General features: G+C 36.0%; 6 non-coding genes and 5 pseudogenes across 6 annotated transcripts; 6 read left to right on the forward strand and 5 right to left on the reverse strand.

Moving 5' to 3' along the window:
* Window positions 1-13: 13 nt before the first annotated feature.
* LOC119571409 lies at window positions 14-200 on the forward strand. Its single transcript, XR_005228593.1, has one exon. It is a non-coding gene; the product is annotated as a U2 spliceosomal RNA (small nuclear RNA).
* A 5,089-nt stretch (window positions 201-5,289) lies between these two features.
* Window positions 5,290-5,408, forward strand: LOC119571406. The gene has a single exon (XR_005228591.1). It is a non-coding gene; the product is annotated as a 5S ribosomal RNA (ribosomal RNA).
* A 6,421-nt stretch (window positions 5,409-11,829) lies between these two features.
* On the forward strand, window positions 11,830-11,948 carry LOC119571414 (annotated as a pseudogene).
* A 2,216-nt stretch (window positions 11,949-14,164) lies between these two features.
* LOC119571407 lies at window positions 14,165-14,327 on the reverse strand. Its single transcript, XR_005228592.1, has one exon. It is a non-coding gene; the product is annotated as a U1 spliceosomal RNA (small nuclear RNA).
* Window positions 14,328-41,368: 27,041 nt separating this feature from the next.
* Window positions 41,369-41,487, forward strand: LOC119571416 (annotated as a pseudogene).
* Window positions 41,488-42,584: 1,097 nt separating this feature from the next.
* Window positions 42,585-42,703, reverse strand: LOC119571413 (annotated as a pseudogene).
* Window positions 42,704-54,577: 11,874 nt separating this feature from the next.
* Window positions 54,578-54,740, reverse strand: LOC119571417. Its single transcript, XR_005228596.1, has one exon. It is a non-coding gene; the product is annotated as a U1 spliceosomal RNA (small nuclear RNA).
* A 2,289-nt stretch (window positions 54,741-57,029) lies between these two features.
* On the reverse strand, window positions 57,030-57,228 carry LOC119571411. The gene has a single exon (XR_005228595.1). It is a non-coding gene; the product is annotated as a small nucleolar RNA U3 (small nucleolar RNA).
* Window positions 57,229-58,190: 962 nt separating this feature from the next.
* Window positions 58,191-58,295, forward strand: LOC119571412 (annotated as a pseudogene).
* A 1,044-nt stretch (window positions 58,296-59,339) lies between these two features.
* Window positions 59,340-59,490, reverse strand: LOC119571408 (annotated as a pseudogene).
* Window positions 59,491-60,602: 1,112 nt separating this feature from the next.
* On the forward strand, window positions 60,603-60,789 carry LOC119571410. The gene has a single exon (XR_005228594.1). It is a non-coding gene; the product is annotated as a U2 spliceosomal RNA (small nuclear RNA).
* Window positions 60,790-61,615: the final 826 nt, after the last annotated feature.

Genomic DNA, 61,615 nt, shown 5'->3' on the forward strand with positions numbered 1-61,615 from the left:
GACAAAGTTCAGTATCGCTTCTCGCCTTTGGCAAGATCAAAGTGTAACTGTTCTTATCAGCTTAATATCTGATACGATCCCCATGTGGGATCTACGATATTAAACTGATTTTTGGAAAATGGCGAAGTGCTAGGGGCTTGCTCCACCTTTGCCGCGGATCGGCCGGGTTTTGCAGTACCCCCGGGATTGGTCCACTCCCTCCGGGGAGGATATCATCTAATTATATTTATTTGCAAGTAATAACAACCATTAAGATTAAACCCTTTCTTAACAGAGGGTATTACACTAGCTTCAAGAAAATATTGACTTCAACGGTTACCTTTTCTGCAAATAAAAACCGAAATTTAAATGTTTTCTGAGAACTGGCCACTATTGCAGTACCTCCTAGACTGATCCAATCTCTCGGGGAAGCTATTAATTAATAAAAACATATCAACTAGTTGACGATATATCACGGGTAAGGCTACAATCACTTTCCCAGCTCCAAGTGTGTAAAACACCATTTGCCGTCCCATCCATGTGACACCTTAGTGTAGAAAACTTTTGGTATACATAACTATGAATTTTGTCATTCATTAATTAATCACGATTGCACCTTCACATTCATTGACTTTGGTGTTACCGTAACATTAAGTAACAAGGGGGTACAGGAACTCGAGTATAATAATTATACATGGTGGCAATACTAAAAATAGTGGCATAAAAAGTAGACAAAGCAATAATGATTATATCTAATAGTTTTACTTGTAATAAAAAGCACAAAAGTATCTACATCTGCGAGCAAATTAATTGCTTATTATTAAATATGGTTTAAACACTTAAACTGATGAAATTACATTAATAACAAGTACTGACACTTCCTATATTTTACTGTGCAACACTTTGAAATTGTAATTTTTTTCTTAACAGTTTCAAAAGTTTAACCCAAATCGGCACGGATGGCAAGATTACATGCCATACCACTGTAAACAATTTTTATTTATAGTATTTACACAGATGGCTCTACAAGTGTTAATCACCAAGGAGTCAGTCATTAGTCATACCTAGCTCACCTGTTTACCCTTTTCATTGACTTTTAGAAAGGGTCTTTTGCATTATATCATTTTCTTAATGTTACCAAGATTTCAATAACAGTTTAATAACCATAACACCAGTAACAAAAATAACAGCATGAATCAATTGTATTAAAAAGAAAAACCTTTTTCTCGCCATTTCAAGAAATGGGAAAATCAGGATCGGTCACTAGGGCACATGTGGAACCATCGGTATGTTAAAAAAAAACTAATGGGGACAGACTTATACATCTGTGGTGGTTGGGTTAAGATACTTCTTGTGGATTGATATTCAACCCGTCACAACGGTCATCAAAACTCTCAAGCACAACACTTTCGATCCGCTTTAAGCTCATAGGGTTACATTAACAGTCCTCATCATGGTTGAATATATTCCGAGGATCTTGGTGAGAAACCCGGCAATCGCACTTTTGAAGTGATCCTGTAAAGTATGATAATACTAACAATTTCAGAATTCAATGTCACACTACATTTAACTTAGGACTTTATTTTACTACACCGAATTTGCACATTTTCCTATTGTTATATGAATGACGTAATATGTGAATTTATTTTGCCATATATAAAATGCTTGCATGCTCTACACCAAATATGTAGGAAATGTAAATTTTAAATACTGTACATGGAAAAAAAAAATAATAATAAAATAAGTATCAGAGCTTTCTGAAAAAAAAAATAATAATAAACAAATATAATAAATAATAATAATAATAATAATAAATAATGTACCATGAAAGATAGACTAAACTAAACTATATGTACTATGAATGCATATTTCTTCAAAGAACACATTTTGGCATAAATGCTTAGTTAACATAAACATCATGACTACACATTTGCTTTAAAGCATGCTGATTACTGAGGATACCGTGATGCTGTCCGTAACATGACTGAAAAGTATAGATGAGTAACCAATGAATCAGTAGGAGACACTCAACATCTCTGTGGGTTTTGCACAAAACAATTCTGGTGGAGAGTTTTGGGCTAAGCAAGCTTCCTGCTCAATGAGTTCCCTAGGCTGTTGTGCCAGATCTGCAGCAACGAGGGGTAGATTTTCAAAGGAAATTTTAAACAAGTGAGATGAGGACTCTGAAGCTTTTCTGCAGAAAATTGTGACAGGGGATGAAATATGGCTGTACCAGTAGGATCCTGAGGATAAAATTCAATCAAAGTAGTGGCTGCCCAGGGGTGGAAGTGGACCAGTCAAAGCAAAATCAGAGTGTTCAAGAGGAAAGGCCACTGTCTTCCGAGATGCAGAAGGGGTTTTTCTAGCTGATTCCTCAAGAGCAAAGAAAACAATTACATCTGCTTATTATGAATGTGATTTGAGATAACTGTCACAAAAAAAAAAAAAAAACACCCTAGAAAGTTACATCAACACATTCTCTTCCACCACAACAATGCACCCGCTCATGGCGCTCGGTAGTTAAAAGTTGTGCTACCTGAATTTCAATGGGAAATCGTCTAACATCCACCTTACAGCCCCAATTTAGCCCGATTTCTTTCTGTTTCCAAACTTTAAAAAAATATTTGGAAGGTACCAATTTTCCATCGGTTGAAGATGGAAATGAGCTGCTATATCAAAAATAACAATAATTAGATTGACCTTAAATGATTAAGGCCATCTAAGCTTAAATGGCCTTAAAGGCTGGTATCAACGTCTGCAGAAGTGTATTGACCTGAACCGAGCATATGTTGAAAAATAAGCATCATAACTGAAACCATTTTTTCATGCTGTTCTTTTTTCACAAACTTTTTGAAGCCCCCTCGTATATATAAACATATGAAAAGCCACAAAAAGAAATTAAAATAAATTGAGACATTTCAAATTTCTTCTCATATAGACAAATAACCATATATATGTATATATGTATATATATATATATATATATATATATATATATATATATATATATTTATGTATGTGTATGTATATGTATATATATACATATATATACATATGGCTTCATTTTATTTTTCTATTAGCTTTAGTCTGTCAATTGGTGGGGCTGCAAAGAAGTAAAAAATCCCTGAATCAGGCATAAACTTTCTGGGTACCAAGGAATGAGCTCAAAACCTGGACAAAAACAACTCTTCTTTCTGAAGCAGAACACCATCTGTGAATTATGTTAACAGGTTAGTAAGTGGGCACATCCAGTTACAAAAGCATATGTACTTAATGCTGTAAAGGCCATCCCACAGGATGGAGAAAGTCAATGAAGTGCAAGAGTTTCCCCATACATTTACTGGAATAGAACCAAAACAATAATAGTCCCTTTTCTGAAAAAGATATCTGGAGCTAAAATTCCACACACTAGAATCATTTAAAATGAAAAAGAGGAGCACTCTCTTCATTACAAGACCAACATAACATGGGTTGCATTTGTGTAGATGGTTTTATCCCACCACCTATGGCCAAGATATTTCCCTTTGGCTACAGCTGTAGGAAAGCACGAGAAAGGATATATTACATACTATACTCTTAATGAATACCTCAGCAAAGATTTCAATGACTGGCTCCTTCCATCCACAATACAACACATACATACATACATATATATTATATATATATATATATTGCTACGCCAGTGGGTCTTTGTCTCTGTGCAAAACATGTGTTAAACATGAAAAGGATGACCTGGGCATGTGTGGAACATGAAGGGACCTGGGCAAACATGACGCAGCTGGCTGTGAGCGGAGGAGCGGAGGAACATGCCAAGAGACCGAGTTGGTGCTGCTCCTGTGAAGACCTGTGTGTGCCTTTGTGACCTGATAAACTTTGTGTTGCCCTGTTATAAGCGTATCGTGCAGTGTGACATGCTGGTTTTCCCCCTGTATTGTGCCTATAGAAAAGTGTACGGGTAAATAACTTGTGTAAATAAAGGAAAAGGGACTGTCATTTTGTGTTTATTTCGTGCTCTGCCTCGCCACGTGACGTTTCCCCCTCGTGGTGTTCTGGGTGCTCGGTGCCTTTTGGAGCTGTTCAGTGTTCACGACCCTGTGGATAGTACGCCGTCTGCCTAGCCTGCCTTGTGTTGGTGGCAGAGAGACGAGGCGGTCGGCGTAACACTATTATACGTGAGGGAGAGAAGCAACAAAAGACCGGAAGAGGAACCTATAGAGATATACAGTAAGGATCAACTTATCACAGGAATGGTGATTTGGGATTCAATCCTGTTTGCAATTGTAACTTTAATAATACTTTGGTAAATTGTTTGTCTTTTCATCACCGATTCCTGATATATAACAAAGCTTTAGTCAGTATTACAATCCTGAGTTTTCTAACCTAGATCTAGGATTTTCACCGTGACCTGAGTTTCTGCGTTTGTTAATAGAAGTTTTTTAAATCTCAATTAATCTAGTATGTATCTAGTATTTTCCTTACTAAGTAGTATGTTGATCAGCAAACGTAACACCTGTACCAGACACGTCTATTAGCACGATGTATTAAAACTGATACTTTTCGTTCAATGCGTCAATCGAATCCTAACCGTTTTTCTACTAGAGCCCTTTCGCATAGCCACTCTTAGCTTGCCCACACTCGAGGGAGTTCTGAGAATGAGGGTAATCATTATCATCAACAATGATACTACATTTTGTTTGTATTATGATCAGTAATATTATTACCAATATCTTTGATATGATGCTAATTATGATTCACATTTACATTTAAGTAGCATCCTTATTACCATTATCATGACAATAATGACTATGTTAATAGCAGTAACTAATAACAATAAAATCATAACGATACAAATACAACTACAAATGATTGATAATAATAACAACAATAGCGGAAAATGTGTTTTGAAATCACTCAAGGTTTAAGATTCAATAATAGTCATTTCTGCTTGTGGTTAGCTATATCATCTAGCTCTGTGCAAGAGATGCAGTAGAATGAATACACATTGAAACCATATCAAATATTATATTACTAAATTTCTTCATACTGCTTGTAAACCTTGTATTCTTTACAGAGTTGCACAGCTCGATAATTAGTCAAAGTTTGTGGCAGATGCAAGAAAGTGGTAACAATAGACTTAGAATTGCCAATACTCCCGATTGTGATTTATGCTTACATTACGAAGCAGATCTCATCGTTATCACTGGAATGTCATGGTCATGAAGTTTGAAGAAAAAGTAAATCACGCATTATATTAGAATGTATAAAAATGACGAGCACTGACACAAAACTGGCTAACGTTTGTCAACCTTCGCCAACGATCATACCCCGTTGAAAGCACCGCTTCTCGTCCGATCAGCGAAGTTAAGCAACGTTGGGTCTGGTCAGTACTTGGATGGGTGACCGCCTGGGAACACCAGATGCTGTTTGGCATTTTATTTCATATAATAATTATGTTTTGCATATTTATTCAATTATAACAGCACTCTCTATATTTGTATAAAGTAATCAACTGAAATTATGCTTCGGTCAATGGGAAATAGAGTACAAGTTATCGCCGTCGGAAAGAAGGGAGAAAACGAATAGGATGAATTAAAGTAAATTCAATTCTGCATTTTAAACATTTAAATTCCAATTCTAAACAGATTTTACTTATTTTTAGGAATATACTTGGACCTGTAATAATACTGATTGTCTTAGTAAGAATAATCTTAGCAGTGGTATCTACAAAAGAACAACAGGTATAAAAGGAATGCAAAAATGATAATAAAAGAAGAAAAAAATCACGATAAAGTTTTACCAATATAATTGGGCTTCAGTTTAGAAGCTTTAGTTCTGTACCATTCCTTGTAGACTTCCAGGGCAGAAAAAACGGTAAAAAATGACTGTCGTCTGTGTAGTGACTAGTGAGTCTAAAGGAAAACTTAAATGCATAAGGGTATTGCCATAGCTATACAGACCGCTAACAATTATATCACGGTGAAAGCCCCACTTCTCGACTCCGATCAGCGAAATTCAATAACGTTGGGTACTTGGATGGATGATTGCTTGGGAACTCCAGATGCTGTTGGCATTTTGTTTGTATGTTCATAAGAGAAGTGTTTCCATTTGCTAAATTTAGAAGACTCCACAGGGGCTGCCAAAAACTACCTAGATTCCGTAAAAATTCCCACAGATCATATATATATATATATATATATATATATATATAATATATATTTTATATATATATATATCATGGTAAATTTAGTATTACTAACCACATAAAAAGGTTATTTTAGCTTACTTAGGTATAGTTAAGATCATATAATTAATACCATTTGTTTTTACCATGGTCTAGTTTTTCGCGGCGGAGTATTCTCGACACTCCACCCGGAAACTCATCCTCAAACTCATTTTCTTCGAGTGTTAGCAAGCTAAGGTGGCTTTGCGAAACGGCTTTAGTACAAAAACAGGATGAACGAGCACTGAGGCACTGAGCTGTAAAACGATCAGTTGTTACACCGTGCTAATAGACGTGTCTAGTACAGGTAATTACGCTTTGATGGTCAGTGGTCTGTCTTCAATGCATTCTTAATAAGAAAAGTACATAGTGTATTATTTGGGATAAATATATGTATGTGTATATATACATGTATATATATATACACCCCATACATATATGTATATACATTATATTATATATATATATATATATATATATATATATATATATATATATACATACATACATATGTGTGTGTGTGTGTGTGTGGTGTGGACAGAAACCCAAATCATTGTGAAAAATACCTGTTCTCGGTTAGAAAACTCGGGATTAGCACATCAATTAGGAATTTGTTTATAGTGTTTTAAGTATGAGTTGGTGACAAAAAGATTAAAAATGTACAAAAATTATTGAAAAACCAGATGCTATTGATATATTGTTATATATGCTGTATGTGTTTTACAGTTCTCAAGAGTTTACAGCAGTTCCTTATATATTTGCACAAAGAACTTATGCTTCAGTCAATAGCAAACCAATAAAAGTAAATTTACCGTTGCAAAGAGCGGAAGGATAGACAGAAAACAGACAGAAGAAATTTAGTGGTAGTGGTAAATCCATTAATAACAATAATAACAGTAATATTTGCAAATAAAATTATATAAGTAAAGATAATGCTACGCCAGTGGTCTTTGTCTCTGTGCGAAACATGTGTTACCATGAAAAGGATGACCTGGCATGTGTTAACATGAAGGGACCTGGGCAAACATGACGCAGCTGGCTGTGAGCGGAGGAGCGGAGGAACAAGCCGAGGAGACGGAGTTGGGTGATGCTCCTGTGAAGACCTCGTGTGTGTGCCCTTGTGACCTGATATAACTTTGTGTTGCCCTGTTATAAGCTGTATCGTGCAGTGTGACATGCTGGTTCCCCTGTATTGTGCCTATAGAAAAGTGTACGGGTAAATAACTTGTGTAAATAAAGGAAAGACTGTCATCGTGTGTTTATTTCGTGCCCTGCCTCCCCACTTGCTTTTCTCCTCGTGGTGTTCTGGGACGCTGTTGTGCTCGGTGCCTCTTGGAGCTGTTCAGTGTTCACGACCCTGTGGTTAACAACACCGTCTGCCTAGCCTGCTTTGTGTTGGGGGCAGAGAGAGACGAGGCGGCGTAAACAAATGGTGTCAGGAGTGGGATTTGTGATATTTGATCAGTGAGAGCGCCGATTTATCATGTCGTCCAAAGATGGCGGCAGCCATGAGGGAGAGGAGGCTATGACTGAGGCAGGCACGAGTGAGGTGAAGCCGAGCCAGATGGACCTGATCACTGCCATGCTGGCCGGTATGAGGGAGGAAATGGCACAAAGGGCAGAAGAGCAGGGCACACGAGCAGGCGCACCATCTCGTCGAGATGCAGGCAAGGAAGGCAGAGGAACAGTTCTGCCGACTTGTTGAGGTGCTACAAAGCAATCTTGCATCTGTGAAGATGGAAACTCAGCAGTATACCGACAAGGCCTGCAACAGCGTGAAGAGTGAACTGATGGAGGAGGTGCAGACTCTGAAGGGCGAGGTTCAGGGCCTGAGGGAGGAAGTGAAGGAGGAAAGGCGGCGTCAAGAGGTAGTAACGTTGCAAGCAGAGAAGGCAGACGAGGTTCTGGCAACAGATGCCAGAGTGTCAGATTTACTGGGGTCTGCCTGGGGTCCGTGGCAGGAAATCCCCGGGCCTCGCACTGTCGTGTCGGAGCCAGTGGTCGCTACAGAAGGCTGGGGACCATCGGAACCGCTCCCTTGGGTATAGGTGGCGGCAAACTCGGACCCGGTCAACCCGCCTCGTTGCCTCCCTCCCTCCCTTCCTCCCCCCCGGCGTGTTAGTTCACGGCACGCGTTCTCCACCCCGCAGCCCCTCGGCCTCCAGACATTCTGTGAGGCATAAGCCAGCTGAGTATGACGGGAAGGTGGCCTGGGAGGCATATGTCGCCCAATTTGAAATGCTGGCATCTGCCCAGGGCTGGAGCCAGGAAGAGAAGGCCCTGCAGCTGGTAACAGAGCTAAGGGGCCCCCGAGGTGGAAGTGTTGGTGCATCTGCCGGCATCCCAACATGCCTCTTACACCAGCGTGGCGGAGGCTTTGAAACGCCGTTTCGGGCACCACCACCAGGCCGAGGTATATCGGGCCCACTTGAAGAAGCGGACTCGTGAGCGTGGCGAGACACTGTCCCAGCTGGCGCAGGATGTGGAGGCGCTGGTAAGGAGGTCGTACCCTGCGGCTGCGGAAGAGATGATCGTGGTCCTGGCCCGCGATTTCTTTGTTGACGCTTTACAGGACCAGCAGCTGCAAATCTACGTCAAGCAGGCACACCCTGGGGACCTGCAGGTGGCGCTGGCGAGGGCCTTGGAGTTCGAGGCCTTCCTGAAGGCAACGAGTGGCCTAGGGCCAGCTGCTCAGCCCCGCCGTGACCTCCGGGGCCAGAAGGCTAAAGTGGAGAAGGTAGCATTGAGGAAGGTGAGCCCGAGCACTTTCCAAGAGACTGTGTGGTGTGTCACGGGGCATTGTGTGCAGCTCAAGGGCCAGTGGAGGCTCGTATTGGCGTGGGCAGCACGGTGCAGCGGCTGGCGGTGTATGTGGCCGATCTGGACGAGCACTGCTTGCTGGGCCTTGACTACCTGATGCAGAGTAAGGCGTGTGTCGACCTTGGACGGAAGCTGGTGAGGGTGCACGGTGAAGATGTGCCCTTGCTTCCAGAGGTTGGCTGTGCAGAGGTAGTTACGGCTGACCGACTGCACCTTGCCCCCAGGACAGAGTCTAGAATCCGGTGTCGACTGTCAAGAGTGATGCATGGAATAGAGGGCCTCGTGGAGCCCATTCAAAACCTGCAGTTGGCTGATGGCGTAGCGGTTGGGCGGAGCCTTGTTGGACCAGGGGAAGGGTTAGTTACAGTGTTGGTAGCTAACTTCTCCGATAAGGCCCAGAAGGTGCCAGCTGGTGCAAAGCTGGGCACTTGTGAGGAAGTGGAGCGTCCAGAAGAGTCGTCGGGGAGCGAGGAGTTGGTGGGTGGGTGGCCGTCGCCTGACTTCCTTGAGGACTTGGCGCACCCGGCTGTGGTGTTTACCATGGGCCAGGAAGCTACTCCTGGGTCCATGGTGAAAAAGAAGATGAAGTCAGCCCCAGTAGCGGCGATGAGGACGTGGCAGACGCTGACCGAGATGAGGACGAGCATTTGGACGGTGAGGGCGATGCAGCAGACGTCAATGGTGACCATGAGCCGGGTCTTGGGACAGGAGATACCCCTCTGGGTGCCACTGCCAATCTACCGCCGCCCACACCTCCTCCAGAGCGACCTCAGTGAGAGCGAAGGAAGCCGCACTGGATGAAAGATTTTTGTGTTTCTGAGAACTGATTTACAATTACAGTTACTTTTGTTTGAAAGAATTTTGTTCGTTCCTGAGGACTAATTTTATTTAAATTTTCTGTATTTTGTTTCATGTTTAGGTATGTCAGAGCTTGATAGGGGGGGGGGATAGTGCTACGCCAGTGGGTCTTTGTCTCTGTGCGAAACATGTGTTAACATGAAAAGGATGACCTGGGCATGTGTTAACATGAAGGGACCTGGGCAAACATGACGCAGCTGGCTGTGAGCGGAGGAGCGGAGGAACAAGCCGAGGAGACGGAGTTGGGTGCTGCTCCTGTGAAGACCTCGTGTGTGTGCCCTTGTGACCTGATATAACTTTGTGTTGCCCTGTTATAAGCTGTATCGTGCAGTGTGACATGCTGGTTTCCCCCTGTATTGTGCCTATAGAAAAGTGTACGGGTAAATAACTTGTGTAAATAAAGGAAAGACTGTCATCGTGTGTTTATTTCGTGCCCTGCCTCGCCACTTGGCGTTTCTCCTCGTGGTGTTCTGGGACGCTGTGGTGCTCGGTGCCTCTTGGAGCTGTTCAGTGTTCACGACCCTGTGGTTAACACACCGTCTGCCTAGCCTACTTTGTGTTGGTGGCAGAGAGAGACGAGGCGGCGTAACAATAATATCAATCTCCGGGAGAGCAAAATTAAATTGATCAAAAATCACGGCAGTAGTTTTATCATGTGCAGTTTTTTATACGTGTACACTTCTTTATATATTATGCAAAATAGTATTTTCTCCTCCCATGAATTCTTTATAAAGTTTAATGGCACAAAAACTAAAGAACTCTAGCAAAATTTGGTAAATCATGAACCATTATCAGATTTATTCCCTTAATTGGTGAACTGTGATTGATGTAAATATAAAGAACAAATCTCACTGATGTGACTGACGCCATGGTATTGAAATTTCCAAATGGTATTACAGAGTAAGCAACTGGTATTAACGGTATTAAAGAGAAAGCAAATGGTATTAACGATTAAGATCCGATCAGCGAACTTGAGCAATGTTGATATTCCTCAGTACTCGGATGAGTGTCCACCTGGAACACAGATGGTCTTTTCAGCTTACTACTCTTCATGCACGTTCTTTTACTCCTTCATTTTCTTGCACTAGTATAGTGTGAATTATAGAAAAACAGATACAGATACAGTACTTCATTTCGGCAGATGGCTGGTAAGTCATTGAATTATACTTGCACACAATAACATTGCCTAATATGCACGACAGATAAAACAGATTTAGAAACGGTATTTGAAAATATTAAAAAGAAAAACTTAAGAACCTGAAGGTAATGTTGAAGACATGTCCACGACCTTGTAGCTAATAATTTATTCATCTCTATCCGCAATTGGTTTTGCTATAATTATCATGATCATAGATATCTTAATTTTTTGTATCATGCTTAAGATGTCTATGATGACAATGCTTATGTTTTTCTTACCATGATCATAATCAGTATCATCACTTTTATTCAAATTTTTATCAAATTAACATTAGCATCAGCATTAGCATCATTATTGCCGACGCTATAACAATAATGTCTTTGATAGCAACAATAATCACATGTTTAAAGGATTGATTAATGATGGTGATAATAGAATTATTAGTAAGAATAGTTATACAAATACAATTACAAATACTGATAATACCAACAAAAAGAGGAACAGTAACAGCAATGTGTATGAAAGCACTCAAGATTCAATAATAAGCAGAATTCCTGTTTATGATTATCTATATTATTTAACTCTTTCTACTTAAAGTAACGATGTAAGGATGCATGTGTACACAGATTTATAACCGTAGACAATATCATTTTATTCAATATGCATTGCTTGCATACACTGCATTCTTTCCAGAGTTGCACAACTTGAAAATTAGTAAAAGTAGTTTGGTGCAAAAACAAAACATACATTATATTCGTATGTTGAAAACTCAGTGAACACTGACTTAAAGATGTCTAATGTTAGTAATAAATACGCCAACGATCATACCACGTTGAAAACACAGCTTCTCGTCCGATCAACGAAATTAAGCAACGTTGGGTCTAGTCAGTAGTTGGATGGGTGACCGTCTGTGTACACCAGATGTCGTTGGCATTTTATTGTAAATTCTTTACATGTTTTGCATTTTTATAAAATTTATAGCAGCTCTTCTTATATCTATATAAAGAAATCAATTGAAATTATACTTCAGTCCATAGGAATTACAGTAAAAGTAATCGCCACTGGAGAGAGGAAGAAGGATACACAGAAAACGAATAGGCTAACTCATAGAGGTAACTAAAGTAAATGCAAACCTACATTCTAAACATTTTATTAATTTTCTGATACTAAATAGATTTTTGGGGCACTTTTACAAAGAAGAAATAACTGAAGCTGTAATAATACTAATTCCGTTAGTAATCATATTAGTAATGATATCTACGAAGGAACAATAAGTATAAAATGATTGTAATAAAGATGTCTAAAAAAAAAAAAAAAAAATCACGATTAAGTTTTAGCAATATGTACTGCAGCACTTTGAAGCTTTGATTTTTTTTCAGGGCCGAAACCGCTAAAAAATGACTGTGTCGTCTGTGTATAATCTTAGTAACCAATGAGACCAAATGAAAATTGAAATGTATATGCCATAAATATACAAACTCCTAATTCAATCGCCAACGATAGTAATTATTCGGTTGGGTGACCGCCTGGGAACACCAGACGTGTCTTTTTTCAGTAGATAACTGTGAAAAGCAATAAATTATATGCACGGTTAACAAGCACAAACACAAGCATACAACAAAATATTAGGTCCAGTGTCCGCGCTAGATACAGCAGATATAAAAAATATGAAAAAAATGCACAATAGGAAATTGCATAGTAAGTAAATGACTGATAGAAAGCTCGAAGACATGTCTACCACATTGATGCACAGTAATCCGTCTTCCCTGTATAATTTTTTTTTTCATAATTATCATTAGGATCATCGTTATCGTAATTACTGATGTAAATTAGCTGGCAATGATCACGATTATTACTTCCATATTTATTTAATCTAATTAATAATTCACTTATTAGCGTCACTTTTGGTAGGACTACAATTACTGCCATTGTTTTTTTATTGAAATAATATCACTAGTACCACTGATGTGGTCATTAATATGATTTACATTCTTCATTATGGTAGTATCATAATTACAAATTCTTATGCATTACTTGTACACCTTACATTCGTTACAGAGCTGAACGTCTAGAAAATTAGTAAAAGGCAAGTGTATGAAATTGGTGATAACCGAGCTACAAAAACTTTCGCAAAAGGACACTACATATTAAGTTTAGTCACAGATAGAAAGCTAATAAACATGTCCACGACATTGAGGCACACTAATCTACGTCTTCCCTATCGTGATTGGTTTTGTTATAGTTGTCGTTATATTCATCGTTGTCGTAATTACTGATACCATGAATAAGATAGCCATGATAATCATTATATTTTTTTTCCCATGATCAAACGTCACTAGTTTTATCTATTTTTTGACTTACTAATAATCATAATTGATTGTGGGATTACAATTATGATTATTATCAGCATTACTGCTATTCATTTATAAATTATCATCAATAATATCATCACCAGGATCACTGCTATTATCATGATTTACATTCATCATTTTAGTCAGAGATGGCTAGTATCGTGATAAAATGTATCGATCGATGCTTTTGTATTGGTATCCATATCCCTTTAGCGATCAAAGTCTGCATCGTTTTATCGGTATCGCTAGGGTGTTTTCTTAAAATGTAACGAAAAATGGTACATCCATACATTTACATGGCAATCTTTTAAAGACCCAATTTTTTGTATACTACAATATGTGTATATATGTATATGTGTATATATGAATATTTATGTATATATATATATATATATGTATACATATATATGTATACTATATATATATACATAAATTATATATGTATATATATATATATCATTGCATTGTTATGATCAAATTTCTCGTGATATGGGAATGAAGGGGATTACCCTTCAAAATACCAATAATATTGCCCAATAACTTTGCATAGAGCTTAAAAGAATGGTAAAATGTTTTGTTAATACCAGTGCAGACTACCATGCTATTGAAATGAGATTTTCAGCATTTCAATGCTGTAAAACATTTAGGAAATGCATAAATATCTTCGAACGAGTTATCTGTAAAATTTCCAATGAGCTGGCTTGACAAACTAACGAAATATATGCAAGTAAAATCATTATAGTCCTGACTTCGTAGGCAAGTGGATATAAAACACTTTTCGGTAAAAATGAAATGTATAGGGGGTTAGCGCAAAACGCAGTCCCCCGCTAACAAAAATTGCGCACTCGAGTTAACCACATTTGGGTTAATCGCAGGGTCAGCACCACCGGAGTGCAATGGTGAGCCTCGTCCTGGGAGAACCGCCTTCGTGATCACGGTATCTCCTGTGCCAGGTAAGTATGCTAAAACAACCCACGGGCTGACCCACGCTCACCCATACTGAGAACCCACGCTCTTTACAACACTTTATACAAATATCAGCTTTGACTTTAGTTTTCTCAAGATCCTCTTAGTAAATCACATTTCTAATTATATTTTACAACTATGGTTGGAAACAGAGACGTTCGCTTGCAAGGCATTAAATTTGAAACTGTCCATTACATATCGTAGAATAAATAAGCTTTTTGCGGCATTCGTTTTATAATACACCATTTTTATCATCTCCGTAACATTTTTTTTAGCAAGTTTATAAGTATACATAAGTGTGTGAGCGCACACACACACACATATATCCATAAAATCCATCCATACACCCATTAATACAGGCGGATATACATGTTTGCCTAAGTGTAATATTCAGATGATTTCAATGTACACTGCGGTATATACCATTCAGATTTTAATTATATTACGCTACGCTAATATCACATGGAATGTATAGTCAAATTTACTTCAATGTTTTTTATGGCAATTTTAAAGACTTTTTATTCAAAAGAAAACGTACAAGTTCTTTCTGAGGTATACTTGCGTAAACATTCTATGACCATTTACTATTATGTAAAGTTACATATGTATAACATTATACATACACACACACATTATAACGGGCTCAGAACCGAGTACAATGGTTAGCAGGGGTAGTTGTTATGACGGCTTGACGCTTTATTAATGAAGGTACAACACAGTAAGGGAACACACGAGACGAAGTCTTAGGGTAAACGCTGAGCAAGGGGTCGCATGTCCGGTCGACACACTTCAACATAGTCCCCCTCCAGGTATAAATCTGCGGCGTCCTCGTTCACACATCCTCGCAGATCTCGTCCAGGTCCTTTTCGGCCGCATGCTCGTCCTCACGTCCTAGTAATCTTCGTCTGGATCTATGGGCGTCCTGGCAGGAGGCATCCTCTTCGGCATCTTAGCATCTTCGGCATCTTCGCTGACGAGCTTCTGGAGTTTGACTGGATCTCCCTGCGTCCAGGCAAGCAGCACCCATCCACAGCATCCTGGGGGGATTGGTACCTGCGCTGGCAAGTTCCTGGTCCTTCGCTACATCATGAGGCAGCTTACTACCTGCTCTGACGAACATCCTGGTCCGCAGACATGATGTACAGAGAAGAAATGTATGCAAAATAAGAAACTGTACATTATGTATGAGTCACTCATCACAACTGACAAAATTGCGAGCAAAAGAATACATCATAGATCTTTATGCCTGCAAATATGACAACAACAAACCCTATTAATGAAAGGTTCAGTGTCTTATGTCTGCGTGAATGAGTGAGTGAGTGAGTGAGTGAGTGAGTGATGAGTGTTGTGTGTGTGACAGCGAACATGAATGAGAGTGAAACTGAGAGTGACCTCACACAGAAAAGTATCACAAACACGAAGATTAACATTCAATATAGACAAAACTGAGATAAATTAGCAGTGCTATTAACACAAAATTATTTCAACTACCACACTAAATTCAACATTTAATGATGTGACAGAATGTAGGCATTAATGAATGGTGATGTGAAAAAATATTCACAAGCTTTCTAATAAGTGTATCTTCTCTGGGGTCAGAAATTCTGAACTGCCGAGGTAGCCATGTTCCCGCTATTCATCGATGGGGGATCCTATGCCCAAAAGGCTGTAGAATCAGGCGACCTGGGCCAGAAAGATCTGTAAATAACCTGCTTTCTTCCGAGTATCTGTGATGGGCGCTCATCACATTCCCTACGAGTATCTCTCACGAATCACCACTACTGCTTGGGATGTACCCAAAACATGCAAGAGAGTGAAAAGGGCGTGATAAATAGCAAATAATGATTCTAGCTTAAACCCTAGTCCTACAATAATTAACGGATGTAACTGCATATCACACTGACTCAAAAGTTGCCGATCGAACCAATAACTTCGGTTCTACTCATACCTATTCTAATGATGGGGCAGAGATTTACGCATCCCTGTGTGCTATGATATGGGGGAAGATCCTAACGCTATACTCAAAATAAATTGATAAAAAATCGTGTTACAAGCTCAATTCTACCTGATAGAACGTGTCACCAACGAGCAATGTAACGGTGCTACAGTTATCCCAAGGTGTCAACCTCATCAACAACCAAATTACAGGAAAAACAAGTGGTCATCTCTTGAACTTTCCGTGTCTTGACCGACCGGAAGGGAAAGATAATTTAATTAACTAATTGATTAATGAGCGATATTCATGTTTGTTGACCACATACCGTGAACACACAGTAATGTGATCTAAGGTCGAAGAAAACGTGTGAGAACATACCATTTGCTGTCAATTAGCACTTTTACCCAACAAAACCAACGGGAGAGCGACTGCACCTACGGCTTAACACATTTATGGGAGAAGGAAGGGAAAAGAAATAAAGAGGCCCACATGTATTCACGTGGATTTGTACACATCGTAGATCGTGGAAGCAGGTCGAGACGATTTCGGAGACTGTGTTGTGAGCCAAAGGGATGCAACAACCACCCTGCTACCAGTTGTAATGGGCTCAGAACCTTAGTACAATGGCTAGCAGGGGTAGTTATAGTTGTAATGACGGCTTGACTCTATTAATGAAGAGTACAACACAGTAAGAGAACACACGAGACGATGTCTTAGGGTAAACGCTGAGCGAGGGGTCACATGTCCGGTCGGCCAGCCCTGAAGGGCGAAGGCTAACCTGGCCTTATCACGTTGGCCGCTGAGCACGAACTGAGAGGTCAGATGAGGTCAGTTAAAATCGTCAACTACCTCCTCGCTGAGTTGATGGTTCTAAACTGAACTTGGACCCACATGGCAAACAACCACATGGTCTACTGGTAAAATGACTTACAGAAGTCGTGCTTATGTACATGCCACACACAGTATGTTTCGCATGTGCATGACTTTAAGTGCAGCAGCACAAGTATGCGGACATGTGAGTAAGGTCTATTATATATATAAATACCCTTTAATGGACCATTTCGGTCCTATTATCCTAAGGGTGGGAGGAAAAAGAGTTTGTGAAAAAGGGGGAAAAACTAAGGGTTTTTCTAAATTTATTGAAAAAATTTTTAAAAAACTTTTGAAATCCCACAAAAAATTTCCTACAGAAACCAATAAATTCCTACAAAAAAATTTTTAAAGACCCCAACTAAGTCTTTTCTAACGGCTTACAAAAGAATAAAATTTAAAACCCAAAATGTTAGAGCTTTTTCCCTTTTGGGTAAACAAAGTGTACTTTTCTGATAGTTAAAGACCCTGTGGACTACATTTAAAATTTTTTTAAAAAACAAGGGGGGGGGCGCCCAACTTTTCCAATGGGGAGGTTTGGAGCCACTTATGGGGAAAATTAAAAATTTTTGAATTTTTTTTAGCATTTGACGTTTCCCAAGATTTTTTGGGGGGGCGGGGTCAAACCACCCCCCTTTTTGGGTTTCGGGACCTAAAGTAAAATTCCCTCAGGGGATTTAAATACCCCTTGTAAAATTTTTTTACAAACAAATACCGAGGTTTTTGAAAAAAAAAAACAGTCAAAGGGCGTGCCCCCTAAACCATTTAAAAAAACTAAAAAAATGTTTAGGAATGGTAAAAGGATATTAATAAATTTTTTTAAAAAAATTTGTAAAAACAATTTTTTTCCCCTTGCACCACTTTTCTACGGTAAAGGCAACAAAAACTTTTTTTCTTTTTAACAAAAATGTAAAAAAAGGCCGCCCCTTTGCCCAAAAAAACCAAAAATAATTAAAAATTAAAAATTTTTATAAAAATCTTTGTTTTTTACCTTCTCCTATTTTTTTGGGCTCCCCTTGTGGGTTTAAAAAGGCTTAAAAAGGGAAAAAACGTTTTGTTCCTTCGGAGTCTAAAGAAATAGCCTTAAAACAAAGAAACATTTTTTGGGAACCATTTTTTCAAAAAGCACCATATTAAAATGACTCAGAATGTTTACAGGTTTCCCTTTTCCCAGCTAGGGACATTAAACCCCAAAATTTGTTCAAAAAACTTCTGGGGGTTTTAAGATAAATTGTATATCTTTTTTAAACCCCTTTAAAACCCAAGTGTTAAAATTTTTTTTTAAAGGGAAAACCTACCCTCCCAAATTTTTGTCCAAGATGAAGAAATGCCCTTGTTTTTTAATAAAATAGAAATATATGAAAAAAATTAAAATTCCCTTTTGCGAATCCAACCACTCGGGGGAATAAAATGAAATTACCACTAAAAACGTTGTGGATCAACTAAAATCATCTTAAAAAATTTTTTTTAAAACTTTAAAAAAAAACCAAAAAATTTTCTGATTATCGCAAACAGGTACTGGTTTTGGTTTTCAAAATTACAACAAACCCAAATCTTTTTAAATAGTTTTTTTTTTCCCCCTGTAAAGGGTTTAAAAAATTAAGAATATTCATTGACTGAAAATACCAGTTTTTTCCCTCCCCCTAACCTTAAACCTCAAAGGGTATAAATTAAAGCAAAAACTTTTACCCTTCCCCTAAGTAAAAAAAACACCTCTCGGGGGAAAAACCGAAACTACAAAAAAAATGCCATGAATAAAACCCTAAAAATAAGCTTTCCTTTTTAATTTATAAAAGGTTTTACAAGGGGCCTTTAAAAGGGTTTTCCCGCGTTTCATTGAGAAAATTGGAAAATTTGGAATGGGCCCATTTGGAATTTTTTTAAAAAAACCACAATTTTAAAAATAAAATTAAAGAAATTAAATGGTTTTCTTTATTTACGTAGAAAAAACCCAAAAATTTTATACACCGCCGGGAAAAAAACCAATAAAAGGAAAATATTTAATTTACCTACCAATGAACCTTTAAAAATTAAATTTTTTCTAGACTAGGGGAACAATTAATCAAAGGGTTGTATTTAAAAAGTATTATTAGATTTAAGGAAAACCTCCCAAATTTCAATTTCTTGAAATTTCACAAAAACCCGGCTTTTATTCTTAAGAAATGAAAACACAACAACTTTTTGGCGTGCAATCCTTTGTAAAAAAAAAGGTTTTTTAAATACCTTTTTGTTCTATTTTTCCCAGACCCTCGGGTTTATTTTGGGTTTGTTTTCCATTAAACCGGCCCCTTCAAAAAAAGATTTTTTTCCCTTTTTTCAAAAAGTTTGTGGGGGGGAAAACTAATGATCACTAAATTTTTTTACCCCCCTTTCTGGTTAAACAACAACGCATAAAATTTCAAAATGTAACTTGTAGAGGATAAAAACCCCATTGTTTAATTTTTTTGGATCTAAAAACCCCCCCGGGGCTAAAAAATTGTTTTTTTTATATATAAAATTATTTTTCTTAAAAAACCACAGGGTGCCATTTTACTGATTTTTCTTCTAATCCGTCCTCCAATTTTATTATTTGGGGGTAAAGGGAAATTTTTTAAAAAATAAAAAATTAAATAACTTAACTTTTTGAAAATTTGAAATAAGGTTATTCTACGTTTTTTAAAAAATTTTACTTTTCCCACAACTACTACTCTTGAAAAATTTCATATATTTTCATCAATTTAAAATAATAAATTTTTGGACAAAATTTTTTAAATTTTTAAAATAATATAATTAAAATTTATCCTGGTTAAAATTTCCCAAAAGGGAAAAAATTTAAATTTCATTTTTTTTTTTAAAAAAATGTTAAAAAGGTATTTTAAAAAAAATTGTTTTAAAGGGGACAACCCCCCAAAAAAATTTTTTTTTTAAAAACCCCCCAAAATTTTTCCCACAAAACTAAAATTATTTTTTTCGAAACTCTTTAAATTTAAACATCGAAATAAATAATTAAAAAAAAAAGGGTTATTATGTTCAATTTTTTTGGGAAAAATTTTTAACCCATTTAAAAAAAGAAAAACATTTTTCAAATTAGGGGTTAAAATTATTTTTTATTAATTTACAAAAACGTAAAGGGTTTCAAAAATTTTAAGATAAAAAATTTAAAATTTGTAAGTTACATTTTTTTTTAAAAATATACTGGCCCCCTTTACTTTTATCTAATTTAAAAATTTTTTTCCTTTTTTATAACATTTTTTTTTTTGGGGAAAAAGTAACCAAAAAATTATTTTTCCCCCTTTTTGGGAATTTTTAAAATCGTTCAATTTAAATTCTTTTAGCAATATTTGAAAATAATAAAAAGAAAAATTTATCCAAAGGGGTTAAATAAAATTTACAAAATAAAATTAAAAAGAATTCCAGTAATTTTTTTCTTTTTTGGGGGGAAAAATTTTAAACCCTTTAATATTGGGTTGTAACAAAAAACTTTTTTTAAAAAAAATATTTTTTAAAAAATTTTTAAACCCCCTAAATGTCTTTTGGGGAAAAAGAAGGGTTTTAATGTTTTAAATTCCCTCGGGACGAATTTTTTAAAAATTGGGGGAAAAAAATTTTTGGGGCCCGGGCCCAACCCCAAGCCCCGGGGCCAAAAAAAAATTTTTTCCCGCACCGGTTTTTCCCCAAAATTTTAAAAACCCCGCAGGGGGTCACCCACCGATTGGGTTTAGCCTTTTTTTTCCGGGGAAAAAAAGTTTTTTTAATCACTTTCTTTTTTTTAAAGGTTTTTATGTTTTCCCCCAAACCCCGAAGGGCTTTCAATAAAAAAAACACTGAAACCCCAAGCCCGTTAAAAAACAAAAACTTTTTTTTACAAATAAACCAAATTTTTTTCCTTTTTAAAAAATTTGGGATTTCTTTAGTAATTGGAAAAAACCGGTTTTTTTTTTTAAAAAATTTTTATTTCGGCCAAGGTTTCCCTTAAAAATTATAATAAAAAGACCTTATATGATTTTTCCCATAAAAAGTTTCAATTTTTTAAATTCTTTAAATAATTTAGGAAAAATTTTTTTTTTAAATTGGGAAAACCCATAAACATGAAAAACTTTTCACGGGGCACAAAATAAAAATTACAAAAACCCATCGAAATGTTTTACAATTTAAACACAAAAATTTAAAGATTTAAAGGGTTAACGAAAAATGTTAAAAAAAAATTAGGGCTTTTATTTTTAACTAAAAAAAAAAAAAAGTGGTTCGGGATAAATAAATTTATTTGGGCAAATTAAATTTCATTTTCCTAAAATATAGTTTTTAAACCCCTTAAATTTTAAATTATTTAAAAAAATTTCATTTTTTCCCTTTGTTTTTAAAAAAAAAAAAATAAAAATTAAATTTATTTCCTGAATATTTTTAATCAAACTTTTAAAATACAGGAAAAATTATAATAGAATAATTTAAAATTTAAAAAAATTTTTAAATTTAAAATTATTTTAAATTTAAAATTAAAATTTTTTTTAATTATTATTTTTAAATTTAAATTTTTTATTTTAATCTATTATATCAATTATTAATACAATAATTTTATTATTTATAAAAAATTACATAGTTTTAAATATTTAATTTTAAAATTTAAACTAAAAATTTTATTAAAATATATTAAATTTTTTTAAATTTAAAACTTTTTTTTAAATTTTTAATTTTTACAATTAAACCCCTTTTAAAAACAAAATTTAATAAAAATTAAAAAATTTATTTATTTTTAAAAAAAAAGATAAAAAAATAAAACAATATTTACATATAATAAATATTCATTAAATAAATTTAAAAAACATTTATAAAAAACCCATTATAAAAAAATTAAATATAATTTTATAATAATATTTTATTATTTCTATAATATAAAAATATAATAATAAATTTAAATATTAAAAAAACCCAAAATAATAAATAATTAAAAGTTATATATTAAAATAAAAATTAAAATTATTTTATTATTCAATTTAAAACATTTGAAATAAATTATCTATAAAATTTTAAATTATTATTTATAAAAAAATTTTATTTAATTGAATATAAAAATAAATAAAAATTTTAAATTAATTATTAAATACATAAATATTTTAAAATTTATTTTTATTAAAAAAAAACCTTTTAATTAAAAAAGATATATTTATTTAAAATTTATAAGATTTTTTATAATTTTTTAAATAAAAATAAAATTTATAGTTATATTTTATTTTTTTAAAATATTTCATATTATTTACCCATTTCAAAAATTAAAAAAAATATAAAAATAATTTATTCTAAAATAAAAAATAAAAAAAATTTTAAATAAAATAAATATATAATAATATTTTTAAATATTATTATTAATAATTATAAATTTAATATATAATAATTTTTAAAATAAAATTTTATTTTTTAATAAAAAAAAATAATTAAAAACTTTAGATATAATATAAATATTATATAAATTTATAATAAAAATATATAACATAAATAATATATATATATTTATATTTAATATATATTCTTTTTAATATATATAAAAAATTATATATTTATCTTTTTTTTTATATAATTGTTATATTATATATAATAAAAATTTAATTTTAATATATATTTTATATATATATATACATAAAATTATATATTTTAAATTAATAAATTTAATAATATATTTTTAAAATATATAATTATTAAATTAATTATAATATAAATATTTAAAAAATTAATATATATAAAATTTTATAAATATTTATAATAATTTATAATATATATTATAATTAATTATATATCTATAATTTTATATATTAATATTATTTATAATATATAATATAAAATAAATATTATATATTATAATTTTTAATATATATATATTTAAAAATCATATAATAATTAATTATATTTTATAATTATTATATATATTATATATAAATGATAAAAATAAATTAAAAAATAAAAAAATAAAATAAAAATTATTATATAATAAAAAATAAATTATATTTCTTTAAATAATTATATATATATTTATATATAAAAACAATCTGAAAAAAATTTTTTATTTTTATATTAAAAACCTTTCTAATTCTTATTTTTTTACATAAAAAAAAAAAAATTTTTTTAAAAAGCTTTTAAACACTTTTATTTATTATTAAAATGGGTAATATATTTTTAATTTTTCCCTTTCTTTTTTAATATATAAATATATTTTAATTTTAAAAAATTACATTATATAAATAATATAATTTTATATATATAATAATATATATATGATATAATATAATTTTTTATATATAATATATATATATTTTAATATAATTATATAAATTTTAAAAATATTTATAATATATATTATTTTTAAAATTTATATAATATATATAATATATATATATAATATATTATAATAAATCTAAATAAAAACTACTAAAACATTTAAGCATATATTTTTTAAAGAACTTTTAATTTTTAGACCCCTTTTTCCGACGCAACAACAAAAAACATGGTGCCACAGGAATTACCCTGGGTCCGGGGCCCTCTCGTCACGCCAAGCATTGTTGTTTTTTGAGTCTTAAAACTAGATTTTATGGGGTAAAATTCGATTTTCAAAACTTTCAGCCCTTGTTTTTTCCCTACACCTTCAGGGGCCTTTATTTTCCAGGGTTTTCAGGCAAGAAGCGTATCGGCAGCCCACCTCAGACCCGTATTTCACAAAAGGGGTGGATTTTTCTTTTTTACTTTTTTCTTCAAGTAAAATTCCTGAGAGTCCCCCAATTGATACGAACGGTCCAGTGAGACCGTATATTCAAAAACCTATGCCTGATAATGCCGAATTTGCAACCTTATTCGAGCAATGATAAAACCGGTAAATTTTAATTTTGGTAAATTGTGGAGCCATGACACTGGGGGCCCTAAGCTCTCAAGTGTCTAATGTCAAATACCCCTCAATCTGGGTTACTGATGCAGCGGCTTGAAGGGCACTGAAATTTTTGCATACATGAGAGCATGAAGTACCGTGAAGCCCAAAAGGAAGGTTTGACAACAAAAAAAATACTTTTTGCCTTCCGCGCAACAACACCCCAGGGAAAAAGACAGTCAGGAGCTTGCGGTAAAAACAAAGAAATTGCAGAAATTAAAAGGGATACCCGAAATTTCAGAATAAGGAAAGCTAAAAAATTTAAGAATTTTAAAAACAATTCAACAAATTGCGGGAACAACCCCCCAAAAACACAGCAGACATACGGAGATATACAAAAAAACAAATTTTATCCACCCCGTCCAAAGGGGCCTCTAGGGGCCGTAGGATTGGGTTCTCGGAAAAGATATTTCTATGGCGCTCCAAAAAAGTGAACGCAGGACATAAGGCTACTGTCTCCAAAAAACCCCTAGGCCCCCGGGGACGAGGGGAAAAAAGGACAAGGCATTCCCCAAAAAACCCCTAAAAGTAATCTTCCCGTTAAAAAATTGTAAATGGAAAATGTCGAAAACTTTTGAAAAAAAGTAATGACCTCAGATTATTTGCATCATTTAAGCTCCCCCATGTAAAGTTTTCCAATCTTGTGTCAAATGGGGCGTTTCGCTGAGGAAAACCATTGTGTCAGAAGGAAGATGGAAGGGGGAGGGGGGGGAGGCGGAGTCGCCATGTACCCAAAACCCAAGGTCCCATTTACTGTAGAGGAATGATTCTACTTGGAGTTGTCCAAAAGCAAATTTAAAAAACTAACAAATTTGACACTGTTTAGTTTTTTGTCCACCCGATAAGTGGTAATTTTGATGACCTTTTTTTCTCTTTAGGATAGTCTGTCAAAAAGAAATTTTTTTTAGACGATTTTTTTGCTCATCATAGTTAGGGGGTTCCCCCGGCCGGGGGGTGGGGGTGAGCAAGTAGTTAAGTTGATTAATGTTTTTTGTCTGATCCTTATGAACGATGGTAGTTCGACGCGGGGGGTTTAAAGTAATACCAGTACTTTTTACTTTTTTGGCTATCATATTCTTTTATCAATAGAGCCAAGTACCCGGGCAACCCTTGAAGACCGTTGGGAAGTGATCATCTTCCTATTTTTATTGAATAAAACAAAACAACACAACAGGGGAAAACCTTAAACACCAAATTTTTAACAAAAACAGCAGATGGGTCACCTTCACAAGAGCTCAAGTTCGAACTTGATAAACCATTGCTGATAAAATAAACAATATTCAGAATTGGGTATTAATGCAGCAGGGGAAACCCTTCCCAAACCTTTGCAGATAGGGTTTAAACAAGATTCCCGGTGGAACTAGACTGCCGCAGGACGTGTGCAACGAAATAGGGGCCCTTTAGGGTTTTCAAAAAATAAATCAACAATGAGAACCTTTCAAATTTCAAACAACAAGAGCTAGGACCCATAGAACAATTAACAACAAAATGATTCCCGGCGGAAACTTTCTCTAAATTAACACTCCCCTAATATCAAGGTTTGGTCCACGTAAATAAAAAAAAAAAAAAAAAATCTTTACAATTTAAAAAATCATTCATGAGGGAACCCAATCCATTCACCTAGAGGAATTTCTAATGCCTCGCCAAACATTCTCATAACAAAAACGCCAGACATTACCATCCCCATTCCCGACCCCCAAGGAAGGGCTGAGCGCAAAATATTACTTTGCCACGGGGGATAATTTGATTTAAAACAAATTCTAACAAAGGATGAGCTTATTCGAGTCTAGAAGCCCGTAGAGGGAAATCCCCCCGGCCCCCAAAGAGACGTAGAGATGATCTTAATCATGATGCCATGATAATTTTTGAATGTACAATGGAATTGGAAATGCCACACTTTTTTTAAAAAAAATTTGCACTTTCCCCCTCATTCCCATATTGAAAGGAGGGGGAAAAATTCCCATCTGCCATCTCTACCGCCCAATTCGCTCACAAATGCTTAGTAAGGGCACGAACGATTTGTTAACAGTAGGTTATTGCATTTTTTTAAAATTCCCGAATTTATATTGGGCACGGGGATTTTTTGATAACTTTCATAGTCATGTCATATTAGGAGGCAAATTTAAAAAAAAAAATTTTTCGGTTTTTTTAGATATAGAAAAGACTAAAATGACTGTGATATGGCCCCCGAAACTTTATGCTTTGGATTTTGCGGAAACTTGCCTCGTTTTATTAAATTTTTTATTTAAAACAGAAAATTCTGTCAAATTTTTCCCCCCCCCAAGTCCTTTTTTGGACATTTTTTCCAAAAAACAGGGGGCTTACAGTAAGGGCACGAACGATTTGTTAACAGTAGTTATTTCATTTTAAAATTCCAGTAATTTATAGTTTTCACGGGGGGTTCTTGAAAAAAAAAAATATCATAGTCAGTCATATTTAGGAGGGAATTAAAAAAAAATTTTTTTTATTTCGGTATTTTTTAGATTAGAAAAAACCTACAACATACAGGTGATATGGGCCCACCAGAAAGCTTTATGCTTTTGGATTTTTGCGGAAATTGCTCGTTTTATTCCAAAAATTTTTTTTAAAACAGAACTTTTTGGGCAAAATTTTTTCCCCCAATGCACTTTTTTGGCAATTTTGTCCGACAAAAAGGGTTTTACAAGGGAAATGTCTTGCGCCAACATATTTCCATGTCATCAGTGGGATTTACAAAACCCCCCCGGAATCTTAAAAAAAATTGCATCCAATGGGACTGGATATGATTCATACTGGGGCCTCCAATGGGGATGTAAGTTTTTTCCTAAAAGAGATTGGGGTAAATTTTTTACATAGGGGAAACCGAACATCAGGGTAACTCTAAAAAAAAAAACCCAAATACCTCTTCAAAAGTCTTTATAGTAACCAATTTGAAAAAACCACATTGGTCAGTTAAAAAAAAAAAAAAAAAAAAAAAAAAAATTATTTACTAAAGGCATTTCTGGTAAAAAATGGGGAGCTATTGAAAGTCTTTTCTAAAGATTAAAAATGCCCCATAGTTCGAAAGAGATTATGAGTCAAAGTGTATGGCTTGGCACAACTCAATTTTGAAAAAATTTGTTTGTTTTTGCAAATGCTGTTTTCATGCGTGTCGGACCTTGAAGTAGAGTCAGGAGTACCCCCCCTCCGACTCAGACTTGCTAGTTAGCACGACCTATGTCGCAAAGGGAGTCGGACCCCCAAACCTCCTATTGGGAATAGAGGGATTAGGCCCTTTTTCCACGCGAATTCACCACCTCGTCGAGAAAGTCATTAGATCTCTCACCATCGATACCCGGGCCCAACAAATAATAGCGCATGGGGAAACCACAATTTTCTATTAAGGAAGCTTTGGGTTCCCTCCTAAGACCATAGTGCCGGGGGTGGAGGGGGAGCCAGAGTTCAGAGATCTTTATTAAAAATCTCTGAACAAGCCAGATGCCTCTAAAAAAAGGTTGTCTGGGGGATGATAGTGGTTATTACGGTTTGGGTCTTTAAATTAGGACTAACGTGAAATGAACATACGAGACCATGCTTCGATAAGGGGGAGCCGCAGTTTCTGTCAAAATGATTTCTGGAGCGAACTGCGAATCAGACGAGGGCAGATATAAATTTCATCAAACCCACGCGAGGCGTTGGTTCTAACTTTACTTAGAGCGCGTGGTCTATTTTTTCTAAGGCCCACACAAAACGTGCTTATACAGAGATAAACCCCTTTTTCCCTACATTATACACCGACGGCTAAAAAAACAGCTGAATGTGGGGAGCGGGGGTATGGTGGGCGAATGTGAACTGAAATTTAGATGCCAAAACAAAATTTTTGCCATTGATAAAATTTTTGAGTTTGCACTATCGATGACCCCGAGAGAATTTTTTTTTTATTTTGAAGTTCCGTTTTAAAACCATTAAAAAATTAGAAACCACCAAAATGAACGTGGGTAAGTCATTTGTAAGTTTATGGTGCCAACAAAACAATCAAATAAAATTGGTTTCCATGCCACTTTTTTTACCATGGCAAGAAAATGCTGACAAATAGCCGGTTCAACTGGTGATCTGGAACTTGGCTATCCACAGTGTTTTTTTGGGCTCTTATAAAACAAAAATACTCAGCGGCAAAAGAGTGGGCCAACCCACAAAAAAGCAATAAAACAATCCAAAAATAGAAAAAGTGGGGGACGCCCCAAAGGGAAAAATGAAGGGAGGTTGGTGGTGTTGGCCCCTCTTAGGGGCAGGCCCTAGATTTAACCCCTCCTCTACCCTTTTATCGAGAAAAACTTCCCCCCAAAAATACCCCTGATTGCAAAACCAACCTCACAATAATATATATTAACAAATTTCCCCCAAAAATTAACAATAAAAGAATAAAACCAAAAAAAAATTTTTCGAATTAAAATAAAGAATTTTCAATATCAAATTTGCTATCAGGGATGAAAAAAAAAAGTAATAGCTTTCCTATGGGGACAAAAATTTACGACCCCCATAGACTGAAATAAATAGGACCGGGTTAATGATCTTGGTGTTCTGTTAAAATGGCCATAGCCGCTGGTCGAAACTAAGAAATCCCAAACAAAAAAAAAAAATTTTTACATACAACAATACATATACCTATTAAAGATAAATATACACTACATGATATATACATTATAGTAATATTGGCCATGTATGTATACAGCAGCCCATATATATCAGACTTACCCCTACGTATAATGCCCACCCAAATTATGTCAATACATTGACTAATCACATACAGGAAAAAATCACATATACAGTATGAAATATATATAAATATATAATATTATATATAAATATTATATATATATAATTATATATATTAATATATATAGGAACACTGCATAGTGTTTTCACTATCATAAAATTATATTTTTAACAAACCCCACATTAATATACTATACAAAATAATATATATATTTATAATAAAAAATTTTTATAATATATATATATATATATAAAATATATATATTAATATACATATGCACACACACATATATGAATAAATTTAAAACAATTTATACAAATAAATTCATAAATATTTAAAGGATATATAAAAAAATATTTGGAATTTTCATTGGGTAAACATACACACGCATGTATATGTTGTTGTGTGTATTATATATTTTTATATATATATATATATATATATATTATATATTTATTATATATAATATTTAAAAATAATGTGTGTGGTGTGGTGTGTGTGTGGGTGGTGTGTGTGTGTGGTGTGTGTGTGGGTGTGTGGTGTGTGTGTGGGGTCTACATAATACCATATATAAAAAAAATAGAAATGCATATTTTACAAAAATATTTTTTAAAAAAATTTAAAATTATATATATAATATAATTATATATTATATTGTAATTTAAAAAAATTAAAATACAGTATATATAACATTAATATATTACTATGAATTATACATAAAAATTATAAATAAAAATTGCATAATGTACATTATATATACATATATATAATATATATCACTATATATATACTTAAGAATATTATATATAAAGGAAATATAATTTTTATATATTTTTATAATATATTTTATTTTTATAATATATATTTTATTATACTTGTGTTTTTAAAAGGGGGTTGTGGTGTTTGTGTGTGTGTTGGGGGTGTGTGTGTGTGTGTGTGTGTTGGGGTTGTGTGTGTGTGTGTTGTGTGTGTGTGTGTGTGTGTGTGTGTGTGTTTGTGTGTGTTGTGTTGGCATGTGGGGGTGCGTGTGCGTGGCATGTGCCACTGTGTGTGTGTGGGTGGGTGACTGTGTGGGTGGGGTAAAAGTAAGTGTTATGTGTGGGGGGGGGTACGTATGTGTGATTGTGTGGGTGGGGACGTATGTGGTATGGGTTTTGGGGGTGTACGGTGGGACATGTCTATGTGTAAATATATAGCATGTGGTGAAAGATTATACTAACATTTTATTCAATATACTATACTACATATATATATATATATAATCTATAAAATATTATATATATATTAAAATATATACTACAAATACATATATAAAAAATAAACATAATTTTAAAAAACAAAAAGCAACACCAAAATTCAACATACAATTTTAAATTTTACATAAAAAAAAAATATATAAATATAATAAAAAAAAAAAAAAAAAAAAAAAAAATCAAAAAATTAAAAAAAACAAAGAAAAAAAAAACAAAAAAAAAACAGGAAGGAAAGGCCCCAAAAAAAAAAAGAGGTTTTGGGGGTTGTAAGTTAGGGTTACCCAAAAGGATTTAAACGAAAAGTATGTAGTAGCAAAGATAGAAGACCCGAACTCAAGATCGAATTTTTTTTTTTTTTTACATTTTTTTACCCCCAAAAGTATATAAAAAAAAATATTTTAAATTTTGGGGGGTTTTGGTAATAGAATGGGAATTACAGAGTATGGAAATTATTTTACGAAAATTTATAAAAATGATATTGAATCATTTTTGTTTTATTAATAAATTATACAAATTTAAAAATTTGTTAAATTTTTTTATAAAATTAAAAGTAAAGTAGGAAAAAATTTTTTATTTAAATTAATTTTTGTGTCAATTGTTTTTTAATTTGAAAAAAAGGGTAACATATGTAAGATATAAAAGGTAAAAGGAATGTTCCCGGAGAAATTTTCAGGGAAAATGGCTTTTGGTATATTAGTGAAGGAGGAAAAGAGGTGATAAATTGGTTTTAAAAAAATTTTGTGAAAAGGGAAAAATCGCGTGGAGAGTTGAACCTTTTTGGGGAGAAAGGGGGGGTGAAAGAAAAATGTGTAAAGGGAAGTAGAGTTAGAAAGAGGATTGCTTGAGAAGAAAGGATTAATAGGGGAGAGGTATGAAAATTTCCCCCAGGGGGGATTGGGGGTAATAGAAGTGTTGAAAATTTTAAAATTTTAAAGCCGGAAGAGTAAGGGAGGGGTCCTAGATATGGAAGCATTTTTGGGGGAAGGGTTTTTGTATGAGAATTATCATATAAAAGTATATTGGAAAAAAGGAATAAGTAAAAAGAAAGGCCATGGAGGGTTTTCCCAAAAGGCCCCTTTTTGGCCCCGTTTTTATCCCGGGGTGAGATGCCGTCAACGGTGAGGAAGCTGCGGCAAAAAAAACGGAACCACTGGCGACTTGCGGGCCTGTCACCCGTCTTATGTTTTCTTTTACTGGTGTTAGCTTTATTTTGTATCTTTAATAAGCATTTTTAATCGTGTTTAGACGACTCTGGGAAAAGAGACCACCACACAGAAAATGAATTGCAAAGAAACTTTTGATCTTTATTTACCTTATTATGTACATAATGGTTCTTTTTTTACTTATTTTACTATTTTGTTTCGAAGAACTTTTATTCATTTATGAAATAATTTTTAAAGTTATTTAATTATTATATAAAATATTTTAGTGTATAATGAAGTTTTTATGTAAAAGTTTTTGAGAACCAAACTCAGTTTCGCGGGCCGAGGTGACAAGGAAAAGTCCCGCCCTTCAAGAGGGCAGATCGGTTCGAGTCCAGGCAGGTCAAGTGCTGGACTGTGGTTGTGGTGCCCAAGATAGGTGGTCTCGGCAATAAGAGATAAGTGGTTAAGTTTTTATATGTGAGAGAAGGCAGTTCTCGTTTTAATGTTTGTCTCGTGTCTTACTGTTTTATGTCTATTTTTGTCTTTTGAGTTTTAGTGTTTGTTTTACTGTGCCGTATTTCGTTTTGTCCTGTTTTATCTTTGTTTTACAAAATAAATAGATAATATTATAATAACTTATGATAAGTCCCCGACTCTATGTAAGAAGGAAGGCTGAATAACGCCTAAAACATATTCTCTTATTCTAAAGCTAAACGGCAAACAATCAAAAACCCTAAAGTATAGATGAAGCATCTGTACACGCCTCTCGGGATTTCAACCACGCCTACCTCACTTCGGCTCATTTGCACAACTACACTTCACACACATACATACGCACACCACTGTCGCTCCTTTCCACAATTCTTCTAACATCGCATCCCTTCTAACAAACACTCGTTCCCGGACGTACCAATCGGGTGGTGGCATGACCTCATTTACACCCTCTAATGAGCCTGGGGACGTTGTAATTACACAACAATGTACATTGTGCTATGTAAATGCGTATGTGTGTACATGTGTGAGCACAGTAGTGATTTTACATGTGCTGATGTATATGTGTGTGTGGATGTGTACATTTGTGTACAATGTATATACGTTTCTAAATGTATATGTGTCATAGTGTGTGAGTGTGTGAGTGAGTGAGTGAGTGAGGAGTGAGTGAGTGGTTAGTGTTGGTGTGTGTGGTGTGTGTGTGTGTGTGTGTGTGTGTGTTGTGTGTATTTAAAGTAAGTGGGGTGTGTACAAACTGTGCCTTTGTGAATGGATGTGGGGATGTGGTATAAGTGTGGGCATCTGTATGTGTGTGTTGTGTGTGGTGTGTGTGTGTGTGGGGTGTGGTGTGTTTTGTGTGTGTGTGTGTGTGTGTGTGGGTGGTGTGTGTGTACATGTGTGTGAATGCATATGTGTACATGCGTGGTGAAAACATGTATGTATGTGTGTGGGAACGTGTATTTGGGGCATTGTGTGTATGTGTATGTGTGTATATATATGGTATGTATGTATGCATGTGTGTAGGCATGCACGTATGGGAGGTATGCATGTGTCTACATGTGGTTGTGGGTGTGGGTGGTCTACAATGGGGTGTGATGTGTGTGTGATGTGTGTGATAGTGTGTGCATTGTGAGTGCAAAATGTGTGTGATAGTGTGTGCATTTTTGAGTGCAAGTCTGGGTGCATATGTACATGTGTGCATATGTGTGTATACATGTGTACATGTGGGGTTGTGTGTGTGTGGGGGGGGGGGGTTATGTGTGTGTGTGTGTGTGTGTGTGGTGTGTGTTGTGGTGTGTGTGTGTGTGTGTGTGTGTGTGTGTTTTTTTTTGTGTTTTGTGTGTGTGTTTTTTGTGTGTGTTTTGTGTGTGTAGCGGGTGTGTGGTGTGTGTGTGTGTGTGTGTGTGTGTTGTGTGTGTGTGTGGGGTGTGTGGTGTGTGGTGTGTGCGTGTGTCCGTGTTGTGTACGGTGTCCGTGTTTGTGTACGTGTACGTGTTTGTGTACGTGCGTGTGTACGTGTTTGTGTACGTGCGTGTGTAGTGTGTGTCCTGTGAGTATACGTGTACGTGTTTGTGTACGGGGGTGTGTGTGTACGTGTGTGTGTGTGTGGTGTGTGTGTGAGGTTGTGTGTGTGTGTGTGGTGGTGGTTGGAGGGGGGAGGGCTGTGTGTTTGTGTGTGTGTGTTTGTGTGTGTGTGTTGTGTGGTGTGTGGGGTGCGTGCGTGCATATGGGTGTCTGTCAGTCTAAATCGGTTAAAAAAAGTAATTATTTTGGGGTTGTAATTTTCCTGGATTTAACGTGATACGCAATTCTGTTTCTTTCAAATATGTAGTAAATATTATACAATGTTTTTAAATTTAATAACACACACAAGCGCACAGACACACAAGGAACGCAGGTACCACACCAGCAAAAAAAACAGTTTGACAATTGCCGAGTCAATATTCTTGCTTTCAATGCATTTTATTTTGGTATCATGTTAGATTACATATATATTTAAACCTAAACTACACAGAAATCTGTTATTTTACATGCGTGCTCATCCGGCACTTAAGCGGTCGACTGCGGTAATCGGTGTCAATTAAAGGCCGATTTCAATGAATGGACCAAAAGGACGAACAAGTTAAATTTTCCATTGGCCGGACTTTCATAACAAAGTGATAATACTGAAATATATTAGTAATAAAATATTTAACAATACTTTAAAAATGGTAAAAAAACGTGATGATTTTAACTGTCAGTATATGATTAGGTATGATGGGTATCATGAAAAGGAAATTAATGATGGACAAAGGCGGATCGTACTAAGTGTCCAGGCAACGGAATTCAATGGCAGTCCGACTTTTTTGACTATGACGGTAACTACGGAAAAACTAACATACTAGCTACGAAACCATGAAAATATTAGAGAAGGAAATAATTTAATTAAGAGTAATCATATCTAAATCCAGCATTCTGAAAAGTGTATACATACACAGGCAAGATAGGGTTCACTTATCTCCCTGGTGACTTATTGCAAATTAGGGAACAAACAATATGCGCTTGTTTACCCCCCCCCCCCCCCAATAGACATAGCATAAACCTCTATACATGCGAGAGGTTTATGCGCAGGAAGTTGGAGTATTTTCGTTTATACTGGAAAACAAACAAATCATTACGAAGCTAGCCACCGAAAGGGGTAAAGGAAAATTTCAATATAACGATGATTTTTCGACTTTTGTCATTGTTATGTAAATACCATTATTTACAAGTAAAAGTGGAATGTATTTTTAACAACACAAGAAACTATCTCATACTTTAACCTTTAATTGTACGGGTAAATACAAAGTCCAAATAAAACAAAAGATTATGTGATACTTACCTTTCCTTTTTTTTCTGTAGGACGTTTTGCCATAATTCCTTCTATAATGGGTGCGGTGACACTTTCGACAACTCTTTTTCCCAATATCACTTTCTCCTCCAAACAAATCACTGAAAGGCATACACACTAGGCGCACCGTACTAATAACGAAAATTTGACCGTATGCACACTACATGAAAATAAAGATATAAGCATCCTCACAACTTTCGCGATTCAGAAGCAATTTATTTTTGAGAAACCACTACACACCTTTTTATGAATTGTCCGTCTCGCAAAACATCCCACAACAAGTCCTCGAAACCCACCCACTTTCCTTTTCTTCCTCAAGGACGACTGGAAAATTTCCCCAGTTACAAAGAATTGAAAGAAACTTTGTGATTGGTAATCGTGACATTCGACTCTCTCATTGGCTAGCGTGTGTAAACACTGTCGCACAGAAACAAGGCGGTAGTATCCTCTGTGTAATTGGTAGACTCGTGATATCCAACGCTCTCATTGGTTATCTTGTGTAAACACTGTCTTAGGCAAGAAAAGTTTAAGTACGTCATTTATGACCGCTCTCTCATTACAAAAAATATTAAGTGTTTAAAACTTTAATACATCATCTCTTCTCGTACATAGAACTTTAAACAGTCTATTATTAAAGATATGCACTTACAGCAAAGGATTAATTACTGCCTCTCCCTTTAATGAATAAAGGGATGTAGGGAACGTGAAGTTTGTCTCCAAAAATTAATAAAATGCAGGTTGGGCCCCTGTGTTCATCAGTTAGGATTACCTAAAACGGACTCTTAAACGTATTCCAGTATTGTAGTAGCTTAAAAATACTGAATTGTATTCCTCGTTTTACTTCAAGTACTCTTGAGATTTTTTTTTTTTTTTACATGCATTTTTCACCCCTTAAAACACGAGCTCATATCACAAACAAATATTTAGAATGTCCGCGTCGCCGTGTGGTGTGGTCACCAATGCCATGAATGCCGGAACTTCACATTTGTAGTGATCCGAATATATTGTTACGAAAAATTTTCACTTCAAAACTGCATATTGAATTCATTTCTGTTATATTAATAATGGTAATACGAAATTAACATATTTGTCATATTTTTTATAAGATTAAGAAGCTGACAAGGCTCAGGAAACATTTTTTCATTTCACACTTAACCTTCCTTGTTGCTCACTTGGTTTTGTTATATTTCTGAAAAAAGAGCTAACATACTCGTGAAGTACTATAAAAGAAAAACAAGTGAATGTCTCCAGGAGACATTATCAGCGGAACCTGTTCGCTTCTCCGGGTATCACGTCTACCGCTGCCACGTTCCGATGGCAAAGAGGCCTGATCACCCTGGTCAAAGCAACAATTCCCTGCTCCGCAATAGCCGATGCACCGCACTGTGGAGATGTTGAATCTCTTGCCGTCGAGATTCAACTGGCCGGGGGGCCCCTGAAATTGTACAATGTGTACAGCCGGCCACACTGTAGTAGCTTAGACATCAGCCAGGTATGTGCTTCCGCAGCACACGACCGAGTGATCATAGGGGGAGACGTCAATGCACACCACCCCATCCTGGCTCCCTGCAGGGCACCGGATGCGGCTGGCCGTCACATAGCCAACGTGCTTGAGACATTCCCCGAGATCGCTCTCCTCAACAGCCAGGAGCCAACGCATGTCAGAGGAGGGGTCCTAGACCTCACCCTGGCCACTGCGACTCTGGTGGAGAGGATTGGCTGGCGTGTCGATGAGACCATTATGGCACTATAACAGCCTCATGTATAGTGGCCCAGCCGAAATACCACGACCGAATCCAAGATGGAAAACAGACAAGGCCAACTGGCAGGCGTTCCAGAGCGCCTTGGCCCGCTGTCTGAGAAGCAATGAACCCACACAAAGCGAAAATGTGGAAGTGCTACAAGCCAGACTTGTAAATGCCATTGATGAGGCAGCCTCACTGACCATACCCAAAACTCGGCCTGGGTCTAGGAGTCACAAGGACGCCTGTTACTTCAATGACGAGATTAGGGAGGTCAACCACAGGGTAAATATGTGCCGAAATCATTTCCGAAGGCAAAGAACCCCCGACAACCTAGCCCTCCTAAGGGAGGCTGTCAGGGATGCCAAGGAAACTGCCAGCAGAGTGAGGCAGGAAAAGTGGCTGGAATGGTGTGAGTCCTTCGATCACCAAACCACCCTCTCAGAGCTATGGCAACGGGACAAGCGAGCCACCAGCCGCTCAGCCCCGAGATGCACGCACCACGACCCCCAGTCAGAGGCCAACAGACTGGCGCAAGAGTTCTCTGCGAGAACGAGTAGCGACAGCCTGCCAGCCGGACTGAGGGCAAGACAAGAACGCCTACAACCAGACAGACTTGCTCACATCAGAGAAAGGGCAGCTGAACCCAATAACTCAGATGTTATCTTTTCTCTGAGGGAACTAAGAGATGCATATAAAGCCAGTTGCAACACAGCCACGGGCGCTGACGGGATCTCGTATCCCATCATTTCCCGCCTGGGACTGGTAGGTGAGCTTGCATTCCTGCAACTCATCAACAAGTCCTGGGAAACTTCCACTCTACCCAGAGCTGGAAGAGGGCTACCATAGTTCCCATCCCTAAACCAAAGGAGCGGGGAAGTACCGCCCCATCTCTCTCCTCAGCTGTCTGGCCAAGACTGCCGAGAGGATGGTACTGAACCGGCTCCGATGGAAAATGGGACCCCCACACGAACATCTCCACGGGTTCACCAGGGGCATGAGCACAGCGCACAGCATAGCCACGCTCTTGAGCACAATAAACACGGGCACATCTGTGGTACTATTCCTTGACCTGGAGAAGGCTTTCGAATTGGCAAGTCCTTTTGCCATTCAGGAGAGCCTGATCCAAAAAGGAATCAGAGGTAAGCTATTGGCTTGGATAGGTGACTACTTTACCAATAGAACAGCCAGTCAAATTCCAAGGTCACCTATCACAGCACATGCCACTAGAAATGGAAGCCACAGGGTGGGGTTCTCAGTCCAGCCCTTTTAATACATTAATGTCCTGTATCCTCAACATAAACCTCCCAGTGGGGTGCAAGATCATCTCCTATGCAGACGATCTCGCTTTATCTCCACTGGACCACACTGCCTAAACAAAGCCCAGCGTTGTCTGGACCTGGTATCCGAGGAGTGTTGCAGGACAGGACTAAAGATCTCTGCAGCCAAATCCAAAGCCATGGCTCTGAGACAGAGAGTTCAAGGCACAAGTCTGAAAATCCAGGGAATGGACTTGGAGGGGGTTCAGGACTACCTCTACCTTGGGGTAAGGATAGACCGGACCCTCTCCTTCCGGAAGGAGGTCCAGCACCTGCTTGACCGAACAAAGGCAGGACTGTCTGTCATGAGAGCAATGAGTGGAAGACGCATAGGGGCCAGACATAGAGTACTAAGATCATTCTATGTACATGCTGTCAGGCCCATTGTAGACTATGCCTCCCTCGCTCTGATTGGCATTAAGAGAAAATATAAAGACCGACTGGAGACAGTCCAAAATTAAGCCGCCAGGGTCATTCTAGGTGCCCCAAGGTGGGCGAAGGTCCTCAACCTCCTAGTGGAGACAAACCTTCTCCCCTTGGCCTCACGAATTGGGTCTAACGGCAGCACAATTCTTATCAAAGGTCATCCAGGCTCCCAGGAACACAAGCCTAAGACATAAAATAGTCAGACGCCTAGAACAAGATAACGAGCTGTTTGCAAACAACTCCTGGCTGTCTCACACAGCCAGGGTGTTAATACGCCATCAGCTCAAAGAACCGCTACTGGTCAAGGGCATGGACTCCCCACACCCTGACTTTGTCGAAGTTCCGCCGTGGGCACAAACCTCGATAGAGTTCTCGGTCATGAGACTGGCAAGCAAAAAGAACGAATATTGTACGGCTAGCCTAAAGGCAGAAACCCAGAGGGTCATTGCAACCATCACCCCTCCGGGAAGCAGAACTTATTACACGGATGGATCGGTCGATCCCTTGACCCACACTGCAGGGCGCCGGGTTCGCAGCAAGGGATGCCACAAAATCCATGAGGGTAACAGACAACGCCTCCTCGCTACAGGCAGAGGCAGTTGCTATCATGGGAGCACTGAGCCACGCGTCCGTGAGGGAAGGACACGTGGTCATACACACAGACTCCAAAGGAGCCGTCGACTGTCTTCAGCAGCGCTCCCCCACTGACAATATCTACCTTCTGACTACCATCCTCACACTGGCACAGAGGATTCTTGCACAGGGTAGAAGAATTATCATAAACTGGGTTCCCAGCCACATAGGGATCAGAGGCAATGAGCTTGCTGACAGATTAGCCGAAATCGGCAGGGGTATGCCCCCTAATCCCATGATAATACATCAGAGCCGAAAATTACTTAGGAGGAAGTGTACGGTGATGGCCAACTCCCTTCCTCCTGCAGCTTCACAGAGAGGAAACGAGATATTTCCCCTCGGCCAGCTGGTACTCAGATGCCACAGGCTATGAACCATTGGCACTCTCTGAAATAAACAACAGAGGTACCGAAGTCATTCTGCACAGAATGCGCCTAGGTTACCACTGTGCATGGCAGATTATACAAACCATAGAACGTGAAGAGAGATGTTGCATGCATTGCGGCGAGCCGAACGCCACACTTGTACATTACTTAGAGAATTGCGTGCACACGCAATTCCTAACACAAAGCCCGCAGAACACAGCCATCGTGCTGGTAAAGAGATTATGCGAGATGCTTACACCACGGCTACAGGAGCGCCTGCTGGCAATACCACCACCACGGTAAGCACTGAGTGTCAGACAAACAAATGAGACAGCCATAAAAAGCTGACACAGGCCGGGCCATAAGTGAAAGGCCCGGGCGAAGCCAGAACTTTGCAAATCTCAAGCAAGCAAGCAAGCGTCACTGGCGTAAAGATAATAATGAAAGCCATTACTTACGGAAGCAAATGTTTTAAAGGACTATCTTTTCGTGCCCATTATATTTCTTTACACATTGCTACTGCAATAGCTTGTAAAATAGATATTAGATAGCAACATACAGCCTGCAATTTAAACGAGTTTTATTAACTGACAATTCCCTCCGTGCAACCAGTGTGCACAAGGAGAGCTGATATGTGTGATGCCCTTGGCCATTGTTTTTCTTTCTTTTTTTTTCGTGCGACGCTGTGTATGCAAGATTTGCATTGGAATTTGTTAAGCTTTACGATACTTACTACATGCAAAATATTTTTTATAGTATCTGGTAGAGTATGCCCAGTCCACAATAACGTGAACTAATGATCAGACCAATTACATTATGATACGTTTATGAAGTGTTACCATGGCCATCGCCAAGAACTTTGCATGTCTAATTGGGTGATTAGTCCATTATACCATCTCTGTTATCTACTGACAGCCCTCATTTGCTGAAAATGCTGTGTTTAGTGAGACAGGAGCGAGCGCAAGCGAGGAAGAATGTGAGATCAAATGCCCGCGAGTATGTGCGTTTTGTGTGTATGTGCCCTGTGTTTATTTATGTGTGTGGGAACATCTGTTTGAGCGCGTGCGCGTGTGTGATTATTTATGTGTCGAGTTTGTGTCTGTGTTTTTTTTCTTTTTTGAGTGTATGTGTGTGATTATATATGTCTGTATGTGTTTGTGTCTTTTTATGCGTTTGTTTGTGCCGGCGCGTATGTGTGATTATATGTGTGCGTTCGTGCGTTTATGCGATTATATGTGTATGAGTTTGAGCGCGCGCGCGCAGCCTATGCGAGTTGGTGTGTGTGTGTGTGCGTGCGCGCGCGTGCGTGTGTTCGTCCGTGTGAGTGCGTGCTTGTAAAATAATTTTATATCGGCCCAACTCTTCAACTCGGTCCAGAAATTCTGATCTGGTTTGCGCCAACGAATAAGTTATCAAATTGGCAGATTAAGTTCAGAGTGAAAATATTTTAGTCTAAGGAAGTGCTGAAACAAACCTGAAAATTCATGCGCAGAATTCTGTATTTTTGTCAGATATTAAATATTCCGCTATAGAGTTCTCCTTCTTTACAATCAAGCATTGAAGCACAACAATCTACTAGTGTAATCTACTATGAGTATCATTATGAATAAGATGGCCACGGTCACCATTACTGTTATTTCTTACCATGATTACTAACATTAATTTCATTGAATTAATAATTTCCTAATCATCATCGTTATTGGTAGGATAATCATTATCATTACCAACATTAATACTGTTTACATTTCGTTCAAATTGTCATCAGTAACATTATCACAGTATCTTTGATATGATGCTAAAAATAATTTACATTAATTATTATAGTAGCATCATTATTACCATGGCCATGACAACAATGACTATGTTGACGGCACTAACTGTAGACTAATAACAATAATAATGAAAATATTAGTAATAAACATAACAATACAAATACAACTAAAGTACTCAACAACAATAGCGGGAAAAGTGTTATATGAAAGCACTTAAGATTGAATAATAATCGCCATTACTGCTTATGGTTAGCTATATCATTTAACTCTGTGCAAGAAATATGTACCATAAATGCACAAATATAAAATAGGTTATAGTGATGGTGATAATAATTATATGAATCTATTGTTAACATTTATTAATTTCATATCTTTGTATATGTTGACTATATTCCTGAGTTGTACAATATACATTTATTGGTGAATCGCTCGTTTGGAATTCACCTTTCATGAGCAGGTAGTGTGTGTCTCTTCACACACTCGTCACAGCTAGAATGCAATACCATTATATTTTAACGCACAAACAAAAGATACATTCTATTTAAACGATGCATGAAAAACAACAGAAATGTGTTTAATGTTCATCTTCCTCTGCCAACGATCATACCACGTTGAAAGCACCACTTCTCGTCCGATCACCGAATTTTAAGCAACGTTGGGTCTGGTCAGTACTTGGATGGATGTCGCCTGGGAACACCAGATGCTGTTGACATTTATTATATATGCTATATATGTTTGCCATATTAAAGGTCAGTGGTGTTTTCAATGTATTCTTCGACATACTGCTTAATACGAAAGGTACATACTATATTATTTGAGATTTAAAACAAACACAAAAAAAGATTGATGGCCGTATTAAAAATAACAGAAACTCAGATCAGTGTGAAAAATCCCAGATCTCGGTTAGAAAACTCAGGATTGACAACACTGATTAAGAGTTTGCTTTATAGCGCTTTTTTTTGTGTATGAATCGGTGATAAAAATTTCCAGATGCTTTTGTCATATTGTTATATATGCTGTATGTGTAATGTTTTTTTCAAGAGTTAACAGCAGCTCCTCATGCATTTGCATAAAGAACTTATATTTCAATCAGTAGTAAAACAGTAAAAGTAAATTTACCGTTGCAAAGATCGGGAAGGATAGACAGAAAACAGATGGAAGCAATTTAGTGGTGACTGCATTAATAATAATAATAATATAATAATTAATAATAATAACAATAATAATAACATAACAATAATAATAACGATATCTGCACGATATCACTGAGATCTGCTCCATATTATATGCATTAATAACAATCGACCACTCTCGGTCATATAGCTAATTCCAACTCAAATGAAATTAAAGAGAATGATTATGATAATAGATAAACTAACATGGTGACCATGAACATAATGATAAACATAATAAAACCAATTACGGATATGGATAACTAGTTTATTGTGCCTTATCGCCACGGACATGTTATTAAGCTTGAGGTCCCTTTTTAAAGATGTACTTTCCTATTGTGCAAGTTTTTGTTCGGAAAATTTTCTATATCTTTCTATGGCGCTTAGACTGGACCTAATGTTGTGCTGAATGCTTGTGTTTGTGCTTGTTTGCCGCTTAGGGTAATAAGTTATACTAGCGCACGGAAGGGAATGGCTTGTAGAAAAACATAATGTAAAAAGTATAACATAATGCCAATAGCATCTAATAATTTACTAATACGGTTCGCTATTGCTTGAAACATAATTTCTATTGATATCTTTATGCAAACACAATTATACCTGCTGTAAACTCTTGAGAAATGCATATATAATAAAACGCCAACAGCATCTGGTGTTCCCAAGCGGTCACCCATCCAAGTACTCACCAGACCCAACGTTGTTTCAGTTCGCTGATCGGACGACAAGCGGTGTTTTCATCGTGGTTTGATCGTTGGCGTACAACTTAAAACGTTAATCAGCTTTACGTCAGTGCTCACAGATTTTTCATACATATTAACATCATTTATCTTTTGTTGTTGCATCAAACTTCATTAAAACGACATTCCAGTCTAATCACTCGGATCTGCTCCACCGTGCATCAATCATCACTGTTAGAGTACAGACAATTGTTACACTTTAAAGCACCTGTCGTGAGCCTTTACTCATTTTTGAGCTGTGCAACTGTGTAAAAAAATGTACGATATACAAGTCATACAGAAGATATTGAGTAAAATGATCCTCAAAACGGTTATAAATCTGTGTACACATGCAACCATATTTCGGGCACTTCTTGCTGTTATCGTATTTTTTTTTGTTTGGGATTATCAGTCTTCAAAATATCAATATTTGTAAAATGGTTATTACTAGTAATTTATCACATTATCACCATCATTTATCAATCCTTTTAGAATGTGGTTATAACTACTATCAACATCATCACTGCTTACTCTTTACATACCATTTGCAAATTTCAATGCCATGGCATCAGAGTCACATCAGTGAGATTTTATACTAACATCAACCACAGTCCAACACTTAAGGGAGTAAATGCAATAATGGTTAATGATTTACCAAATTCTGCTAGACTTCTATCACTCTTTTGTGCCATAATACTCTATAAAGAATTCATGGTTTGCAACTATTGCTCAAAAACTTGGGGAAAGGCAAAAAGACATTCTTACATTATATATATACAAAGAAATATACTTTTGTATAACAATCCAATTAATGAAACTATAGCCGCGATTTTTTGAAAATTTAATTTGCTTTCTTGGATATTGATATTATCTTTATTTCTATCATTTTTTTTCACTGTTCTTTTGCAGATATCAGTACTTATATTATTACTATTATATTCATTGCGATTACTACTAATTCGTTCTATCCTTCTCCTCTTTGCAACGGTAAATTGCTTTTACTGTTTTGCTGTTGACTGAAGCATAATTTTCATTGAGTTCTTAGGCAAATATGTATGGCATATATAGCATATATATAATAAAATGCCAAAAGTATTCGAATGTTTGGGTGACATAAAATAACTATCTACACTGTTGATTTTTTTCTCCCTTTTGTTGGAAATTTCTTTACTTGCCATGCAGTAACACATGATCACTAAGGCAAGCAAATCTAATTTAGGGTCACTATTCATTTATGCAAATGGGAAAATGCGATGATTACTCATGATGATTCCCTTTTCCGTAAATATACTACTAGAGATATATGATAAAGATTAACTAATCACAGGAATGGTGATTTGGGATTCAATCCTGTTTGCAATTGTAACTTTAACAATACTCGTCATATTTTTGTCTTTTCATCACCGATTCCTACATAATAAGCTATATAAAACAAATTTTCTAATCAGTGTTGGCCAATCCTGAGTTTTCTAACGTAGGTCCATAATTTTCACTGTGACCTGAGTTTCTGTGTTTGTTAATAGAAATCCATAAATCTGTCTTTTTTACCTCAATTAATCTAGTATGTATTTTTTTTTACTAAGTATGTTGACCATCAACACGTAACACCTGTATCAGACACGTCTATTAGCACGGTGCATTCGTTCAGTTATCAGTCGCATCCTAGCTGTTTTTTTTACTAGAGCCCTTTCGCATAGCACTCTTAACTTGCTCACACACGAGGGAAAATAACTTCTGAGGATAAGAACCCATTGTGGATGGAGAGTCGAGAATACTCTGCCACAAAAAAGGCTAAACCACTGTTAAAACAAATGTTCGTAATTGTATGATCTTAACTACATATAAGTGGGCCTAAATATATAACTTCTTTATGCGGTTAGTAGTATTATTTTACCAAGAGACATAGTGATATTACCATGATTTCTATATTTCATTTTGTCGAAATATTAATTCACTAATTATCATCGTTACTGGTAGGGTAATCATTATCAACAATGATACTACATTTTGTTCGAATTATGATCAATAATATTATCACCAGTATCTTTGATATGATGCTATTATGATTTATATTTACATTTAAGTAGCGTTATTATTAACATTACCATGACAACAACGACTATGTTAATGACAGTAATTATCATAATCTAATAACAATAATAGCGATGATGAGAATAATATTGAAAATGCTAGTAATAATCATAACGAAACAAATACACAAAAAAATGATAATAACAAGAACATAGGGCGGCGAAAAGTTTTATGAAAGGCATCTCAAAGTAGATTCAATAAGTTGTATTTTTGCTTATGTTAGTCTATAATCGTTTATTCTCTGTGGCAAGAGATGCTAGTAGAATGAGTAGCGACATTGAAATCATATAAAATTATCACATTACTCCATTTGCTTAATCATTACTTGTATCATCTTGTATTCTTTAGCAAAGTTGGGCACCAGGCTCATCACTAGTAAAAGCTTACTATGCAGGTGGCAATAACTGGTGACAATAGTAGATTGCCAATACTGCCCGATAGTGTCGATTGTGACTGCGATGTTTAGCATTTATGGAAAAGATGCTCATGTTCTGATTGATGTCATTGTCATGATTTAGTTGGATGCAAAACTAAACTTATACATTATAATTAGATGTATAAAAATGGAGCGAGCACGGACCAAGAGTGGCATTAACGTTAAATAAAGACTATAAACTTTGGTGAAAAAACGATCATACCACGTGACAGGGCAGCCGCTTCTCGTCCCGATCGCGGTTAAAAGCAAACGTTGGTCTGGTCTAGTAGTCTTGTATGGGTGACCGCCTGGGACTACCAGTATGTGCTGTTGGGTCGATTTTAATTATGGCATATTTATTATATTATTTATGTAAGAAATGTATATGTTTGAGCATATACTATAAATGCTAAAACTAATGCATTTTCTTTGGGCCACTATTACAAAGGCAAGTTTTAGTCTCTTCTCGATAGCTTGTATTCCAAGAAATCCAATGATTATACTTAATTTAAAGCGAAATAGAGTAAAAGTCATTGGAGGCGAATTAGAGAGAATAAAGAAATGGAGGGGGTTATATCTAAAGTAAATTAAAGTGATAATGACTGTTTTATCGATAATCATTAGTATTAGATGGATTATAAAAATATGAATGAAACATTTAATAATAGCAGAAAACTATTCACGTAAAGAGATCAATATTCCTATCCGCAGCAATATATCTGGCAGTAGTTTTTAAAAAGCAAGCTTTGCTCTATACTCATGTCGCTCTGGAAGTTTCATAGCCTGTGTTTATCAGTGTACATTTATTAACCAGTGATAAAGAGCATGTGAGATTTCGCGTCCCTTGGGGCCGTTGGCTTTGTGACTGATGAATGTAGGCTGTAGTAGCTGCGATGGCAAGTATATTGGCATTTGCCTGAGCAAGACTACGATATAAAAAACTGAATTGTATATGGTTATTCACATAATACATTTCGATAAGAGAGTTTCCGCGCCAGAAGAAGGCGAGATAAACAAAGCAGATATGGTTAAATGCTAATATTCGCAAGCATTAAACTATTCTACAACAGTAAACTACATATCAAGGATAATGTGACAGATATGTCCACTACGCTTGAATCTATTTTCCCTATCCGTAACTGGTTTTGTTGTAATATTATCTATCGATCAGATGTCCATATATCATTAATGCCGTCTTGCTTGCATGACTATCTACCATTAATCTTAAGCATAAATTGAGTACTAACCACTACTAATATAGTGGTAGGATTACAATTCAATAATTCTACTAAATTTGTCCCAGTAGAATGACTGACATTTGTGATTCCATTAAAAATTCCCCTTCACTCGGTTTGTTTTTGACGACGAACATTTTGTTGCCAGCCAACACTTAAAAGTTTTAGCAGGGGGCAAAAAACTGGTGACAATAAAATTTGCCAATACCCCCGATAGGGGTCATTGTGATGATGTTTACATTATGGAAAAGATCTCAATTTTTTGATTGGAATGCTTTGTCATAAAGTTTGATGCAAAACTAAAATATCATTATATTAGGGTTAAAAATGAAACCGACAGAAAAGTGGGTACTTAAATAAAACTTGCAACGATCATACAGTTGAAAGCACCGCTTTTCGTTTCCCACAGCGAAATTAGCAACGTTGGGGCTGGTCGTACTTTGGGTGGGTGACCCCCTGGAACACCCGATGCTTTGGCATTTTTTTAGCATATTATTATATTTATATAAAAAATGTATATGTTTAGCATATTAATAAAAGCTAAAAAAAAATGCATTTTCTTTGCCCTTTTTAAAAGCCCCCTTTTATATTGTTCAAAAATCCAAAGAATTATACTTTAAATTTTAAACAATAGAGTAAAAGTCTTTGGAGGCGATTAGAGAGAATAAAAAAAAGGATGGGGGTTAAAAAAAGTAAATTAAGTGATAATACGGGTTTTATCAATAATCATTTTAATGATGGGTATAAAAATATGAATGAATCATTTTAATATAAAGAAAACATTCACGATCAATTTCCAGCAATATATCTGGCAGTAGTTTGAAGCTTTGGCTCTATACCATTCTCGTGGAGTTTCAGAGCCTGTGTTGTCAGTGTACGATTTTATTAACCAGTGAAAACATGTGAGATTTCCTTCCTTTGCCGTTGGCTTTTGTGACTGATGATGTATTGGTGTAACTGGATGGCAAGTAATTGGAATTTCCTAGGAAGACTAAATAAAAACTGAATTGTATATGGGTATTAACATAATACATTTCATAAGAGTTTCCGCGCCAGAGAAAGCAGATAAACAAAGCAGATATGGTTAAATGCTAATATTCCAAACAAAAACTTGCACAACAGGAAACTACATATCAAGATAAGTGACAGAGTATGTCCACGACCTTAATCTATTTTCCCTATCCGTAACTGGTTTTGTTGTAAATATTACTATCATCAGATGTCCATATCATAATGCTCGTCTTTCTTGCCATGACTACTACCATTAATCTTACATAATTGATAACTAACCAACTACTAATATTAGTGGTGGATTACAATTACAATAATTCCTACTATAATATTGTCAGCAGTAGTAATGGACATGTCATTTGTGATTTACATTAATAATTCCTTCACTCGTGTTTCAGCTTTTGACGAGCGAACACTTGTTAACGCAGTAACAACAAACTCAGTCTTGTGCCACAAGAGCTACCCTGGAGCCCGGGCCTCTCGTCTCGCTTGATTTTGTTGTTCCTGAGTTTCTAACGTAAATAAAAGTAAAGTAAAATCCTGTAATTACAGAACTTTTTGTGCTTTGCCAGCACCTTCAGTGCTCTTTTTTGCAGGTGACACGGATACAAAAACAGCCCCCCCATCAGAGGTCCCAAACCATGCCCTTACCAATTACCCCGGGGGAAGGGGGGGCCCTGCTGGGGCTCTTGGGGCGCCTTTTCTCCACTAAAATTTTTCCTTCCCCACTTCCCCGGCCCTAGAGACCCTTGGGCTCCCAATTCCTGGGGGGGGCCCCGGTTCCCGTCCTTCGATAGGCGTTCGGCTAAGGAGGCCCCCAAAACCGATTTGGGGAAATGGAAAAAACCAACCAGTTACTGGGGGGTAGAGGCGAAATAGATTTACTCTCCTTACTATTCTTTGGGATACCCAATTAAATTTTCAATTCCCCGGAAGTTTTTTGAAAGGGGGTCGCCCCCGGGTCGACCCCCAAAAATGAATACTGGAACCCCTTTCTCTCAAAAGGGCAAAATTAAATTTTTACAAAATACCGAACAAGGCCCCCCCCCAAAAGAAAAAACAAAACCATTTTCAAAATCCCCACAAAAAGGTTCGGAAGGTAAATCTTAATAAAAATCCTTTTGGGGAAAATTTAATAAAAAAAGGGCCCTTGTGGGTCAATGGGGGGTTTTTATTTTGTCAAAAAAAATTTGCAAAACCTTGTTAAAGTAAATTAAACCCCCAATTTTAAAATATAAGCTGGAAAATATATTTGAAAAAGAAATATTCATTCCCAAAATACCAAATATTTTACAGGGATTTGGGGCGGGAAAAATGTTTTTGAGTAATAAGGGGACCCAAAAGTAGTGGGGCCTTTTATTTGTGCCAAGAGGTGGGAAAGTAACAAAACACTTTTTTTTTTTACCTTACTTTGTAAAATTCCGAATATGGTCAATGTGGGTTATATCCAAACCCAATGCTTGTAAACGATGAAAATGGAAACTCATTAAGATGTCTGAGTGATCAAAAATTTTATGGAAAAAATGGCGACCCAAAAATTAAGTATAAATTTCCAAATTCCATTTTGGAGTCCCCATCACAGGATTGCGGGTGTACTTGGAGAAGAAACCGAGTTTTTTACATATTTTTAAAAATTTTAATTAGGTTATTTAGCTAAAAAAAGTAAAGTTTGCCACAAACCATATTTATCAGCATAAAAAACCCCCCCTTTTTAAGAATGAGAAAAAGTGAGCAAGGATAAAAAAAATTGTAAATTAAAAACCGAAAGAATTAAATTTAAAGTTATAAAATAAAATTTGGGTTAAAAAGGGATGCAAAACCCACCCAAAATAAAGGGAGAATACAAAACAATCCACCCAAATTCCCGTCCGGCTACTCCTGGGGGGATTTCGGCCCGGTTTCCGTGAGAAACAGTGAACTGTAGTCTCCCCTCACAGGAGGTGAACTGGGGCTTTGTTCCCCAAAAAAAAACCCCGAGAAGGTCCCCAAAAAGGGGGGGGGGGTTCCCCCAAAAAAAGAAAAAAAACGGTGGAAAGGAATTCCCCAAACCCCAAAAAAATTTTGGGGCCCCCAAAAAATAATTCAAGTTGACAAGTAAAGCCCTTTAAAAATTTTTTCCTACTCCGTTTTGTTTAAAATTTAACACATGCTTAAAAACGGGTTTTTTTGCTGAAACTACCTTTATGTCAAATTAAGGGGGGGGGAGGGGATCCCATTACATCCCCCAAAGTTTTTACAGAAATGACTTTTTGATTCCAAAACTTTGGAGTTTGCGAGCAAAGTAAAAATTTAAAACACACTCATTTTTCCAAAGCCCCCCGAGCGGGCCCCTTGTGGCTTTTGTTTCGGAAAAGTCTCCAAAAAAAAAGTAATTTTTACGTTTTTTGTCACAAGTTTGGGTTTTTGCGGGTGGTGGTAGAGTAGCAATAGAAGGCTTTTTGTTTTTCTAGTCCTTCAATGAGGGGTACCCGACCGGGGTGGGCGATATCTAATTTTGGTTTTTTGACTATCACGGGTCTCTTCTCAAAGCCCCAAAGGCCTGTGGAAAACCCATTGACGACTCGGGGGAAGCGATATCTTCCCTTTTTGATTAAATATTATGGACACATTTGAAAACCCCTTCGCCCCAAAATTAACGTAAAACGAGCAGAGGGTCCCCTTAAAAGGGGCGTCAAGCTCAAAACTTGTTGGAAAACCATTGATGATAAAGTAAACATTTTAAAAAAATTTCGATTTAGAAGCGCATTGCTATCCTTTCCTAAATTTCGCGATAGCGTAAGCAAGAGTTCCTGATGGACCCAATTGCCGCAGGGCGCTGTGCCGACGCAAAAAGCCTACGGGCTTTCAAAAAAACATCAAATAGAATTTTTGAAATTAAAAAACAAGCAGACTAGGGCTCGTAATAATAAGAAAAGAAAAAAGAGATCCTGGGGGAGTTTTGTCTTACAAAAACGAAACACCAAAAATCAGAGGTTTGGTCCATATTAAAAATAAAATAAAAAAAACATCTATAAAAAATCAATAACTCATTAAAGAGGGCACTTTTTTCGATTCACCTAGAGCCCCTTGCAAAGCACTCGCCGGAGTTCTCTAAACAAGCACTCAGTAATTACCATCCCCCTTCCGCCATAAAGGAAGGGTGAGGAAAACCAATTCCTTTCCCAAAGGAGATGATTTTGTTTTAAAATAAAGTTTTCAAGGGGATAGTTTGCCCGGGCCCCTAGAACCCGTAGGGAACCCCCAGGCCCCGATGAATTCGATATGAGATGAGAAGCATTTTAATCATGATGAATGATTAAGGCTAGAAGTGTAAAATGAAATTTTGGAAAAGCCCACTTTTCCAAACTCATGGCACTTTCCCCACATCTTTCCCTATTAAAAGGGGGGTAACCCAGACTTGCCATCTCCTACCCCCCAATTGCTTTTGACAAGGTTTATGAAAGGGGCAGGGAAACGAATTGTTAACAGAGGCTATTGCATTTTTTAATTCCCGTAATTTACTAGTTTACGAGCCCGTGCGGCTTCCCCAAGGGCGCCAAACTCTCGTGCTAGTAAAAGGGGGCAGTAAATTTTAAAAGGCCATTGCCAAAAAAGAATTTTTTTTTTCATATTTTTAGATATAAAAAAAACCTACGCATGACAGGCGTATGGCCCACTCAGAAACTTTATTCTTTTGGATAGTGGAACTACCTTGTTTTTTTCAAAATTTCTTTTGACGAACTTTTCTGTCAATTTTTTTCCCACAATGTCACTTTTTTGGACATTTTTGTCAGGGGAAACGGGGGGCCCACAAAGGAAATGTCTTGTCAAAAATTTTTTCTATGTGACAATGAATTTTCCAGCTCCTCCCGGAACTTAAATCTCACTTTGATGATTGTGTTATGGCACCCAGCAAAATGCAGAATTTCAGAAAACGTTTCAACTGGGCCCGGATATGATTTATAACTGGGGCCCCAGTGGGGTTTTAAGTTTTCCCTTTGAAAAAGTTTGGGTAAAATTTTTACGTAGGGGAAAACCGAACATCAGGGGAAAACTAGACAAAAACCCAAAAACCCATTCAAAATTCGCTAATTTTTTGGTCACATTTTGAAGTAACTAAATTTGGGAAAACCCCATTTTGGCAGTTAAAGAAAAAATGTCAAAGAGCACTAAATTTTTTAAAATGCTTTTGGGATAAATGGGGAGCTGATGACAGTTTTCTAATGGTAAAAAAAACCTGATTTGGTTAAAGTAGATTTTGGCAATCGTGATGGTTTTGGCACGAGAACAAGTTTTAAAGGGTTTGGGTGCTGTCAAAGCCTGTTTTCGTGTGTGTTTGGGCCCTGAAGTGCCTCGGATCGAGCGTTTTGGGTGGAGTCAGGGGTACCTCCCCCCGATAGACGCGGTCTTTACCTTTAGCTATGCCGCAAAGGTGGCTCGATCCGAGCCACCCTAAGGCAATAGTGGGATTAGGCCCTTTTCCAGACCCCGACCTCGTCGAGAAAATCGGTAAGATCTCTCTACCACGATACCCGGTTCTTTAAAAAGCCATGGGGAAAATCCCAATTTTTCCATATGGAAACTGGCTTCCTCGCTAGGGCCCTGGGCGGAGGTGGGGGTACCCAGAGGTTCGGGGAGATCCCTTTTTTAACATCTCCCCTTTTTTTATATATAACCGACGGGTCCAAGACAAGAGGGGGTGGGGGCGGGTGTATGGTCGATGAATGGAAAAAAAGTTCAGACGCCGAAAACTCATCGTCTTTCTTTCGAACTTTTTTCCATTTATAAAACCCTTTTTTTGCATATCGAGCCCCCGATGAATATTTTTTTTGATTCATTTTTCACTTTAAAACCTTAAAAACTTTTTAAAACCCCCAAAAAAGAACTTTGGAATATCATTGTAAGCACATGGTGCCAATAAATCAAAACAATAGGGTCCGGCCATTGGTTTTCCAGCAATAAGGCTGAAAATTTGCGGGTCCTGTGTTGGGCCCTTTGCTAGCGTACAGATCTCAGGGGTTTGTGTCCTTATAAAAACAAAAAAAATTTCCCGGGGCAAAGGAGGCCAGCTCCCCCTCAAAGCAAAATCAACCCTACAAAGAACCGTGGGGACAGCCAACGAAAAAAAAGAAGGAGGGGGTGGTGTTTTCCCCCCCTTAGGGGCAAGCCAAAGATTTTACCACCTACCCCCACTAGAAAAGAATTTCCCCCCCACGGTGCCCCAATGTAAACCCAAACCCTTTCCATCAAAACCCTACCCCATAACCGAATAGATACCAAAAAATAGCAAAAATGAAAAATTTTTTCCAAAAAAAATAAAAACTTTCTTAGCAAACAAATATAGATGATGAGAGAATCACAAAAGAACCTTTTTTAAGGGACAAAAAATTTATGACCTTATAAATGACAGAAAAAATAGGATCCATTGGGTTAAAACCTTGGCCAATGCCGTGGTTGATAGCCAAAAATCAAAAAAAAAAAAAAAAAAAAAAAAAAAAAAAAATAATAATTATAGTGACATTAGTAATTATATGAGAAAAGTAAACAAAAGGTTAGGGAGGGGATAATAATTTAAAAAATAATGTGTACCTTTTTGATTTTTAAAACTTTTCATGTGGCTAATTCCGGGAAATTTTAAATTTTCTTATTGGTGAACCGTTTGTTGGAATTCACCTTTTTAAGGGCAGGTAGTTGGGCTCCCTTCACACCCTCACAGTAGAATGTAAAGGCAAAGAATTTTTTGCAAAACAAAAAATACATTCCATTTAAAGAGATGAAGAACGATAGAAAGTGTTTTAAAGTTCATTACCCCCGCCCGATATACCCCGTTGAAACCGCTTTTCGTCCCAAAAGCGAAATTAAACAAAGTTGGGGTCTGGTCAGTACTTGGAGGGGGGGACCGCTTTGGGAAAACCGTGCTGTTGGCATTTATTATATTGCAAAGTGTTTTTACAATTTTAGAAACATACCAGCTATTTTTATTAAATAAAAAAAACACTTTAAATTTTCTTTAGTCCCCTAGAAATTTTCAGTAAAAATCATCACCCCCGGGGAGAGGGAAAAAGGATAACAGAAAACGAAAAGGAAATCCCCAAAAGGGGAAAAAAATAAAAGCAAATTTTGTATTTAAACTTAATTTTTTTGATACTAAAAAAGATTCCCGGCAGTTCAAAGGGAATAATTTTAAATTAAAATTTTTTAGAATAACATAAAGTAATGATATTACAAAAAAAATAGTTAAAAAATTTTTGTAATAAAGAAGTCTTTAAAAAGAGGAAAAAAAAAAAGAAAAACATTTAAATTTATCAAAAAGTTTTTCCAAATTTGAAGTTTTGGGCCAAAAATTAAAAAAAAGGCTTGTCGCTGGATGCTTGAACCCGTGAGCCCAATGAAAAAGAAATGTAATTCCATAACAACAAAATGCCAATTCAAACGCCCAAGACAGTAAATATTCGGGTTTGGGGTCGCCTGGGACACCGACGTTCTTTTTAGGAGATAGCCTGAAAACAGTAAATTATAATTTAACAAGAACAAACAAAGTACAACACATTGGTCTGTCTCAGCCTAGATAAAGCGACATAGAAAAATTTTGAAAAAACACAAGAAATTGCATAGTAAGGGAGTGACAGTTAGATTTTTAAAAAACATGTCTACGACATTGATACACAATAATCAAAGTCTTCCCTGTCTATAATTGGTTTTGTTATAATTGTCGTTTGGATCACCATTATCGTAATTACTGATATAATTAAGCTGGCCATGATCACGATTATTTCCATATTTATTAATCTAATTAATAATTCACAATTAGCATATTTTTTGATAGGATTACAATTTCTGCCATTATTTTTTATTACAATCATAATGATAATGTGATAGCAGCAATATCCATATGCTAAAAAATACTAATAATGGTGATGATAATGATAAATAACTAATAATCATGATACAAATAAAACAATTAATAATAATGGCAATACCAACAAAAATAGCAGCACCAGTGCAGACTACCATGCTATTGAAATGAGATTTCCTTCTGCATTTCGATACTTTAAAACATTTACGAAATACAGAAATATCCTCGAACGGGTCATCTGGTTGACAAACTAACGAAATATATGCAATCAAAAACATTAAAGACCTGAGGACCTAGAACACTTTTCTGTAAAAATGACATCTTATAAGGGGGATAGCGCGAACGCAGTCCCCCACTAACAAAAATTGCGCACTCGAGTTAACCACATTTGGGTTAATCGCAGGGGTCAGCACCACCGGAGTGCAATGGTGAGCCTCGCCCTGGGAGAACCGCCTTCGTGATCACGGTATCTCCTGTGCCAGGTAAGTATGCTTAACCGACCCACGCGCCAACCCACTCTCACCCATACTGAAAACCCTACGCGCTCTACAACACTTTATACAAATATGTACTTTGACTTTAGTTTTCTCAAGATACTCCTAGTAAATCACACTTATAATTATATTTTGAAACTATGGTTAGAAACAGAAGCGTTCACTTGCAAGGCATTAAATTGAAACTATCCATTACATATCGTAGAATAAAAAGATTTTTGTGGTATTCATTTCATACTAAACGACTTTTTAGCATCTCCGAAAAACATTTTTTAGCAATTTTCGTAAATATACATGTGTGTGCTCCCACATACACAAAACATATATCATCAAATCCATCCATACACCCATTAATACAGGTGGATGGATATACATGTTCGATAAATGTAATTTTCAGATGTTTTAAAATGTACACTGTTATACACCATTCAAATTTTAATTATATTCCCCCTTCGTAATATCTCAGGGTTTGTATGGTCAAATTTACTTCAATGTTTTATGGCTTTTTTTTCCAAAAAGAAAACGTTTTTTTTTTTTTTTTTTGGGTATACTTGCGTAAAATTCAGTGAACTTTTAAACTATTATGCAAAATTACATATGTACACAAAAACTTTATATATTAATATATATAAAATATATATATATATATATATATATATAATATTTTTATATATATTATATATTATATATATTTATTATATATACATATATATACACAGTATTTTTAGCATGTGCATCACTATAAGTGCGGCGTGCATAATTATGGGGAAACATGGGGAAAGCAATTTATATATATATAATATATATACCTTATATAGACCTGCATGCGGTGAGTGTGCGCTTATTAGTACGGGCGTGCGTGTGTATGTGTTAATAAAGAGGTTCTATGGAAGCTGGTTGAGAAACAAAAGGTATTTGCTCACATGTAATTTGAAGTCCGATAAATTATAAAATGCTTAAAATCCCAACAACAGGTAATAGACCCTCCAAAACCCGATCCACTCAATCCGACGATTTAATCAGAACTTTGTAAAACGTTTATGATTATATTATGTCCCTGATGCACTATTTCTGAAAAAAATGAACAAATGTCAAACCGGTCTCTAGTACCTACTTATAATAAAGATATATACTAATGAATTTTATGAACTCTTGTTTTAAAAGGTATATTATCAATACTATTAAAGATCAACTTAGGCATCTGTAAATAACAGATATCTTTTCTCCCCTGCGACACCTAATTTTATCTACAGTGCAGTGCAATATAGAAAACATATATCAAACACATTTTTATATGGAAAATGTACATAAAAGGACATGTACCCTTTTTTGCCCACAAAACACCAAAACCATAATTACAATAGTTTTCATAGAAATTAAATGTAATTGGTCCAATCTCTTGAGGAAGATATCAAGTAACTATGTAATTATACGCTCCTCTTTCAATAGCTAGTATTGAAAAGGCTTCCACAAACGGGTGACGCTTTACAGATTTGTTTCTTCATTCCAGAGATCGGTGCAGTAATACAGTTCAACTTGGACAATATGTAAACATATTGTGAAGTAACATCATTTTCTTCTAAAAGCATGCGATATTAAAATGAAGTCTGAGAATTGGAAATTTACTTGGGTCTTCCTTTACCTTAGCAGTGGATCGGAGTTATCGTAATCCCTAAAGGATTGATTTACAGAACTGGTCTGGGAAATATTAATGATGAAATGTGTGAAATAGTTGACGATTTGGTAATCAATAATGTTACTATCACCTTAAACTCGAAGTGCGTGAAAGGCCTGCATGCCTTCTCATTCCATGAGACATCTATGCCTCTACAAACTTTTAAGTGCACAAGATGAAGTAACGCAGTAATGGATTTTATATAGAAATAGAAATACCATCCATGACGAAGACTCAAGTATACTCTGCGAATTACACAACACAACTCTTGAGGGTAATTACTATTTGAAATAGTAAGAACACTAACAGTGGTTGTGGCAGTGGCATTCTGATAATGGCATCAATAGTTTGGGAAAGCATAATTATGATATTTAAAGTCTGCCTGTACTGGTAAATATAATAGTATCGAAAAAATAAAGAAATTGGTTTAAACATTCGAAATCATGGAAAATATTTTCAGTAATTAAAGGGAGAGAAAACTTTTGTTACAGGCACTCGGTTTTGGAATTTGAATTTGTCGTAGCAGAGAGATCAATTAATTTATATATTGGATGTTTTTCTCCTTGTAGGAGTCTTCAAAAGTTCAAGATCTTCTTGTGGACTGATATCAACCACTCAGCCTGTGTGATCCTCCTCTCAACATCGGTAAACCGAGTCAGAACGGTCATCAACTCTCAAGCAACACTTGACAGCCGCTTCCCCCTCAGAGGATTACACTAACAGTCCTCATCGTGGTTGAATATATTCCGAGAATCTTGGCGAGAAACCCGGCAATCGCCTATAGAATGATCCTTTTAAAGTATGATCATATTTTTTCCATTTCAAAAATTCACTCACGCCTTTTATAAGATTTCTTTAGACACGGATTTTCCCCCTTCTATTTTAGCATCCCAAAAGTTTTAATTTGGGGACATATTTTCCCCCTTTAAAAAATTTTTAATTTCTAACCTTTTGATAAAATGGACACACAAAAATAGGGGGAACTTAATGCATATTTATACATATTTTAAAACAAAAAAACTTTTAAACTTCAAAACGGGGGCACGGGCTATCTAAACTATAGAAAGGATATATCTTTCATATTACCTGTTCCAATGCATATCCAAATAAAAATAACGTGAATTACTAGGTACTAGGATAATTTAAAAAGGGGAAAAAAAAATTAAAGATTCTTTAAAAACGTTATCCGAGGTTAAATTTCAATTTTTAATCATATGTTGGTATATGTATACGTACTATGGGGGCGTATTTTTGCCTATTTAAAAATATTTTCATTTTTAATTTATTGTGAAAAAATCACAAAAAAATAGAGGGGGAAAAATGCATATACTATACAGTTAAAAAAAAATAAGACCTTTTTTCTTTCCCAAAAAAAAGTGGCCAAAGACTATACTAAACTTTTAACACTGAATGAATTTTTTATGTACCCTTTTCCCAAAGCATTACAGGAAAAACCAGGGGCACATTTTCTACGTATAGGATAACTAAATGGAATCAAAAAGGTTTATGACTTTAAAAGTTATCTCGTGGGTTTGATTTAAAGGAAAAAACTTCCTCTTATGTGGTTTCAATTTCAAATTTTTAAAATCAGCATATTAAAACCCCTGGCTTTTAAAACTTATTAACGTAGATATGATACACATTTTTCTTTTGTGTGGTAATCCCCATAGTAAAATAACAAAAGGTTTCTTTTAAGATATCCTTTTTTTCCTTTACCACGCTCTACGTTCTTTAGTTCCTTTGTTGATTCCTTTTAATTTTGTATATCTTTAAATCGGGGTTTTCCTTTAAAAGCAAAATCTTTCGCCTTTTATAAAGATTCCGGGAGGGAAAAAACTCAAAGATCTTTCTCAATTTTTCTAAGCCACCGGGGGTTCAAATCAAAATAAAAACCCGTAAACATATAATTCACTGTAGTAATTTGTAGTAAGGAGAATGTCTAAATGTACAATTTGTTTTGTGATAATAATATTTCAACTTTCCATTCGGCTAAAAATAAATTTTTTTTCCTTTATATATATACATCATTCCATTAAAAAACGTAACATTTTGGGTTGGAGCTAATTTATTTTAAGTTTCTAATTTTTTGTTTTAAACTTTGCTATTCTCCAATTTTTATCTACTTTGGGGGGGAAAGGGGTTACCTTGTATACAAAAAAAAATAAGTGCCTAAAATATCTTGGTCCGAAAAAGGCCTACTACATTAAACGTAGTGGACCACTGTATAAAAATTTTACATTTTTCCCCACCAGTCACCGTGATAAACTCCATAAAATATTTCTGTACTTTTATATTGGGAAAAATTAAATCTCTGTGAACATAACATTCATTATCAAAAATTTGTAAAGAATTTTTTCCACGCTAATCCCACGGAAAAACGTTCATCCCAAAAGAAAGGGATGGAAACAGGACAACTAAGTGTATACAAAATGCCCCTTCTATATAGCAGAAATTGTGTAAAAAATCGAATTTATAATTCAAAATAAATTTATTTCTATTTTCAAAATTTTTTTTACGAAACAAAATTTAGGTTAATAGACAAAATTTTCGCATTCTGAGTTATCTCAAAAAAGGTAAAAAACTTTAAAAAAATGTAAAGGACATTTTTCCAAAACCAAGGACCTAATTAAAAAATATGTAAAATTTCCTTTCCTACCTTTTCTATGGCATTGAAAGGGATGCTCCTGTTTTGGACCCCTAATCATTCAAATATTCTGTAGCCAATCCCAAAAATGAATCAATATTTTTTATGAAAAGTTGCAAAATATTTCCCCGTATAAATGGGAAATTTGCCGGGATTTTTCTTCTCGTTTCAAATGAACCCCCGGGGATATATAAAACGAAAATTTAAGAGTTTTTAACGACCCAAGAATTTTGGGCCTCCGAAAAATTTTTAAAGGGTTGGGTTTTTTGGAATTACTGGGGGAAGCGCAACGCAGCCCCCCGCTAACAAAATTGCGCACTCGATTTTAACCATTGGGGTAATCGCGGGGTCAGCCCACCGGGGCAAGGTGAGCCTCTTTGGGGAGAACCGCCTTCGTGTCACGGTATCTCCTGTGCCAGGTAAGATGCTCTCCTAACCCCGGGGCCGACCCCGCCTCAACCCGGAACCCCCGCGCTTTACAACACTTAACAAAAACCAAGTTAGACTTTTTTTTTTCCCCAAGACCTTTTAGGAAGGACACTTAGGGTTTTTTCCAAAAAAGTATCGTGAACAAAAAGGTCAATTGATATTCTTTAATGTTAATTTTCCATCATACCGAAATTTAATATAAGAAACTTTTTTTACCCAACTTCTATTATTCACTTTTCATTTCCCTAATTTTAGGCAATTTTCAATGTTATTAATTATATGAAAATCCCAAACCCTCGCATTATAATGTCCCATCAAGGCACCCTAAAAAAAGATGGAACAAAACTACGAAAATGGTCGTATAAATGCAATATTAAACCGATTTGAATCCCACTCAGGGATATGCATTTTAAAATCTAGTTACATTACGCAAAACTAATATCAAATGGAAAATAATGGTCAGAGTTCCCAATACTATATATTTATATATATTATATATATAATATATATATATATATATTTTATATATATATATATGGAAAATAAACGAAAGAAAATGAACCCGTTTACTTTTACGCAAAAACTTATACATGTACATTTTCCCTGCATATGCAAATACAGAATATGAACGAAAGTATTCGTCTGTGTGCGCGTACTTTTTTACGTGCAAGTATGCATTGCATGAAACGTGCTTTGTGGACGCGTGTCAAAGTGTGGGGGTATATACAAGGTCCAAAATTCATTAGAAATAGCCCTTTGGGGCATAGAGTGTATGCAGGCTGTGTCTGTGGGTGTGAAAGTGGGCCGTGATGAATGTGTTTGTATACGCGCGTGCGTATATTTTAATAAAGATGTTTTGTGATAGTGGTCAAGACGCTAAAGTATTTCCCCATATGTACTTTCTTTGAAGTCCGATGAAGTTATCCAACGTTGTCAACCCCAGCAACAGTTTTCAATACAGAAAATTTCTATACAGGAACATTCTATAACCCAATCAAATTTTTAATAACTCCAACGTCATGTCGTTTACACCCTTTTACCTATACAGAGCATCACAAGCAAGTCCTCAAAAACCCTTTTTCTTGGACACTTACACAACCATGTTTCGCTATCGCTTCTCGGCCTTTTGGCTAGATCAAAGTGTAGTATCTGTTTTTATCAGCTTAATATCTGATACGATCCCATGTGGGATCTACGATATTAAATGATTTTTTGGAAAATGGCGAAGTGCTAGGGCTTGCTCCACCTTTGCCGCGGATCGGCCCGTATGCAGTACCTCCGGATTGGTCCACTCCCCCCGGGGAGGATACAACAATTATATTTTTCTTGTACGCAGTTACAAAATTTCAAATTAGCTCCTCTCTATCAGCTGGGATTACCTAGCTTCAAGAGACTAGTTGACGCTTAACGGTTTAAATTCAATCGCTGTCGAAGATTGCCTCAGTAATGCAGTTTAGCTAGAAAGTTACAACACTTTCTGCAAATAAAACACGAAATTAAAAGGATTTCTGAGAAATGGCCAATTATTGCAGTACCCCCTAAATTCATCCAATCTTCGGGAACATATTAACTAATAAAACATATCAACTAATTGAATTGATCATATATTTTCAAAGGTAAAGGGTACGATCCATTCAGCTACATGTAAAAGACCATAGCCTTCCCACTCCATGTGATACCTCTTTAGTAACTTTATGGTATGCGAAACTATAATCGTAACTATGAAACATTATCTTGATTGCCCTTTCATTCACGGCTTTTGGCGTTACGTCACATGAATTTTAAAAAGGGAGTGCAGGAACTCGAGTATAATAATTATACTCAGGGCAGTACTAAAAATGATGGCATCCAAAGTAGACAAATCAATTATAACTACATCTAATAGTTTACTTGTAATAGTAAGCAAAAATTATCTACATTTACGAACAAATTACTCGCTTAATACTCTAATAACAAGTGTTGACACTTCAGTTTACTAGCAACCGTGAAATTGTATTTTTTGTTCCCCGTATCATCAGGGAATCTCAAAGTTAAAATACTTCTTGCGATTGAATTCAACCACAGCTGTGATCCACTCTGAAATCGGTAACCGAGTCAAACGGTCATCATACTCTCAAGCCCCC

This window comes from Penaeus monodon, unplaced genomic scaffold (assembly GCF_015228065.2).
Source record: "Penaeus monodon isolate SGIC_2016 unplaced genomic scaffold, NSTDA_Pmon_1 PmonScaffold_614, whole genome shotgun sequence".
Classification (NCBI taxonomy): Eukaryota; Metazoa; Arthropoda; class Malacostraca; order Decapoda; family Penaeidae; genus Penaeus; species Penaeus monodon.